The 72,089-nt window shown below is 40.9% G+C and overlaps 1 protein-coding gene and 4 long non-coding RNA genes across 10 annotated transcripts; 3 read left to right on the top strand and 2 right to left on the bottom strand.

The window, feature by feature from the left end:
• Window positions 1–16,424: 16,424 nt before the first annotated feature.
• LOC108031764 (uncharacterized) lies at window positions 16,425–21,015 on the bottom strand. Of its 3 annotated transcripts, none has more exons than XR_007765103.1 (4): window positions 19,519–21,015; window positions 19,290–19,455; window positions 18,147–19,208; window positions 16,425–18,089 (listed from the first exon to the last, which is right to left on the bottom strand). It is a non-coding gene; the product is annotated as an uncharacterized LOC108031764 (long non-coding RNA). The 3 variants fall into 3 exon arrangements; XR_001768588.3 differs by having other exon boundaries at window positions 16,427–18,089; window positions 18,147–19,455; window positions 19,519–19,625; window positions 20,824–21,015; XR_007765102.1 differs by having other exon boundaries at window positions 18,147–19,455.
• Window positions 21,016–28,199: 7,184 nt separating this feature from the next.
• LOC122818765 (uncharacterized) lies at window positions 28,200–29,008 on the top strand. The gene is made up of 2 exons (XR_006368265.2): window positions 28,200–28,390; window positions 28,783–29,008. It is a non-coding gene; the product is annotated as an uncharacterized LOC122818765 (long non-coding RNA).
• Window positions 29,009–30,210: 1,202 nt separating this feature from the next.
• LOC108031771 (protein CNPPD1) lies at window positions 30,211–32,421 on the top strand. Of its 2 annotated transcripts, none has more exons than XM_017105482.3 (4): window positions 30,211–30,423; window positions 30,485–30,778; window positions 30,878–31,018; window positions 31,068–32,421. In XM_017105482.3, exons 1-4 carry the CDS (start codon window positions 30,403–30,405, stop codon window positions 31,695–31,697), a joined length of 1,086 nt encoding a protein of 361 aa, XP_016960971.1. In that variant the 5' UTR covers window positions 30,211–30,402; the 3' UTR covers window positions 31,698–32,421. The 2 variants fall into 2 exon arrangements, with proteins under 2 accessions (XP_016960971.1, XP_016960980.1); XM_017105491.3 differs by having other exon boundaries at window positions 30,896–31,018.
• Window positions 32,422–48,498: 16,077 nt separating this feature from the next.
• On the top strand, window positions 48,499–49,984 carry LOC122818763 (uncharacterized). Of its 2 annotated transcripts, none has more exons than XR_006368263.2 (3): window positions 48,499–48,647; window positions 48,709–49,032; window positions 49,094–49,274. It is a non-coding gene; the product is annotated as an uncharacterized LOC122818763 (long non-coding RNA). The 2 variants fall into 2 exon arrangements; XR_007765092.1 differs by adding an exon at window positions 49,294–49,984 and having other exon boundaries at window positions 48,506–49,032; window positions 49,094–49,163.
• Window positions 49,985–58,998: 9,014 nt separating this feature from the next.
• LOC122818764 (uncharacterized) lies at window positions 58,999–59,981 on the bottom strand. Of its 2 annotated transcripts, XR_007765091.1 has the most exons (4): window positions 59,700–59,981; window positions 59,315–59,638; window positions 59,184–59,253; window positions 58,999–59,053 (listed from the first exon to the last, which is right to left on the bottom strand). It is a non-coding gene; the product is annotated as an uncharacterized LOC122818764 (long non-coding RNA). The 2 variants fall into 2 exon arrangements; XR_006368264.2 differs by lacking the exon at window positions 58,999–59,053 and having other exon boundaries at window positions 59,071–59,253.
• Window positions 59,982–72,089: the final 12,108 nt, after the last annotated feature.

A 72,089-nucleotide genomic window follows, 5' to 3' on the forward strand; every position in this document is an offset into this window, starting at 1 on the left:
CAAACTTTCACGTTCTCCATCCTTGATCCTCAAACTCTCACGTTTTCCAACCGCTCTTCGCCGCGCCGTTACTACGCGAATTCGCCGCGTACCTGGTAAGTGGGCGGCCATCTGCTGCTATTGCTGATGGGATTTGTGTGGAGTTATTCAACTCCTCACAATACTACAAGAAAACTTTAAGGATTCAACGAAATAGCTCCAAGGATACTGCAAGATAACTCCAAGTATACTACAGTGTCGTTAAAGGGAGTCCGGCTTCAAATGAACATTTAAAATTGACTGTCAATATGAGTTGACGTGTGACCAAAAGCGAAGCGCTCGAAGCGAAGGCTGCATACTTAGCAGCATCGCCAACCTGGGATAAAGGAAAAGGTTAGTCCAGGAAGCACAAAACAAACACCACAATACTTACCTGTTGTCTCGATAGCAAAGAAAATGTGAAATCCTCTCCGCACTCTCTTTCTCTCTCAAATGTTGTTAGCGTCGTGCAACACACATGCGAGGATAACGACACGACGAAATCCCTGGATGCAGGGTTAGCGAGCTTCGAAAATATGACGAGAACATCAAACATGGCAACAGATGACGATTAAGAAAGACAAACCAGTTAAGCAACGATACTACCCCAAGAATTCGAAAGTTCAATGGGACATCAACGCAAAGGTGTACGAGTTTCTTCCAATGGGGTACATAGAGCACTCAAAAATACCATACAGCTCTCCCATTGTGATGGTTAACAAAATTACGGACAAGTAGAGACTGTGCGCAGACTTCAGGCAAATCAACGCCAACCCTATAAAGGATGCCTACCAAATGTCCCGAATAAATTATATTCTGGCAAAGCGTTTAAAGTGACGAAAAAAGGGCTTATTCCAGTAAAAACTAATGGCATTTGGACTTCACTCGGCGTGTGTGGCTTTTCAACGAGTACTGGACCGTTTCATCGGTCCCGAAATATCCCCGCAAGCGAAGGAATAGGCTCGGATCCGGAAAACGTAGCAGCAGAAAGAGTACTCCGACAGTACCTGGGCGTAGCATCATCATGGTACCGCCGAAATGTACCTGACTTCGCAAAAATAATCAAGCCACTCAACGATTTGCTAAGCAATGGCAACAAATTAAATTTATGAATTAAGTAAAAATAAATATAAAAACAGACACAATGGACGCTGGCGTGTAGTACCGCTCACTGCTTCGATTCATCAGATACTGGCTAACGGCCACCGCTGGGCTGAGTATGCTCTGCCGCTTCAACGTTATCCCCCTGTATTAGCTGCATCTGTACCGAGCATCGGTCCTTGGCAAGCTGCAACAATGTCGCTGTGTGATGTCACTTTTCGTGTTCCCAAATACGTCGCTCCATTTCGAATGCCATTTCCAAGGCCAATGTCTTAAATAATGTAAAAATAATAGACCAGCAAAGTAAAGAACAATAAATATAATAGAAAAAAACACAAACAGACATAACAATGTCCGTCCAATTTAGAACATAACTTCAATCTTTACGTTTCACTCCGGAATGAAAAAACTTAAAAATTATATACCTTATTAGTTGGTACTCTTCATTAATAAAAAAAATGCAGATACATATCATGATATTGTTTTTTAAGTATTCTTATTTTTTCTTTCAACATCTAAGCCATTCCACATAATTTTCACTTTGTATTATAATTTGATCCGGTTTCATGTATTTATGAATAATAGGCTCGAATGCATGGAAAAATATAATTGTCGAATATACAAAAAAAAGATTGGCCTTTACTAAAGCCAGTCAGCCTCAATCGCACAATTACCATTCTAATAAATCATACTCTTCAAAACAAGTTGACATTCTACTAGCAAGGTCCGAAGTTGGCCGGAAAACTGCAATACACGCAACAAATACTTACAAAACCAAACATTTATACAAAACCAAGAAAGCGAAAACGAAGTATTAATTTTTCTACATTTTAAAGACTACAAACCACCTGGGTTGGCTTCATCAAAGTAAAAACAAATAAAGATTTAAAAATACAGAAATTTTTAAATGCATTAAATAAAAATTTTCCTTACCAAATTAATATAGTTAATGAATAATGCACAAAATTCATGGACATATTTGGAATAAAAGCGAGTCTATATCAACAGTAAAAAATGATGATGATGAATTATGCCCCACCAATTCCAACGCGGCGGCTTCGCGTAGTAACTGCGCGGCAAAGGCGGTTGGAGAAAGAACTCTGAATGAGAGTTAGGAGACTAAGGTTGGAGGTGGAACTTAGAAAGGGAGTTTGGCGACCAAGGTGTGGAGAATAAGAGAGTGGAGATTTTGCGGGAAGAGAGATAATTCCGTTTGCAAAAGAAAATAAAGGACCTCCGCCGTGAACTTTAGACCAAAAAAGGAAAGGCTACATGCATCATGGGAACCAGGAGGGTAGCAAGAGCCAGAATTCCAGTTTAAAGCTGTGCGTGAAGGGCAAGTGAGTCCAACAGGAACCAAGAACTTTTGACCTGGAATGTAGAGATTCTGCGGGCCGTGCGCAAAAGGGAAATAATGATTCTCGAAAGCCCAATATAAAGCAGCAGGGTGCTGGCAGCGGGATCAGTCAGTCACAAGAAGTCAATCCGTCAAGATCAGTCAAGAGATACCGGCGCGAGGAGAGTAGGTACAGGGGAAACTGAGCAGGTCCTTGTGCGATCAGCCAGAGTAGTTCAGGAAAACCCTACGGCTTTAACTCGTGAAGTCCCGAATCAGCTTATGAGCCAAACCCCAAGTAACAGGTGCTGATAAGAAGTTATTCCACTAAAGAAAAATTAACATCATGAAGAAAATTTCCAGATACTACCAGGTGTTGTAACGTGTAACGTTCGACTGAGGGACTAATTTTCGAAAGAATCTGTGATGGCGTGGCACGCTGTAGGTCCGGCGCTAGCTCGTGGCTTTAGGGTGGAGGTCTTGCTCTCACAGATTCAGTTACGATGCACACATTATTATTAACATCTCAAGAAATTGAGCGTGCTTGCGACATTGAAAGGAGCTAGTCATATAAATCGGAAGAACGATTAACCAAATTCAAAAGAAAAGAAAGAAAGAAAGGGAAAAAAACAGCATATAAAGTAGAGTTCAAAGAAAGAAGAATGTAACTATTTGCGTGGCTGCTGGTGTAATTGCGCCCGCTTATCGCCCACCCTACCTAGGTCGCCTTCCGCTAGAGCATGGCTCTGGTGACCCCTTCTTTCCCTACGACCGTGGAATCATCAGCTCAGTTCAGCAATACGTTTCTTTTAAGTTTCCATTTTTAATGACAAAATTCAAAAGATCTTAATATTATCAAAGAAAATATAGTAAGTAATATAAACAAAAAAATAATTCATTATGTTCAATTTCGTATTTATATAATTTTGGTGAGCGTATTTAAAACCCAAGAATATGTTTAGGTATCAACTTCATTATCGGGGTTTTATTTTTTTTTTTTTCGTATAAGCTTTTCCACAATTTTCACAATTCTTTTTATAATTTAATTAGATTGGTTTAAATGATCCGAGTTAATTTCTTTTCAAGGTATAGAATTGATGAACTACTAATATTAATTTAATATTGAAATATCTAGTAAAACATATTATAATTAATATTGTTTTCTTTTCCTTATTTAATTGTTTTCTTGTAATTGGTGTCAATTAATTCTCGCCCAAGACTAAACAAAAGTTTCACCCATAGATTTAGATACCATTCGAATGCGAATATAAATTAAGCAAAGACAACTCACTCAGATTTCCATCGGCGAAAGATCGATCTTCCGTTCAACGTACAGGCTGGAAAAAAATCAGGCGTTTCATACCGCCCTATGGGTTAAAATACTTTCACTTTTCTTGGCGAGTGCAAACGATTGGAAGAAAACTTTTCTGATCACAAACCCGGCATTTTACATCGCGAATATCCCTCTCAAATAAAAAAATGTATGGCCTAGATCTTTCTGTCTTGTGCTCTTGGTTAAATGACGGAGGTCCCTCCTCTTCTACACTAGTTGTCTGGGGCTAGTCGAACGACGCTGGCACCAATGGGTCAAGCCCCAGTGGCTCACGCAATAACGACGCCAACCGGGGAATCTAATCGGCTCCTCTGTCGGCTAAGCGACCTAGCGATGCGCGCGCCTCAGGCAGCGGTCTCTTGGGCACTTCTCCGGCGGGTGCTTCTCCGATGGCGGATGCTTTGCGGCGGGGTGCTCCTCTGGCGTGCGCGGTGTGGCAGGGTGCTCCTCTGGCGGATGCTTTGCGGCGGGGTGCTCCTCTGGCGTGCGCGGTGCGGCAGGGTGCTCCTCTGGCGTGCGCGGTGCGGCAGGGTGCTCCTCTGGCGGATGCTTTGCGGCGGGGTGCTCCTCTGGCGTGCGCGGTGCGGCAGGGTGCTCCTCTGGCGGATGCTTTGCGGCGGGGTGCTCCTCTGGCGTGCGCGGTGCGGCAGGGTGCTCCTCTTACGGCGGGGCTACTCCGGTGCGCGCTCCTCGACAGGGCGCTCCTCTGGCGTGCGCTGTGCGGCAGGGAGCTCCTCTGGCGGATTCTTTTCAGATGCGGCAGGGTGCTCCTCTGGCGGATGCTTTGCGGCGGGGTGCTCCTCTGGCGTGCGCGGTTCGGCAGGGTGCTCCTCTGGCGTATGCTTTGCGGCGGGGTGCTCCTCTGGCGTGGGCGGTGCGATTTGGCTGCCTTTCTGCAGCTCTGCGAAATTTGTGCGGCTACTGTAAATTTTTAAGTGCGGGAAAATCGAGCACAAGGTTTACCCACCTGGTGGTTTTGGGGTTCTTATGCCCCAAAAAAAAAAATGTTCCACAGATTTAAAAAAAAATAAATTCGTGATCGGACTTGGGGCCCTATCTCAGGTGCTTTCTTGCATCTCCAGCCTGAGCTACACGTGGGATGTTACCAATTTTACCGGAATAGAGAGTGAGTGCATCTGCACTCAATGACGACTTGATTTGAAAAGACCGAATCAAAATTAGCGTGGGGTAATTGGGGCCATCGGCGGAAATGTTTCACAGCTGAGTCGAGCTTTCCAAAGACTCCCTGCGCCGGCTGACCTTCGATGAATTACCATTCTCATTGGTATTACCCCGATAGCATTGCACCAAAATTTCGGATATGCAACGAAGCTCGGCTTACAGATACTGAAGAGAAGCATACTTCTAGGATGAACTAAAACGGCCGATTCAGTCGCCACTACAAAGCCCCCCCAAACAATCAGGCTAGGGTATACTATCCCTGGTACCCTAGACTGATACCGACGGAAGAGGCATTAATGTCGAATATCCTTGGCGTGATAGGTACCTACAAGTGTGCCTTGTAAGTCTTCCAGTTCATAATACGCGCTTCCCAGCTTCTTGCGAACTCTTGCCTTTACAAAGGAAGGTCCGAATTTGGCAGTGTATCCTGTCTGGAAGCAGCTTTGTTTGAAGTTCCGGCGATACACCTCTTGTCCTTCCTCGAATGAGACGTTTCGAGACCGAAGGTTATAGCGTTTCTCGTTTTCGGCGTGTTGTTCCAACATACGCTTGCATGCTTTATCTCGAACAATCTCAAATGAGTCCTGGCGATTGAATTTTAGTGAACGATCATCAAGTAAATTTAATTTCCTTAACAGTGAGTAGGTAGAACCGGATGTTATCATGTGCTGTCCGAAAACCATGTAATATGGAGAAGTTCCCAAACTAGCATGAACGGAGGACCTCAATGCACAACATATCCTGTTTAGGTGTTCGTCCCAGTCCTTCTGGTCTGGTCGCACATATGCTCGGATCGCAGCAATCACGGAGCGATTAACGCGTTCGGAAGCGTTAGCTTGCGGTGAATGCACCGCCGTTAATGTGTGTGTGATGCCATACTGCTGCATCAATTTCCGAAAAGCGTGAGAAGGAAATTGTGATCCGTTGTCTGATACCACGGTTTCCGGAGCTCCATACGCCACGATCAGTTCTCCTTCCAAGTATTTTGTGACCGCACTGGTGTCAATCTTCCTAACTGGTTTAAGGAACACATATTTGGAAAAATGGTCTAGAACGATAAAAATTCCCACGTTTCCGCTTCTTGATCTAGGGTATGGCCCAAGAAAGTCTACGAACAATCTTTGAAAAAACCGTCGACTTTCCGGTGCTTTTCCTAATGGCGGTCGCAGTGTATAATTCGGCGCTTTTGTCGTTTTGCACACTTCGCAAGCGTTAATGTATGCCTTTACATCTGGCACCAGGCCAGGCCAAAAATAATAACGCCTCACTCTCTCTATGGTCTTATGTATGCCACCGTGGCAAGACATAGAACCATCGTGTGCTCTCTTAAGGATTTCTGGCACTAGCTCCTTCGGTATCCAGAGTTTCCACGCTAATCATCGTGGACTTGTTCCCCTGTAGAATGCTCAGATTTCCGATACACATAGCCATTATCTGCTTTGAGGTCAGGAAAGTTAGCTTGATTTGCTTTTACTTTTTCTACTAGATCCACATATTCTGCTTTCTTAAACTCTTCAGAATCCAAGTCCACCAGAAGTCCTTCCCGTAAATCTACAGCGGCTATCACGTCTTCGTTGACGCGAGACAACGAATCGGGAACAACGTTAAGGGAGCCTTTGCGATGCTCAATTTTAAAGTTGTACCTTTGCAAAGCTAACGCCCATCGTGTCAACCGGGAATTCAGGTCATGGTTGGACATTAACCACTTCAATGAGGCGTGATCCGTTATGATTGTGAATTCCATTCCTTCAACATATGCCCTGAAACTTTTGAGAGCTACGATGGCCGCTAAACATTCTTGCTCGGTTACAGTATAGTTGCGTTGGGCCTTGTTTAGCTTCTTGGAGATGAAGGCAATCGGACGTTCATCTCCTTCTTCGGATATTTGCACAAGCACAGCGCCTACCCCTGTTTTACTCGCATCGCAGTGTATTGCGAACGGCTTCGAGAAATCGGGGCTACACAAAACTGGAGCTTCGCTTAGACGTTGCTTCAGCTCCTCGAAGGCTTTTATAGCTTCGTCAGTTAGACTAAACTTTCGTTTTGTGGTCATTAAGTCGGTCAAAGGGGTAGCGAGTGAAGCAAAATTTGGCACAAACTTTCGATACCATCCACACAGGCCCATGAAACTTCTCAAGCTTCGCAGACTTTTAGGGACAGGAAAATTTTTTATTGCTGCCACCTTTTCGGGATCCGTCCGGATTCCACCGTCGCCTATGATGTGCCCTAAATATCGAACGCGTAGCATACAGAAATGACTTTTACCAATATTTAGAGTCAAACCTGCCCGTTTAATTTGCAAGGCCAATTCTCTCAGTACTTCGAGGTGCCTTTCAAATGTGGAAAAAACTACTAATAAATCGTCAAGATAAATAAACACCTCATTGCGGAGATGGGCTGGTACTACCTTATCCATTAGTCGGGACATTGTGCTTGTGGCGTTACAAAGCCCGAACGGCATTACCTTAAATTGGTAGAGAGGTCTGCCTGGGACTGTGAATGCTGTTTTGTCGCGGGATGATTCCTCTAGAGGCACCTGCCAATAAGCGTCCTTTAGATCCAGGCTTGAAATATACTCAGCTCTTGGTAACCGACTTAAGATCCCACTGATTTGAGGAAGTGGGTAAGCATCTTTCTCGGTGAAACTGTTCACCTTTCTACAGTCCAAACAAATTCTTACTTTGCCAGGTTTGGTTACCATTACGATAGGGGATGACCATGAACTTTCGGATTCTTCTATTACTCCCAATGCTATCATTCGGTCGATTTCGGTGTACATGGCCTTTTCGACCGCTGGGGAGACGGGGAAATGGCGTTGTTTAATTGGTTTAGCCGTTCCCACATCAATCGAATGCGATATCAGGTTGGTCTTACCGAGCCCTTCTTGTTTAAATGACGGGAAACAATTTATTACATTCGCTAGCTTGGCTCGATCGCTATCAGACAATTTATGCTGATCAACCTCCGGTTTAGCGTTACTTGGCGACGATTCTAATTCAGATATGCTTATATTTTTGGGAAGCAAGTCATACAGCCTCCAGAAATCTATACCCAGATATAAATCCTGCTTCAGCGATGGTACCACATAGAGCTTTATGGTACTTTTCTTATCGATGTATTCTACTTCGACTTTCACATGGCCCAGTATCTGCTGCGATCTTCCATCTGCCGTGGTAGAATGACCTTTTATCTTTTTATAGTTACCGCTAGCTTTTATCTCCTCCGCTAACCTCCCACCAACACAACTAATCGAAGCTCCAGAGTCTAATAAGCCATAGACAGTACGATTGAACACTTGAACTGGTAAAAATGGGCGAGGATCCTTCTGCCCAGCCGGAATTGAATTAATGTACTGGACCCCAACGTTGCATATCTTTATGTTCTCCCAATACGCCTTTATCCGACGAGAGCTTCGGGATAGACGTATCTTTGAGTCTGATTGAAAGTTGCATTCCGAGATATCTAGCTTCTTTAAGTCAGGTATTTTACTATGAAGTAACGAATTAATAGCCGGTCTTTGTTCGTCTGGGTTTGGGAGTGCTGCTACCATAGCTGCCTCCTCTATTAATCGGTCATCGTGGCTTGGCTGCGAACGGCACTCGAGGGTTTCTGTTTGACAAGCGACCTCGAAGTGCCGGGTTTTGAGTTTTTTGAGCACTTGCTGCAACTAGGTTTATATGTATTGGCGGCTCCACAGCCGTAACAAAGTATTCTTCTCTCGGTCACGCAGTCCTGATACCGGTGCCCTTCTTTGCGGCAATTCCAGCATGACAGTGCAAGCGCAGAGATATCCCCTTCATTTTCAGATTCCGTTTCCTGAAGACTTTCTGAGGTTTCAGCAAACTCTGAAACGTCGCGCTTAAATGGCGTGTTTCTTACGTACCCCTGGTATCGCTTAGCATCAGCCAGAAAATCTTCGCGCCTTCGAAAACTGTCAGTCTGAAACTGTTTTAATATCCAGATTCAGAAGCTCATGCCTAATTTCCGTACGTAAGTTGTTCTTAAGGACTCTTACCAGTTTGTTCGGCGCCCACGGCTGCTCTAGCTGATCGACTAAATCAGATATCGCGATTAACGCGTTCGGAAGCGTTAGCTTGCGGTGAATGCACCGCCGTTAATGTGTGTGTGATGCCATACTGCTGCATCAATTTCCGAAAAGCGTGAGAAGGAAATTGTGATCCGTTGTCTGATACCACGGTTTCCGGAGCTCCATACGCCATGATCAGTTCTCCTTCCAAGTATTTTGTGACCGCACTGGTGTCAATCTTCCTAACTGTTTTAAGGAACACATATTTGGAAAAATGGTCTAGAACGATAAAAATTCCCACGTTTCCGCTTCTTGATCTAGGGTATGGCCCAAGAAAGTCTACGAACAATCTTTGAAAAAACCGTCGACTTTCCGGTGCTTTTCCTAATGGCGGTCGCAGTGTATAATTCGGCGCTTTTGTCGTTTTGCACACTTTGCAAGCGTTAATGTATGCCTTTACATCTGGCACCAGGCCAGGCCAAAAATAATAACGCCTCACTCTCTCTATGGTCTTATGTATGCCACCGTGGCAAGACATAGAACCATCGTGTGCTCTCTTAAGGATTTCTGGCACTAGCTCCTTCGGTATCCAGAGTTTCCACGCGTAATCATCGTGGACTTGTTCCCCTGTAGAATGCTCAGATTTCCGATACACATAGCCATTATCTGCTTTGAGGTCAGGAAAGTTAGCTTGATTTGCTTTTACTTTTTCTACTAGATCCACATATTCTGCTTTCTTAAACTCTTCAGAATCCAAGTCCACCAGAAGTCCTTCCCGTAAATCTACAGCGGCTATCACGTCTTCGTTGACGCGAGACAACGAATCGGGAACAACGTTAAGGGAGCCTTTGCGATGCTCAATTTTAAAGTTGTACCTTTGCAAAGCTAACGCCCATCGTGCCAACCGGGAATTCAGGTCATGGTTGGACATTAACCACTTCAATGAGGCGTGATCCGTTATGATTGTGAATTCCATTCCTTCAACATATGCCCTGAAACTTTTGAGAGCTACGATGGCCGCTAAACATTCTTGCTCGGTTACAGTATAGTTGCGTTGGGCCTTGTTTAGCTTCTTGGAGATGAAGGCAATCGGACGTTCATCTCCTTCTTCGGATATTTGTACAAGCACAGCGCCTACCCCTGTTTTACTCGCATCGCAGTGTATTGCGAACGGCTTCGAGAAATCGGGGCTACACAAAACTGGAGCTTCGCTTAGACGTTGCTTCAGCTCCTCGAAGGCTTTTATAGCTTCGTCAGTTAGACTAAACTTTCGTTTTGTGGTCATTAAGTCGGTCAAAGGGGTAGCGAGTGAAGCAAAATTTGGCACAAACTTTCGATACCATCCACACAGGCCCATGAAACTTTTCAAGCTTCGCAGACTTTTAGGGACAGGAAAATTTTTTATTGCTGCCACCTTTTCGGGATCCGTCCGGATTCCACCGTCGCCTATGATGTGCCCTAAATATCGAACGCGTAGCATACAGAAATGACTTTTACCAATATTTAGAGTCAAACCTGCCCGTTTAATTTGCAAGGCCAATTCTCTCATTACTTCGAGGTGCCGTTCAAATGTGGAAGAAACTACTAATAAATCGTCAAGATAAATAAACACCTCATTGCGGAGATGGGCTGGTACCACCTTATCCATTAGTCGGGACATTGTGCTTGTGGCGTTACAAAGCCCGAACGGCATTACCTTAAATTGGTAGAGAGGTCTGCCTGGGACTGTGAATGCTGTTTTGTCGCGGGATGATTCCTCTAGAGGCACCTGCCAATAAGCGTCCTTTAGATCCAGGCTTGAAATATACTCAGCTCTTGGTAACCGACTTAAGATCCCACTGATTTGAGGAAGTGGGTAAGCATCTTTCTCGGTGAAACTGTTCACCTTTCTACAGTCCAAACAAATTCTTACTTTGCCAGGTTTGGTTACCATTACGATAGGGGATGACCATGAACTTTCGGATTCTTCTATTACTCCCAATGCTATCATTCGGTCGATTTCGGTGTACATGGCCTTTTCGACCGCTGGGGAGACGGGGAAATGGCGTCGTTGTATTGGTTTAGCCGTTCCCACATCAATCGAATGCGATATCAGGTTGGTCTTACCGAGCCCTTCTTGTTTAAATGACGGGAAACAATTTATTACATTCGCTAGCTTGGCTCGATCGCTATCAGACAATTTATGCTGATCAACCTCCGGTTTAGCGTTACTTGGCGACGATTCTAATTCAGATATGCTTATATTTTTGGGAAGCAAGTCATACAGCCTCCAGAAATCTATACCCAGATATAAATCCTGCTTCAGCGATGGTACCACATAAAGCTTTATGGTACTTTTCTTATCGATGTATTCTACTTCGACTTTCACATGGCCCAGTATCTGCTGCGATCTTCCATCTGCCGTGGTAGCATGACCTTTTATCTTTTTATAGTTACCGCTAGCTTTTATCTCCTCCGCTAACCTCCCACCAACACAACTAATCGAAGCTCCAGAGTCTAATAAGCCATAGACAGTACGATTGAACACTTGAACTGGTAAAAATGGGCGAGGATCCTTCTGCCCAGCCGGAATTGAATTAATGTACTGGACCCCAACGTTGCATATCTTTATGTTCTCCCAATACGCCTTTATCCGACGAGAGCTTCGGGATAGACGTATCTTTGAGTCTGATTGAAAGTTGCATTCCGAGATATCTAGCTTCTTTAAGTCAGGTATTTTACTATGAAGTAACGAATTAATAGCCGGTCTTTGTTCGTCTGGGTTTGGGAGTGCTGCTACCATAGCTGCCTCCTCTATTAATCGGTCATCGTTGCTTGGCTGCGAACGGCACTCGAGGGTTTCTGTTTGACAAGCGACCTCGAAGTGCCGGGTTTTGAGTTTTTTGAGCACTTGCTGCAACTAGGTTTATATGTATTGGCGGCTCCACAGCCGTAACAAAATATTCTTCTCTCGGTCACGCAGTCCTGATACCGGTGCCCTTCTTTGCGGCAATTCCAGCATGACAGTGCAAGCGCAGAGATATCCCCTTCATTTTCAGATTCCGTTTCCTGAAGACTTTCTGAGGTTTCAGCAAACTCTGAAACGTCGCGCTTAAATGGCGTGTTTCTTACGTACCCCTGGTATCGCTTAGCATCAGCCAGAAAATCTTCGCGCCTTCGAAAACTGTCAGTCTGAAACTGTTTTAATATCCAGATTCAGAAGCTCATGCCTAATTTCCGTACGTAAGTTGTTCTTAAGGACTCTTACCAGTTTGTTCGGCGCCCACGGCTGCTCTAGCTGATCGACTAAATCAGAAATCTTGTCGTAAAAGCAATCGAATGTTTCATTCGGCTTTTGTTTTGTATTCCTGATTAACTCCTCGATATCCCCATCATCTCTATTTTGTCTAAACTGCAGACGTAGAGCTGAACAGAAATTATCCCAACGGACTTCACCATGTGCTTTATGATATCGCCAATAGAACTCGTTGGCTTTTCCTTCAAACAGAACAGATGCGTTCTTACAGAGCACGGAAAAATTATTTCCTAACGTTTCCCTAGTCAGTGCTTCAACTCGGTAAATAAAATTGTCCACTGGTACTCCTCCTCCGGAATATTTAATCTTCCATCCGTTCAGAATATGTACCACTTTATCAGGACGGCTCAATAAATCGGATGTGGAACTTTGATGCGAAGCAGTTGAAACCGAAGTCATTCTTACGTCCTGTAGATTATCATCAGTTCCCCTACTCGCGTTGGCCCCATTACTAACGTCTCTAATAGTCTGTTGAGAAGACTGGTCACCCTGGCTATTATTAGCCTCTGGGCTTTGAGTTGCCCTCACCCTGGTTATGATATCAGATACAGAACTTTGGATTAATTCCGCCATCCTTTCCGATAGAGTCGCTAGTAATCTGCGTTCCATTGCCAATAAGGTGATGGCATTAGCATTTATAACACTTGTGTTGATGTTGCCGCTGCTGTTGGTACTTGCATTAAGTCCTGACGTAGAGGCTGTGTTGTCCGCAACTTCTCTTTCAATATTCTCGACGAGTGGACGGTTCCTTGATTGACTACGCGTTTCCCGCTCCGCATTATCGGAGACCTTTGGAACTTTGGGCCTACAGGAACTTTTGCCCACCGGACACTGTATACTTTTCTTCCAGTGACCCTCTATGCATCTCTTATGAAATTCATGTTGACACGCTGTTCTATAAACATCGACACCGCTAATCTCGCCTTTGCATATAGGACAGAGTGAATTTGAGCTGTTCTAGCGTCCTTTTCCGGAGATCGATCTAACCCCATTTTCTAGCGAGACTATCTCCTTATTCGAACAAATGTATCCCAAAAATAATCCGACCACAGTTAACTAACCGCAGTAATAAAATTAAAACGAAAAAAAAAAAAAATTACAACGATCGTAACTTTGCGATAAGATAAAAAAAAAAAAAATTGTTTACTGAACTGATTGCTTGATGTCACACGAATCGAAGGGTATTTTCTTGTTACCATCCTTAGAAATGAGAAAAGATATAGAAAGGCGCAATGACCTGGACTTAAGGAGGGAGACGCTAATTTACTTTACTCCGGTTACGGACAGTGATTTTTCGGAAAACATCTCACATGTATTCCAGATCCCGAATAAATTATAGTGCCCCTGTGAAAGAATAATAATTGTCATAAACTACTTCTGGATGTGACGCTTCTCTCAAGCAACGCCAACATTTTCCGTTTAGATTAGTTTGTGATTTTATTTAAGTAAGTAAGAAATGGCATTTCAAACCGGGACAGAAATCGACCTAAGTGCGTGTGTTTTCTTCCCGTTTTCCTCAGCTTGTTAAGTGCCAAATTTAGGAAGGTTTCTTTGATAATTCTTGATTTTCGGTCAAAAAAAATAATGTTAATAATTATTCAGTTTTGATTTCCGAGAAAAATTTAAAATTTACAAAAACCCTTGAGATGAGGAGAAGGAAATAAAAAAAATGAAAAAGAGTCGAATTGGTTTATCCATGAGTCTTAATGAGTAAACTCACTAAGGCCCTAACGTTGGGCGCCACCTTTGATATTAATAATAATTAATTATAACTGTAACGTGTAACGTTCGACTGAGGGATTAATTTTCGAAAGAATCTGTGATGGCGTGGCACGCTGTAGGTCCGGCGCTAGCTCGTGGCTTTGGGGTGGAGGTCTTGCTCTCACAGATTCAGTTACGATGCACACATTATTATTAACATCTCAAGAAATTGAGCGTGCTTGCGACATTGAAAGGAGCTAGTCATATAAATCGGAAGAACGATAAACCAAATTCAAAAGAAAAGAAAGAAGAAAGGGAAAAAACAGCATATAAAGTAGAGTTCAAAGAAAGAAGAATGTAACTATTTGCGTGGCTGCTGGTGTAATTGCGCCCGCTTATCGCCCACCCTACCTAGGTCGCCTTCCGCTAGAGCATGGCTCTGGTGACCCCTTCTTTCCCTACGACCGCGGAATCATCAGCTCAGTTCAGCAATACGTTTCTTTTAAGTTTTTATTTTTAATAACAAAATTCAAAAGATCTTAATATTATCAAAGAAAATATAGTAAGTAATATAAACAAAAAAATAATTCATTATAATATTTTTCAGTAAAAAAATATGTTCAATTTCGTATTTATATAATTTTGGTGAGCGTATTTAAAACCCAAGAATATGTTTAGGTATCAACTTCATTATCGGGGTTTTATTTTTTTTTTTTTCGTATAAGCTTTTCCACAATTTTTACAATTCTTTTTATAATTTAATTAGATTGGTTTAAATGACCCGAGTTAATTTCTTTTCAAGGTATAGAATTGATGAACTACTAATATTAATTTAATATTGAAATATCTAGTAAAACATATTATAATTAATATTGTTTTCTTTTCCTTATTTAATTGTTTTCTTGTAATTGGTGTCTATTAATTCTCGCCCAAGACTAAACAAAAGTTTCACCCATAGATTTACATACCATTCGAATGCGAATATAAATTAAACAAAGACAACTCACTCAGATTTCCATCGGCGAAAGATCGATCTTCCGTTCAACGTACAGGCTGGAAAAAAATCAGGCGTTTCATACCGCCCTATGGGTTAAAATACTTTCACTTTTCTTGGCGAGTGCAAACGATTGGAAGAAAACTTTTCTGATCACAAACCCGGCATTTTACATCGCGAATATCCCTCTCAAATAAAAAAATGTATGGCCTAGATCTTTCTGTCTTGTGCTCTTGGTTAAATGACGGAGGTCCCTCCTCTTCTACACTAGTTGTCTGGGGCTAGTCGAACGACGCTGGCACCAATGGGTCAAGCCCCAGTGGCTCACGCAATAACGACGCCAACCGGGGAATCTAATCGGCTCCTCTGTCGGCTAAGCGACCTAGCGATGCGCGCGCCTCAGGCAGCGGTCTCTTGGGCACTTCTCCGGCGGGTGCTTCTCCGATGGCGGATGCTTTGCGGCGGGGTGCTTCTCTGGCGTGCGCGGTGTGGCAGGGTGCTCCTCTGGCGGATGCTTTGCGGCGGGGTGCTCCTCTGGCGTGCGCGGTGCGGCAGGGTGCTCCTCTGGCGTGCGCGGTGCGGCAGGGTGCTCCTCTGGCGGATGCTTTGCGGCGGGGTGCTCCTCTGGCGTGCGCGGTGCGGCAGGGTGCTCCTCTGGCGGATGCTTTGCGGCGGGGTGCTCCTCTGGCGTGCGCGGTGCGGCAGGGTGCTCCTCTTACGGCGGGGCTACTCCGGTGCGCGCTCCTCGACAGGGCGCTCCTCTGGCGTGCGCTGTGCGGCAGGGTGCTCCTCTGGCGGATTCTTTTCAGATGCGGCAGGGTGCTCCTCTGGCGGATGCTTTGCGGCGGGGTGCTCCTCTGGCGTGCGCGGTGTGGCAGGGTGCTCCTCTGGCGTATGCTTTGCGGCGGGGTGCTCCTCTGGCGTGGGCGGTGCGATTTGGCTGCCTTTCTGCAGCTCTGCGAAATTTGTGCGGCTACTGTAAATTTTTAAGTGCGGGAAAATCGAGCACAAGGTTTACCCACCTGGTGGTTTTGGGGTTCTTATGCCCCAAAAAAAAAAATGTTCCACAGATTTAAAAAAAAATAAATTCGTGATCGGACTTGGGGCCCTATCTCAGGTGCTTTCTTGCATCTCCAGCCTGAGCTACACGTGGGATGTTACCAATTTTACCGGAATAGAGAGTGAGTGCATCTGCACTCAATGACGACTTGATTTGAAAAGACCGAATCAAAATTAGCGTGGGGTAATTGGGGCCATCGGCGGAAATGTTTCACAGCTGAGTCGAGCTTTCCAAAGACTCCCTGCGCCGGCTGACCTTCGATGAATTACCATTCTCATTGGTATTACCCCGATAGCATTGCACTAAAATTTCGGATATGCAACGAAGCTCGGCTTACAGATACTGAAGAGAAGCATACTTCTAGGATGAACTAAAACGGCCGATTCAGTCGCCACTACAGTGTAGTGGATTCATTGGTTATTCATTTTAACACTCCAAGGATACAGTAAAATAACAAGATAACTTCAAGGATACTATAAATTAACACCAGGGATACTGTAACGAAATGATTTTTTTACGTTCCGCTCCCTACGAGATTCGTGCGTCTAGCTCAGTAGATGGCCCTTTGTGTCTCCGACGGTCTTGGTTGTCTCGATGTCCTCACGCCTCTTTGACTCGGTGTTCCAGTCCAGAAGCTTCCTGAAGATCCTTGTTCGCTTGTTGTCCTTGACGCATTGACTCGGCGATTGCTTGGCAACGACTCAGACTAGCTTAGGGAAGCGTCACCGTTCTCAGACTGGGGTGAACAGACTGACGCGCTCTCCAGGATCACTCCTCTTGACACACGACCGTCTGTGTAAACGAAAGTTCCACCCTGTTGCGAAGTGGTGTCTTGCTTGCTGATGGCCGTGTCCTGCGAACTGCTCCAAGCTGCGTGGGTGTATGAAGCGTGGCTTCTGGTTCTCGGGCATGCGCTGATCCGGGACTTCTCTCCCTTCTAGCTCGTTACACTCGAGGCTCGGACTCGCCGCTGCGGGACTTTACGAGTCGAAACCATAGGCTGTCCTGGAAAATTCCACTCAAGACCGTACTGATTGACCGCTCTCCCTTCTGGCGGATCCCGCCAGGACCTGCTTAATTCCACTTGACGCACGGGGCTCAAAGTAGTTCTTGGGGTGAGGTACACTGGGTTTAGACAGGCTTACCCCCGAGCTCACGATTTCTTGTCGCCGGCCTTCTCTGCTCAAGTTCTGGCAGACCCTCCAGGCGTAACGCAAGGACTTCGTTATCTACTCTTGATTGCTTGACTCTGATTGACTGCTCGTGATCGACTGATCCCGATCGATCCATCCGATCAACTCCCCCTTCTGAGAGCACCCTGCGGGTTTATATAGGGCCTCCGGGAACCATTATTTCCCTTTTGCGCACGGCCTGCCGAAACTCTCCACACCGGGTCCAAAATCCATGGCTCCTGTTTGACCCACATGTCCTTCATGCTCAGCTTCCCACCGACATCCTGCCTAATGCTGCTGTCCCGCTGTTTCCGGTGATGCATGTGGTATGCTTGTGTGCCGCTCCGCTGCCGAGATGTGGTACCTTCTCTCTTCTCTCTTGGTTCAAAGTTCACGACAGAGTCCAAAGCCTGGCGGCGTCCCGTTACGCCCTTTTGCACACGGCACTCTCGCTTTGCCCGCCAGGTCTTCTCTCCCTCTTTCTCCACCTATTGCTCTCCAAACTTTCACGCTCCCCAAACTTTCACGTTCTCCATCCTTGATCCTCAAACTCTCACGTTCTCCAACCGCTCTTCGCCGCGCCGTTACTACGCGAATTCGCCGCGTACCTGGTAAGTGGGCGGACATCTGCTGCTATTGCTGATGGATTTATGTGGAGTTATTCAACTCCTCACAATACTACAAGAAAACTTTAAGGATTCAACGAAATAGCTCCAAGAATACTGCAAGATAACTCCAAGGATACTACAGTGTCGTTAAAGGGTTTCCGGCTTCAAATGAACATTTAAAATTGACTGTCAATATGAGTTGACGTGTGATCAGAAGCGAAGCGCTCGGGATGAAGGCTGCATACTTAGCAGCATAACCAACCTGGGGTAAAGGAAAAGGTTAGTCCAGGAAGCACAAAACAAACACCACAATACTTACCTGTTGTCTCTCTTTCTCTCTCAAATGTTGCTAGCATAAAGCCAAGTTCGGTGGCAGTCGTGCAACACACATGCGAGGATAACGACACGACGAAATCCCTGGATGCAGAGTTAGCGATCTTCGATAATATGACGAGAACATCAAACATGGCAACAGATGACGATTAAGAAAGACAAACCAGTTAAGCAACGATACTACCCCAAGAATTCGAAAGTTCAATGGGACATCAACGCAAAGGTGTACGAGTTTCTTCCAATGGGGTACATAGAGCACTCAAAAATACCATACAGCTCTCCCATTGTGATGGTTAACAAAATTACGGACAAGTAGAGACTGTGCGCAGACTTCAGGCAAATCAACGCCAACCCTATAAAGGATGCCTACCAAATGTCCCGAATAAATTATATTCTGGCAAAGCGTTTTAAGTGCTTATTCCAGTGAAAACTAATGGCATTTGGACTTCACTCGGCGTGTGTGGCTTTTCAACGAGTACTGGACCGTTTCATCGGTCCCGAAATATCACCGCAAGCGAAGGAATAGGCTCGGATCCGGAAAACGTAGCAGCAGTCGCCGACCTAGAGCCACCATCTTCAGAAAGAGTACTCCGACAGTACCTGGGAACAAATATTTACGAAAAACTCTTCACATTAAAAACAGACCGTAGCCCACTTACACATATATTTTCCATATCCTATTCAAAATTAGATTCAAATTAACAAGAATTAAACTTGACTTAGAGGTGTAAAATTTTACTGTTGAAAATCTAAAGAGAAACGGCAATCACATCGCAGATCCACTATCACGATTAACAATCCAAGACAAAATATACAAAGGGATAAAAAGATTCTGAAAGTCACTAGAAGAAATCAATGTCGACAAAAATCCTGCACAGGAAAACAACAAAAAGAATTACTAAAGCAACCCTTCTGTTCCGAAGCTGAGGTTTACTTATGAATCACCGTGTTAAACCGCGTTACGTTGCAGCTTGCATGTGTGAAGTATAAGAAGTATTAATTAAGTGGGTTGTCCGGTTTTTCACAAGTGAAAATGCATTTGATATCCCTGTAAAATTTCAAATATTTTCGATGAGGGTTAATTTGAAAATATAGAATAAGAATAAAATATAAAATTTAAAATACTTACATATTTATTTATATTTTACTTTATTTTATTTAAATTAAATTATTTAGGTTTTCTGTCTGTAGACAACAATTGTTAATCAGCCTATCTTTCAGATTCATTAATTAGTTTTTTACATAGGCCCACCTGAACCATTTGTCTGGACCCTCTAAGTCCTAGGCCAACGGTTCTGAAAAAATATAAGGACATGTCTTTAAATAATTGTTTTTCACTGAAATGTTTGTATATTTACCTATTCCACCTGCGTAAAACCTTTGCCGGATTAATATTGACAAAAAACATTTCACCATGTCACCTTCGGTTAACGAAACCAGAATTTTCTAGGTTATGCTGTAAAACCTATAAATAATCTCAAAAAGGGGAGTATTTTAAACGTGAGTCAGCGCATAACGTCTTGTAAGGTTGTAAAAAATATTACTTTTATAAATAAATCAAAATGTGTCGCACGGCACAATTTAAACAATAAGAAGCGACCTAGATCTTGTTGGGTTTATGCGTATTTCGGCTCACGTCTTGAAAAAGGACCAGTTCCAACAGATGCAATATATGCACAAAAAACAGAGTACATTATAAACGTATCGTTTTGGTTTACCCTTGCCCGTTGTCGCCGTTTGTATTTAAGAATACATTGTGGGATAAAAATTGCGATACTATTAAAATATTGCTTACAGAGGCATAATAGCTTTTCGGCCTTGATGCCGAAGTTGACAGCTCAAGAAATATATTAAACTAATTATTTCTTGACTGGACTGCCGTCCTAAAACTTCAACCAAAATTTTGCCACCCTAAATTTTGTGCCGTTTTTTTTATATGAAGTTATATTAAGCCTAATAAGTAAAAGTCTTTCGTTTATATGTAAAATGTGTGTGTTCGTCCCACAAAATTTAAATAAACGTTATAGCCCAGTAGTTCGGTAAAAAATACAGAATTTGCGGGTTCGTAGGGGGTTTAGTGAGGGTACAATAGTGTCTTCGACGGTCCTGCTTGCCTCGATGTCCTCTCGCCTTGTTGACTGACTGGTGAAGCAGTCCTATAGCTCCCTGAAGATACTTGCTCCCTGCTTGTCCGTGACGCGTTGCTTGGCAACGACTTAGACTCCCGGGGTGGGCAGCCATGTGGGCTTAGGAAAGCGCCACCGTTCTCAGACTGTATTGAACAGAATGCCGCGCTCTCCACGATTACATCTTTTGACACACGAACCGGATAGACCCACTACGGTTTCTGACCACATCACGCGGACAGTCAAGGCTGAACCCCAGGAAGCTACCTCGCGCTTCACTTTGTTTCTACGCCTAGTTTAAACAGACATTCTACCCTAGACACACTGGGTACTCGATCTGTCTTGCGTGGCTGTCGCGACGTGGTGTCTTTCTTATTGATGTCCTGCGAACTGCTCCTGTCTGCGTGGCTGGACGTAGTATGGCTTCTGGTACTCGGGTTCTCGGGCATACACCTAGTCTAAACAGAAATTCCACCCTAGCCTCCCTGGGGACTCGATCTTTCTTGTGTGGCTGTCGCGATGTGGTGTTTTGCTTACTGATGGCGATGTCCTACGAACTGCTCCTGACTGAACGTAGTATGGCTTCCGGTACTCGGGGTCTCGGGCATACGCCGATCCGGTACTTAACGAGTCGAAACCGTAGGTTCTCCTGGAAAGCTCCACTCGAGACCGTACTAATCAACCGCTCTCCCTCTGGTACACTTGCTTGTGACAGTTCTACAAAATATGCTACATAATGATAGATAATAAAAAAAGAAAACGATAATTTAAATACGATAAAAATGGACTTTGATTTAAAAATAGGAGACAAGGTTTTGTTAAAGAGTGCAACTGGTCATAAATTAAAAGAAGAGATAATACAACTATCCTCAGCCGTCCAAAAATAGGCCAAAAACAAAAGAAAAACTTTAAAAAAATATTTTCTTATAATTTAAAGAAGCAATCTTTTTAATCTTTTATAATTAGTTTACTTTCCTTAACTTTAAAGAATGACTATATTAATATATTACGTTATTAGTTCAATTTTTAAAAAGAGCGAAATGTTATATGCCTACATATCGGGTACACTCTGTACACTTAATTTCTTAACATTGTAGCATTTGTTTAAATCCAAATGTTACCAGCTTTTCGATTGCGAAATCATATGACCACAGAAGAAAGCAGTGGTCAGCTTACGTGCTGAGTAGGCGCATAGTGACATGTCGTAAAATTTTTGTGCCTAAAACTCATTGCCGCTGTGTCTTACAAATCTGTCAGCTTTACGCTCTCAGAGAGACAACATTCGCCTTATTTCATCAAAGCAAAGCTTATTAAACTGAATTCACTTATAATGTTTATTTATGATAAATTATTATTACAATATAATTTTTTAAACTATTAATTGAAAACATTTAGGAAAATATTCATATTTTATATTTTACAAAAGGATTACAAATTATATAGTCGAATATGTTCGCAGTGCAACGCGCCAGCAGCGAAGCATATTTGTTTTATTAATTAAAGCGATATTTTTTGAAAATAATAAAGTTAAGTAAGTGTACCTTACGTGCAAGGTGTTGTTCGTTGATCTACATAAGTTTAGAGTACGTCCATATTTAAGATGTTTTTTAGGGTTCACAACATAACCTAGAAGATTCTGGTTCCATTACCCGAAAGTGACATGATGAAATGTTTTGAGTCAAACCTTCTCATGGTTTTAAACAAATCGAAAACTTAAATACACTCTCTAATATAAGCAACAATATTTTTTCCGCGATTTAAATACCTTGGCATGTATAAGAATCGATGGCTTGGCCATTTATGTTTTAGAAAATTAAGAGTATTTAATAAAATACAAGCAAAGGGACACGACGTGCTCAAGCGAAAAATTTTGAGACCAATAACAACAAAAGTTCCGCCAGCTGATTGACGTATCGCTGTGACTGTCTTTATTATCAGCTGTGTTGAATCTGCATGCCGAGATCTCAGCGTTCATACGGATAAATGGACTTGGGTAGATCGACTCGGCTAGTGATCCTGATCAAGAATATATATACTTTATGGGGTCGAAAGCGCTTCCTTCTACCTGTGTAAATCTAGTATATCCACGAGTAACTGGTATAAATATAGGTCTGCTTACATAAGGAGTCTTTTTATTTTCTTGAGTGGTACATGTAGGTGCAGTAGTTGCAATTTGGGTGCTCCATTTTCTAACCAAATCTTTTTATACATATTATCTTTTTTTATTTTTCATTGGCATTACAGTCCTGATTAGTAGAAGCAAGAAACTAGAGGAAAAAACTACAACTACGATGTGAGAATTGTAATCGACCTGCTAGCAGCGAAATTATCAGGTGGTCGCACAGATAGCACAGCAAATGCAGATGCCCTCCGGAAAAGATGTAAACTACATATCATAGCTAAGTGACAAGAGAGGTAATTAGCAACAAAGGATGTTTTTCGTCTAAAACCAGAACTGCAAATATGGCTAGGAAGGAGCATGGATATGTAATGTTTTACTTAACGCAATTGCTAACAGGACATGGATGCTTTAAACACTAATTATTCAGTCTGAAAGTCTGATAATAAATAAGAACATTTGATTTTTATTTGTTCGAGAGTCGAACAGTAGGAGTAGAACAGAACCCAAGAAGGCCCTATTATAGTTAAATATATATATGACATTGGAAAAATTTTTTGCTTATGGCAAAGCGAATGCTAATGAAAAAATATTTCAATTCTATTAATTATATTATTATACCAATTCGCGTAAAGTCCATCTATTCGAATATTCAATATTTGATACAGGTGCAACCTTTGTTCCCATTAGGCAAAGCCTTTATCTACCATCCGTTAAGAAATAATATAAACCCCTTTGGCTAAGCAAATCAAAGCTTTTGCTTCGGCACCTACATTTTCAAACCCCACAGAGCACAACCACCATATACCATACGATAACAGCTGATCTGGATAAACTCATAGCTTCTACGCTTTCCATTATTGATTGAATAGTAGTGAATGGTATAATTTTTACTGACTCCGAAAAAATATAGCCTAACTATCGCATAAAAATGTCCGTTAAGTTTGGATGGGGAAGTAACTGGGAAATTTTCAAAACTGTGTTTGTCGGGATTAGCTTAGATTAGCATTCACACAAATAACTCGCTTAAGCGGAAAATCAAAACGCATAAACTTATTCGGTCTCTGTTGTACGTCTTTTATATGCGCTCCCACATTTATTCGCCAAGTGTTTTAATCCCCGACATTATATATTTCCAAAGTTTACTTTTTCAACTCGGTTGAGCCCGCCGTTTAAATGCAAATAATTTATTTGTGTTAAAACCATTACCTTTATTATGATATTGGATAATAGTTAACGACGCGGGTGCATAGTAGTTTTTTCTTATTTACATTGTTATTTTGGCGCTCTGCCGCACCGTTCTCTCTCTCTGCTACATACTCTCAACTAAAGGGTCTTCGCTGAATTATTCTTACCGCGCTCTTTTCTTTTCTTTGCTCTTCAATTTGCAAAGCCTCTCCGCTATTTGTTTGCATTCATCTAACTTCAACTTGTAACCAATGTCTGCCTGCTGCCAATTTGTTGGCCAAATCACTTCTCGACAGCCAAATGTTAGTTGCTAGTTATGTGAGAACATTGCGCTATCTAAATGTGCAGACTTTGGGCATAGTGCGGCCCAAATTGCTGATCGTACTAGATTTAATACTAACATGGACTGGACGTGCCCTACATGCCTACATATCAAAGTTGATATTAAAGCATTCCAAACGGAGCTGGAGTGCCAGGCTTTACGTGCTGGATTTACGGACTTACTAAGTAGATTTAATGTCTGCGACTCCAACTTTTAAGGGTAGATTCTTCTAAGTCATTCATCATATATTTATATATTTACTCTGCCTTATGTCTCTTTATACGTTCTAGAATGACGCCACGATAGATCAGAATCGGTGACTACAGTTTCAAGTGAGTCATTAAAGCCTTCTAACCGGTCACTGGCTGTTTTCTGTGATTCTGCCTCTAGCTAATACCCTTGCACTTCCACCTGTCCCACTTACTAGCATACTCACCATCATAGTATCTAAGTTGAATGCAGCAATAACAGTAAATGACGCTATGCATCATATTGTCAAAAACCGCTCCCTTCCCAATCATAATGGTATTGACATCACCAAATTTAATTTAAAGATAAGAAGTTACTATTCATTTAAAATACTTGTTTCCATGACTTTCTTTTCGGCGCCCAGCTCTGATTCAAAAAACTAAATTTCATAATTCACTATCAGAATGTTCGGGGTCTTCTTATAAACTCTCCACGCTTTGATTTTTAAAATCAATGTTATCATACTTGCTGAGACTTGGCTTAACCCATCCGTACATGATAGTGAGATTTTGTTTAATAACTTTATTTATTTATTTATCGGAAGGATCGTCAGACTCGTAGAGGTGGAAACGTTTTTAGTGGAGTCAAATCCAATTTAACTTCTGAGTTTGTTGAGATTTCTGAGTCATCAGATATTGAATTTATTTCCGTAAAATTATCTTTCCCAAAAAGTATTACTTGCTGAATCTAACCAGCTTAGTGATTGGCGACTTTAATCTTCCCATTATTTCTTGGTTGGAGGGTAAGGACTCATTGGCAATGATTCCTAGGAACAAAATTATTTTATTGATGGTCTTGTTTAACTATCTTCACAGTTACCAGGATTCCCAATCAATATGGTCGTCTTCTTGACCTAATTTTTGTTTTTCATAGTAGCGATGCTGAAGTTATGTCGCCACTATCTGTGCCTGAAGATTGCTATCGTCCTATCCTTCAGCTCTGAATTAATGGATTTTTTAATAATCCTAAAACTGCATTAAATGTACAGCCTAACTTGTATTTTATGAAGACTGATTACGGCAGACGAGTGGAATCTCTATCAATAGTAAGCTGGTCCTATCTAGTTGACCTTCATGTTGATGATGCAGTTAAGAACTTTTATGAGGTCCTGTACTGACTATTTAATGAAAATGTTCCTCTCTCTTCCATCAAAATTTTTACATTTCTTAATGGTTTACCCAACTAACTTGTCTAAAGAATAAAAAACCAGAACATTTAAACGGCTCAAGATATCCGACTTACAGACAAACTTCACCAAATATAGTTGATCCATATGATATACCTGTCTCGTTGTAAGCGTGATTTCAAAGGTAATCCTACGCTTTTTATTTCTTTCGTCAATTCTAAAAATAAATCTAACTGCTAATAATAATGACATTTCCAATTTATTGGCAGACTTTTTTCAATCGACAAATACGAAAGCAATAGTATCATTAATAAAGATTATCCATTTCCACAAACTCATTTGAACTCTTTCTTCAAACCAGTGATTAATATATCTGATGTTCTTCAGACTTTTAATACTCTCAAGCTTTCATTTCCACCGGGTCCTGACAGAATATCAAGACTATGTATACTCAGGCTTTTTCATCTTATCTTGCTATTCCCTTACATTAATATTTAATCTATTCCGGTCTGTCTGTGTGTCTGAAGGAATCCTTTATAATAATTGTTGAAAAAAAATTAATAAGTCCGATACTCAAGTTATCGTTGTATTGCTGAACTCAGTCCGATTTCTAAAAATATTACATGTTAGTTGCTGCATCATTGCCGCATTATTATTTTACCTTGTCAGCATGGCTTTACCAGAAGTCGCTCTACTTCTACATACCTACTTGAATTTACTTCTTTAATTTCTAGAGGTTTTCTGACACATCAACAAACGGATGTTTATACCGATTTGATTCAGTAAACCATACGTTTCTTATTCCTAAATGGTTCCTTTAGGGCTTTTCTCCCAACCTTTTATAGTGGATATTTCCTACCTTTCTAATAGAACTCAAATGGCCAGTTTTAATAATAAAATTTCCAAAATAATTAGTGTTACTTTTGAAGGGCCACATTGTAGCCACCTGGGACCTTTGCTTTTTGGATTAGTGATTAATAATCTACCTTATGTAATAAAACAATACACAACAAAGCTTTTGTATGTTTCTCTTGTTTGTCCGTCTATGTTCGTGTATTTGGTCACCTCAAATTACCTGTTACCAAATTATTCTTAAGTCAGTTCAAAAACAATTTATTTTATTTGCTTTGAGAGGTTTAAACTAGGACACAGGAAGTCGATTGCCCTCATTTCATGCAAGGTTGCGCCTGCTAGACCTTACAACCATGAACCTTCGTAGAAAGTGTCGTAATATTATGTTTTTGCATAAATTAATAAATGCTGATGTCGACTCTTTCTTCCTTTTTAGTTCCCAAAACTGAAATGTACCCTGCAGAACAGTTTATCGTTTTCGTCCGTTGTCGCTGCCAATTTGTAGATCCAATTATGCCCGTCATGATCCTTTTCCTGTTCTGTGTGAGGATTATTATGCACTGTGTCACGTCTTACTGCAACTAATATGTTCCAATAATTTGTAATTTTCTGTGAACATGTTCTATGTAAGCATGTATTTTAAACTGTCTATTGTTAAATCGTCCTTTTCCATGTCTGCGATTTCGTTTACTTGCCCAAATCGGTTTAGGGCTCCACGTCTAAACTAGCTTGGTGTCGTTGTGGCCACTTGTTTGTACTGACTATAGTTTATCATTGTCCAAGAATATAAAATCAATTCCGTATTTTAGTATTTTTGCTTAGTATTTTTACAAGCTTACACCGTATTAGCTAAGAGTACCCTTTAGCAACCACATTCCCCCCACGCTCTATTTTATTTCATAAGAAATATGAATGTTAAAGAAATACTGGAAAATCTCTACAACTCGCGTGAGCGAAAATGGGACGGTACTTGCAATGCGATAAGTAGTTCGATGTTTTTATTCAGTATTTCTTACGGGCCTTAGAAATTTAGTGCTTGGCTTTTCGGATTATTTTAAGGAGTGAAATGGTTATTGATGCAGGACCAAGAAGCCTTTCAACGGATCGGAACTCAGAAAGCAACTCTGAATTGTTTCTTAAATATGGATATCTTTATAAAGGATATAGTCAGAGAACGATGAGAGGAAGGTGTTTTAAATACCTAAAGAGGTGGGCAATTATCGTTGCGCCACTTTTTGCCCATAATAGTTCCTATTTAATTTCCAATACGCTAAGTATGAATATCTTATCCTTAATAAATTTGCTTACAGAAAAGAATTAAATTTTTGGCAATAAAAAAAAAATCCACTTGTATTCATTTGTCCGTTTATTTGGATTTTTAGGTTAAACTGTATTCGAACGATCTCTCCGTTCGGATATGCTGTTGCAATTGTAATCGGCTATGTGCAGAAGCCTTGTGCTTTTCAGCGCTGGACTCGGATGACATACGAAAAAATATAATTTGGTTTTCTGTTAACTTTGATCTATTTTTATTCAACTTTGAGCAAAAATACGATTTTATAAATTTGCGGTTTATATATGCTTTATCTTAAGGTCAAAATATTTATACTTAAAAGCTACCAATTCTTAGTCTAGGATTTAGAGACGCGACTTCTAAAAATCCTTTTTAATAGGTACATTCCGCAAAGGTTATAATCAAGAAACAATTAATACTTAAAAAAATGGTGTTTACAATTTTTACCAATTACTATTTTTAAAGTGACCTATATTTTCGTTACAATGTTTTATTGTTTATTTTAATGAAATGTATTTCTGGACATTTAATGAATATAATTTTAGAGGCATTACATTTGGATCATATAACAAAATATAATTTCAGTAGCAATACTTTTGCGAGATCCTATGAACTCTAATTTCAGAATCATTTTTCTTTTATTGACAATCTGATGAAATAGTTTTCAGTAGCATTACTTTTTTAATGCGAATGTCATTTTTTTAAGTAGGCATAAATGTGAACGAAATTAATCGGCCGTGGGCAGTGGGCAAATAATATGATTTCGATCAATTGTATCCCTCAGTCCACATTGACAGGCTGTTGATAGAAGATTTGTTTGGTTAGAAAGTCTTAACTTAATACAATGACGAGCAAAACTTTAACGCGAGTTTCAGAATCAAACATTAAAGGGGTGTATCGTCTGTTCTAATTTATGCACGCTAAATTTATTAGTCTTGTTATTTTGGCATATGTGTAAGTTAATTGTGGTCAGTAAGACCAGAATCGTTAACAATAGTAACGTCAACAACATGCGCCGGGCAAACTGCTGACCTAGCGATGGAAGAACGGAGATAGTATATCCCTACCTAGGATTTTCTATTTAGTTGCAAAAGACGCACAATTAGTATTTGCTTTTCTATCATATCATTTATTAGTTTCGTTTGTTTCGCTTTTGAAGCTTTCGTTGGAGCTTTGTAGTTCGTTTGTAGAAACATTTTGTTAAGTTAAATTGACCATTTACGAAATATTAAGAACGTACTTAGAACATAATCTTAGCGCTCACTCCATTTACTAGAACAAAGGATTACTTTCTCGTAACTTTCGGTTACAACGTGTATATTGTAAAAAAAATCATAACCTTTCAGCTAAGGGAGTAGCCAGCGGCAACCGCCGCTTATCTAACACTCATAATGAAGGAAGCCAGTGGCAAACGCCGCTCTCCTATCACCTAGAGGGAAGGAAGCCAGTGGCGAACACACATTACTTAATTTATACATAGTCTACGTTTAAGGCATTTGATAATAGAAGTAAAAAATGCTAGAGAAAAGTAAATAAAATCATATGTAGAGTTTTTCAGTGCACCTAAACAAATATTTGTATTTATCATTTTTAAATAGCATGTCCGCCGCCCTCTTTACTTTTGGTGTTCCTCTAAGCGAATTGGCTTTCTTTGGGTGTAGCGTTGCACCAATTCGAGGGGAATAGCATACCACACGTCCTTTGTCCTTTAATCCACTTGGAGAAACTACATATTTCGCCCATTGCGATTTCACATCACTCCATTAACTTTCAGTTTGATTCATGTCCGGAGCTTGCGGGAGACACTTCATGGACTAAATTTTTTTTCTTGAAATCCAATATTTTTACCGAAAGGGACGTGTGCTTTAGATCAATGTCTTCTTTAAAAATGCAAAATGCATGCAGAAAGACCCATATTGCGAATGACTTCTAGAAGATTTCCTGGTAAAATCCTCAAATATTGTAATTGTTTCCTATTATTCCCTCAATCAAGGTCAAAGATCCTTTTAATGAATGAACACCCAGAATTTAATATTTAAAAATTTTTGGCGTTTCAAAATTATTTGGTCGAATCAAATGCCGAATGTGAAAAGTATAGAAAGATTATTTATTTAGTAGATTATATATTACATTTTCGTCACAGAAGTTGATATTAGAACTTTTGATTGTTGAAAGTGTCTCTCCACGTGTTTCACGTTAATCAAAATTATCAATGGGAACCTACTGCAATGACTTTAAAAGGTTTTTTTTATGGTTTTTGTTTTTTTCCATTCATTTCTATGTTTTGGTTTTCACACCGCTTTTCCAAAAACACAGCCAAAAATTTATTTTCTTGTTCTTTCCTACAATGGCGCTTATCGAAACTCACTAGTTAAATATATCTTTTCTAGTATTTCCTTAGCTCACTACTCAAAAAATCGTAGTCTTCGTAGTTTTACTGAAGATTTCAAAGTTCATCCGCAATGCGTACATGAATTTTTTTATTTTTGGTGTTAAGTACTCGTAGGTTATGGCTTCCTTTTAGTGTATATTCTCCCTGCCATTTGCAGAACATTGACGAGCCGGGGTGTAAACTCAGTTTTACCGCTGATACTGCAGCTACTGAATTATCTTCAGCATTTTCCCTTTTCTGCAGATTCGCCTTGTTGTGGTATCGCTTCCTACGGGTCAAGTCTCACAATAATCTAAACTGACTTCATGATATCGTCTTTGACGTGAATTTTATGTTTTTCCTTCTTTTATCGAGAACACAGCCAAAGATGAAATTTCTTATTCTTTGGGTCGCTGCTAACGGCGCTTATCGAAATCCCCTCGCTAAATGTGGTATAGCAATAGATATTCAATGCTATTTTTATTGTTAAAACGGTATTTTTATCGTTATTGGGCTGGCTGGGTTTGGTAACGCTGTTCACGTGTCAAATAGTTGCTATTGTAAGTTGAGGCCCATCAAATTTGTGCGTATAAAGATGGTAATTTCTCCGCAAAAGGTAGGAAACAGAAATATTTATCAGAAGATAGAACCTAATGTTAAATATGTTCAATTCACAGGTTATGAAGCACGTCGAGTTTGTAAATCGCATTCGAAAAAGCCTATATTATGGCGTGGGAACAGTGGACTCAGATATGGAGGTGTCTTTGCCATTTGCGGAGTACGCGTCAGAAATGTTTTCTAAACCGCATCGGGGCCACTCTTTGCATCGTCTAAGTTGCGTGGCTGCTGCAAATATGCAGGCCACCCCGTGTTCTCTTATTATGGCTCTAATCTACCTAGACCGATTAAATATCACCGACCCGGGATATAGCTGCCGAATCACACCACAAGAGCTGTTTGTGGTGTCACTGGTAAGTCAGGATCAACACCTGTTGATTAACCGGTGTCTAAATCTAACAGTTCTTCGCCAATATCTGTTCAAATACATATGTGCTTATTTAATTTCTAAGCATGACAAATATTTCCAGATGATTTCGACTAAGTTTTATGCAGGCCATGATGAACGCTTTTATTTGGAAGACTGGGCTACTGAAGGCCATATGACCGAAGAAAGACTCAAGGAAATTGAGCTGGAGTTTCTATCTGCTATGGTAAATTGTACTTAGTTTATATTACATAAACTAAACATTTTTACTTCAGGACTGGAATATATACATATCCAGCGAACTCTTTTTCGATAAACTAAAAAATATTGAACGATCGCTGGCCAAACGTCAAGGTTTGCGGAGAGGCTGGCTTACCTACAGTGAGCTGTCGCAGATGATGCCCAGCCTAGCATGGACGAAATTCCTACTAAATAGTATATCAGTACTAGCAATGAGTTATGCAGCAAGTGTAATAACTGTGGCAGGGGCCTTTTTTATAGCCAGCCAAGTTCCAGGAACTTTGTGGCACCGCGGAGTAAATACTGCACCAGAATCAGCATCACATAGCTTGAAACCTGCGTCTTCGGCCACTTCTGTTATAAATGGCGAATACTCCGTTTTATTATTAAACTTGGAACAGCAACTGTTGAAACTTAAGCAAAACTGGCCAGAGGAAGTTACTAAAATACACTATTCCAGTCATCACTCCGTAACATATCTTCCGCTAAAGAACAACTTCCGAAAACTCGAATTGATTTTGTCGCAAGAAAGTGCAGAAGAGAAATCGGTTTATATCACATCACACTACACCGCGTGTGAAACCCGAAATAGTTGGATACAAATAGGAAACCGTTGGAAGCACGCAATAAATGTTTCGGTTTTTTGGCAAGTAATTACAATGTAGCGATCGCTTTTACAGCGACGGCTTAAGGTGTGGTGACAACTTATTTGAAAAACATCAATTAGTTAATAGTAATCTCATCGAACAGAAAATTTCTTATTACACAGAAAAATTACTGCAGATTGATAACTCCTGTGAAACAGGAATTTACAATGTAAATAGACATAAATTTTAAAATTCAGAAATTACAGTGGCTCCCCCGATTATTTTTTATCATACGAAAAATTAATTACATAATAGGAATGCAAAACTGGCATATGTGTATGTACGCGACTTTTCCTGCGCTTACAAAATGAAAAACTTGTATTAGATTTTAACATTGTTATTCATAACATGATTTAAAAACCTATTAATATTACAAAAAAATAATTTTCAAAAAATCACGTAGACCTATATTTTATTATTTTATAGACGGGCGGTATTTTCGAGTTACTTTTAGCTTTTATACTTTCCGAAATTAGAGAGGACAGACAGACAGACATAAATATATCAACTTTGCTAGTGCTACATAGTTTTTCCCGAATTCAATAATATGACCTTTTACTCCACGAGAACGAGTATTTTGTAATTACCCAGTTCGGTGTCAACAAACACCAAAGCTATAATTTGTTTAATATTATTTTCCCAGCAAGTATCCGATCGCTCTTATGGCAGCCATGATAAAATGAAATTCGAAATTCAGAACTAAAAAATGTTATTTCCAAGCAAAGGTGGTTATTTACTTGTTTACTTACTTGTTTACTTACTTACTTTACTTGTTAAAAAAAAACACCAAATTTGAGCTCAAATCGGTGGTTTGTAGGTTTCCCACCTACCCGGGTGCTACATGTATATCTCCAATTACCTTTTGCTCACTTTAGCTGATTAAAGGGTATCTTATAGTCGATGCATTAAACCGATGTGTTTTAGCAGTTTTTTAATGTATAAAATGAGACTTTTTCCATAGGGTGAACATGAATTGAATTTAAAAAAAAAACAAATAAAATGTATTGATTACTTAGGCGAAAAAAATAAATAAAAACCACTAATAAATTTCATAATATTCGTTATTCAATACTGAAATTAAAATTTGTAATTCCAAATATGGCTTCTTTGGTTCGTATAGACTGTACATTTAAAAAGTGATCGTCTCGATCAGTGGTAGGATTTTTGTTATTTTTTACGATATCAACATAAGGCTTGTAATCACTAAATTATTAAAATTTTATAATTTTCAGCTTTTTAGTAGCTCACAATATACAAAATGTAGCCTGTCGTTAAAAACACGAAGATACCAAAAAAGTTATGCAAAAAAAAAACGTATCCATTTACCCTAATCCCCCTTTATCTACAATGAACTATCATCATTCATTTTCGGATAGTTTCAAAATAATATTTCGTGAGTGTAATCCCCTTAACATTATTTTACAAAAGAAAAAATTGTAAAACTGCAGTTTAAATATTTATTAATAAGTAATACCCGAACATCCTAACCTTTTAAACAATTAATTAAATTGTTTTATTATTTTAAACAATCCGATTTACCCGTAATTAAAAATTACAAATGCTTCCAAAAAGGTATACTATTTTTAAACCTACTATTTAGTAAAAGTAAATTATAAAATAATGTAAAGGTATGCTATTTGAACTTAATAATTATTTAAAGTAAATTATAACGAAAACAAGGAAGAACGCTATAGTCGACTGCCTCGACTGTCAGCATAGCGATATGTTAGGGCGCCACCTACAGGCTATTTCAGTAGATCTTATGTGGGAGGCAGACAGATTTAAGCGTTTTAACCGTTTGTGCGTGTTAGAGTGGGCATGACCCATTTTTTTTTTATGTCAGTCGATAGGTATTGATGAGACAAACACATTTCAGTTACTATTTTGTTTCTATTTTAAAACTGATAGATACAGATTTTAGCGAATTGAGGGCGTTAGAGTGGGCTTGGCACCCCGCTGAAACAAACTTGAGCTGCGCAGGAAGCCCAGGAATCTGCATGCCAAGTTTGACTGTTCCAGCTTTATCGTTATGGCAAAGTTAGATTAAATCGATTGACAATAAAATTAAACAAAAACTGGCTTAATTGGCTACAAACGAGTCAAAACGACTTGCAACCCACAGCCCGCTAATGGTCTTGCAAATATTTCATACAGAATGCTTTTAGCTTTACCAAAAAAAATGGTATCCCTGCCAAACGATATTTTAGACAATGGTGTTATTCCAGATATGATGTGGAAAATAACGGTTATACCGATTCCAAAAAAAATCTATTCTCTTCAATTATTAACTTTTATTCAACAACAGCGCTATCAGACTTCTAAGTGTGGCTTTTAAGTGCTTAATCAATAGCCATCAGTAGCCAAATATATCAGAGAAGTTTGCATATAATTATATGCATACCTCGTGAATGCTCGCAAAAGCATTCAAGCAGCGTTTGCCGCGCAAATATATTGTATTCTCGGAATCTTCCGACTGTTATCGACAATCGTCGGGACATCAGTTTTGAGCCGAAAACAAATAAAATTGAATAGACAATTGAAAATTCCAAGAAGAAAACAAAGAAAGATGTCGAAATGAAATCGAATGTATCTTACGGTACATTCGCCCCGACGACTCCAGTTGAGTGTGCGTTAAATTTAAAAATATCCTAAATGGTATTACCCATATATGTCCTTATTCTTTGTTTACATGAACAAATTAAGCTATAAATCTTTCTTAAAAAAAAAAAACAGAATGGAAGTTAACTTCGGCAAGCCTCAGTTTGTATACCCTTTCAGTTATAAGAAATAATCAACGTTAGTAAAACCATGCTAAATCTTTAAGGATTTGCTAGCTTCAGTGATATTAAAAAATAAAATTCTTTCATTGTTTTTCTGAGTCGTCAGATTTGTAATCAATTTAATTCGAAATTCTTAAAAAATGATATTCCCAATATAAGAAATTATGTCAATTTTTTTGTTGATTAATCCATTTGGAGCTATAAGATATAATTGTCCGATTCAGACTTATATACTGAAAAAGTCAAGTACTACCTGAAAAAGAAAGGAGACTTTTGGGAAAGATTCAGCCCGATAGCTTTCATGTTATGTTAAGCTTTAAGTCGAAAATTGAATTAGGTTCAATTTTGTCATTCAGAGAATAAAAAACACAAGTTCTATAGAAAAGAACTTCGGCGAATAGGAGAATAGTTTTCTCCCAACATAATCATCCTAATTCTACAGAGGATGACCAGTGGCCAGTCGGCCCAGAGAAACAGTGACCGCAGCGAGGGACTACTACACAAGTTCTATACAAAAGAACTCAGGCGAATAGGAGAAAAGTTTTCTCCCAACATAATCATCCTAATTTTACAGAGGATGACCAGTGGCCAGTCGTCCCAGAGAAACAGTGACCGCAACGAGGGACTATCCCCTTCAACTGGGCGGCTGTGCGGGATCACGCTCACAACCACTGGGGAAATATCATTTTCATTTAATTGGAGCTATACCAATTTAATTTTTTTCAGGAAGGAATTACACAGGCAATAAAAATGATGTAAGTGAATCCCTTCTTTAAATATTTTTTTGACAATCTGCGAAAGCATATATATTTTTAAAGAAGATAAAATGGCCTTGAACCTTGTGAAACTCAGAATTTGATTGACGGAAAAAAATATTACTGTTAAATTCATTCATTTTTCTAATTTTAAGTATTTGATAAATACATTTATTTATTCGATATTTATATATATATATTTTATATTTATAATGTTATTTTTTATTTTTATATTTTTACCACTACACTATTTTCTAAACAACGGTACATTTATTTACTAACCTAAAATTGACTAAGCAAACTATATATGCCCGTTCGGCATTGTGACAAAATACGAGCCAACATTTTGGCAGCTCTGTCTTCCCATTTTTTAATTTTTTCTGTACGTTTACCTGCATATGAGCTCACCATTTTGTCAATTAGAAGTGGCAAGCAGTACGCTAGTGATTCAGAGTCAGAAAGCGAAGAGCTCATTCGAGCCTCTACTCCATTAAACACGCGAAGAAACCCACCAGCGGGCGGTGTAGACCTCATGGATCCCGAGCAGCTTAGGTTTGTAGTGCAGGCTATCGATAATGCCTTAGCCGGACAGGCCGCCGCGAATCTACAGAAAGAACAGGAGTAAAAGCAGACAATCGATTCATTGACCAGCTAAGTGGCAGAATTACGCGCTGCGCCCACCGCGTCCCAAGCTTCGGCTCCAATTCCAGAAATCAAAGTATATACAGCCATACAGATTAGGGATGAAGTTCAATGCAACGAACCAAATTTGCGGCGGCACAGGAGTCCTATGTTTCTTGGAGGCAAGCGGCGGCCGCTGCCTACCATATATTCAGACGGTACGATGGCAGCTCACGCCATTATCAGGCGGTGATTATTATAAGAAGTAAAGTCAGAGGCCCCGCCAAGCCGTGCTGTCTTCGTTTGGAACTGTATTGACTTTCGATGCGATTATAAGTCGCCTCGATTTCACATATAGTGACAAACGACTGATGCATATCATCGAATAAGAATTAGGCAATCTTAGACCGGGTGGCCTAACACTATTACGATGAGGTAGAGAAGCTTACGCTACTAACTAACAAAGTAAACATGCCATATGAACGAAATTTTATATCAAGCCTGAATCGGAATCTTACAGACGTACTTTTATCGGCAAAGCCGAAAGACATGCCATCAGCCCTAGCAACCACTTTTGCGAGAAGTCAAGAAATAAGGATCGCAAAACGAGTCCGAAGCCGCAAAGGCGTCAGCAGGATAGAATTTCTTTGCAAACAGACCCCCAGTTAGGTGCTAATAGAAACCCGCATTACACTAAACAAGTTAAAGCGCAGATCTATTTTGACCGGAGCCGGTGGAAGTCGATCCCTCTGCAAGGGTTTGCAACAATGCCCCAGTTCTAACTTACAGAAATAGGAGGCATGCCACGTCCGAGCGCACAGGCGCCCCAAGAAAGCAACAAAGGATAAATCACGGCACCCAGGGCACAGAGCAGGCAGGGAAATCTTACGTCAATACTGCTTCCAGCGCAGTAGCTGAAATAAACGATGATGCTATTTGCGAATATGGTTCAGTCGTATTTAATTTTTTAGGGAAAAATCCCTGTTACCCGTCATCGGACGAATAGCAGGTGTGCGAATGAAGTTCTTGATTGACAGAAAAAAGGTGTTCGCCCAGTTAATTTCCTGTTCACAATTCATTCCATTCATGGCGAGACCACAAGCAAAGAAAAATGTTTCATATCGCTATTCAACATTAAGGCGACTTTTTTGTATTACCAAACTTATCTACACTCGACAGAATAATCGGCCTAGACCTGTTACCACAGGCTGGGGCATCTCTCTGTTAAGCTTCCGGCCAACTCAAATGGGGTACGGAAGCCGAAAAAATCTCGTTCCATATATGCACTGAAGTAAATGTTTCCAATATAGATTGCTCAGATACGCCACCTTTGTTAAGTGGTACCTTTCTAAAAATGCTTAGGGATAGGAAAAAAGGCTTTTGCAAATCCAGATGAAGCCCTACCGTATAACACTTCGGTGATCGCCACCATTAGTACAGAAAACGAAGAGCCTATTTATGCGAAATTATATCCGTACCCTATGGGGCCGTCTTCGTAAACAAGGAAATACAAAATCTGGTGAGTAACGGTATAATTCAGAAATCAGTGTCCCCTTACAATAACCCAATATGGAGGGCACTGACGAAGAGGGTAACAATAACATGCGACTAGTAGTAGACTTTCGCAAACTTAATGATGGAACAAATACCGACAAGAATCCCATGCCAAATATTCCAATGATATTGGGGAACTTGGGCAAGGCCAAGTATTTCACAACATTGGACCTTAATTCGGGTTATCACCAGATCATGCTCGCAGAACGCGACCGCGAGAAAACTACCTTTTCGGTAAACGGGGAAAATATGAATTTCGAAGGCTTCCTTTTGGTCTGAAAAATGCGACCAGCATATTTCAGAGAACAATTGTCGACATCGAGCAAATCGGCTACGTATATGTGGATGATGTGATAATCTTTTCAGAAAATGAACAATCCCACGTTACACATTTAGATTGGGTTTTAAACAACCTTTACAAAGCGAACATGAGGGTGTCAGTAGAAAAAACGCGCTTCTTCAAAAAAAGTGTGAGTTTTTTAGGGTTCATAGTCACCAGTGATGGCGCGATGACTCATCCAGAAAAGGTCAGGGCCATTTAAGACCGGAACCAAAGTCTGTATTTTAAGTCAGGTCAGGCTAGACATATTTTTGATATCCTAAAAGGGGAAAATGGAACTGTTAGTAGACATAGGTCACGGAACATTCCAGTTTAGTTCTCTGAAGCCCGGTGAAGAAAATCTGGTTGCAAGACGCTGAATCGTGCGTAGCTACTAAACTCTCCTTGACCCACACAATTGAGGCAACGGATAAGCCCTTAAATTGCTTCCAAAACCAGATAACTCTGGTGGAGGCGAATTTTCCACTAAAATCCAGCTTTGTTCTCTTTGGAAACAAGAGACGGCATGCGATCAGCTTCTCCTGTAAAGAGCCATTACTTGATGAGCTCGCAGAAGTAATAGTCCCTAAGGGCGTAAACGCCATCCATTGCGATTTGCACATTCGCAATAATACAGGACGAATTGGTTCGCCAATTTCCAGGCACAACATTTTGGCATTGCAAAAATCACGTAAAAGACATTTTTGCAATTGCAGAGAGACGACAAATCCTTTCCGCTGAACACAACAGGGCTCACAGGTCAGCCCAAGAAAACGTTAAGCAGGTACTCTCCTAGTACTACTTTGCAAAAATGGCCAAGTTAGCTGCCGAGATCGTAAGGAACTGCAACCCGTGCGCAAAAGCCAAAAACGACTTGGCGAGACGCCGACCCCCTCTCACGTACGATTATTGCTTCACATTTAGATTTTTTTTTACGGATAAGAAATACTTCCTTACCAGCATTGACAAGTTTTCAAAATTTGCCGTCGTGCAGCAACAACTTCAAGGACAATTGAAGACCTCAAACCGGCCACATTACAATTTATGAAGTTTTTCCCTAGGGCTAGGGTAGTCTATTGCGATATTGAACCATCATTGAACTCGCACACAGTCTTAACCATGTTAGAGAACCATTTTGGTGTGAGCACTGCAAATGCACCACCCCTCCATAGCGTCTATCGGAACTCGCGTGTTGCCTTAAAATCGACAAAGGATTAACCGACACTGTGGAATTAATTTTGTTAGCCACCACCAAGTATAAGTCGATTTATTCGGTCGTCAACAAACGACTAGTCGACGTGGTGGAAGTGCACCCAAACGATCTGCAAGCGGAAATAAAAGACAGGATCATAAGGGCCTAGGGCACACTCAGGGTCAGGGAAAATGTCTCCCGACATAAGGGACCAGGACACACTCAGGGTCAGGGATAATGTCTCCCGACAAAACAGGGTGTTCGAAGTCGGCGAGAAAGACTTGGTTAAATCAAACCAAAGACTTGGCAACAAACTCACAACAGAGTGCAGTAGAAGCGAACCTGGGGACCACGGCCCTCATCAAGAGGAGGGTGGTCCACGAAGAAAACATAAAATAAAAAAGGGTTTTTAACCATTTTTTCTATTTATCCACTTGGCACAAATTTTTACTAGCAGTAAGCTTAGCTGATAAAATATTTTTTTAAGGTTAAGTTAATTCCCGTTGGTGGTGGGACACCTTGTCATAAACCAAAATATAGCTCCGAATTCATTCCACAGGTTCGAAATCATCCCAATCCTCTTCTGCTTAACTATGGCGTCGGCGCACATCACCGACTATTCACAAGCCAAATACATCCCTATTATTGACGGTCGAATACCAGTGTGGGAGGACTTCGCATCCGGTAGACATTCAGAGAACCTTTCAGAGTACAGGAGCGTAGTAGAAGAAACAGAGAATATGAGCGATATGTTCCCCCAGTCACACATGAAGAAACTTTTAAATGTGGACACAGCTCACCTCCGCGACCTACTCGACTCGTTAGGCGTACACCCAAGGGTAGTCAGGAGTCTAGACTTTTTAGGATCAATATTAAAAGTCGTAGCAGGACCTCCGGAGGCCGGGGATTTAGAAAGAATTACAATTTACAGAAACACAATTATTCAATTCAAAAAATAGAAAAATAGAAATAAATACCAGAATACAAAATCAAAGTAATAAATTTACGTCAACTGTAAAAGTCGAATCCTGAAAGTTGAAAAGGGTTCACAAGTGGACACTGGCCATTTATACGAAACATTACTCTCTAGAAACCGTATGATGACGATGGAACTCAAAAATTTAATGATGGCAATTTCGCTTGCCAAAGTAAACATAGTCAGCCCAAAAATTTTAGATCACGCAGACCTAGAAAGTATTTGGATGGAGGAGCCCACCGACACCCCTATAAAAGATATTTTATCCGTAGCGTCCGTGAAAATTCCCCAGACAGTTAACATATTGCAGTTCATTGTTAAATTCCCAAAAATTAAATTAGCATGTAAGAAAATTACAATGTTCCCGAAAACGCATAATAAGTGGATAATATAATAGCAGAATGCAATGGGGAAATGCATGCGATCCAGAATTGCTCCACAACACCAGGAGCCACTTTCTGCCGACTGTCAGCGGAGACCACATGCGCCCGAGAGCACCACGCGGGTGTTGCACTGCGACACCCAACCAAGCGATTTACATCCAATCATTTGTGTGGACGAAGGAAATATCATCATCAATGATCAATCAGCGCAGGTACGAGTACATAACGGAACAAGCGTCTGGACACACGGACGCATCTCGTCACTTTTAATGAGCGCGTTACGGTAAATGAAACCCTGGTTTTGAATCAGAACTCCGCCCAGAAGAGGACTACGGGAGTAGCAAGCTCACCATCGCTGAATATCACCATTAGTCTGAGCCTCCCTTACCTTCATCGCTTGAGTGAACGTAACCTGGAATACATTTAGAAGTTCGGAATTAAAATCAACACCAATCAGACACACATTTTAGCGCTTATTGCAGGAGCAATGTGTTCTGCATTCACCGGTGGCAGAAGATCTGCTTTCCAGTTAAGAAGGGCGATTGCTGAAATAGGGTCGGCCGAGGGCGGCCTCAATCTTGAGGGGGGAGTAGTTAACTAAGTAATTAACGGACGATGACCGAATGTCCGCAGCCCAGGAGCGGTCAAAATTGCTGATACTGCATTTGGCCGGATGCTCATGCATAGCCGGCAAGAGAGTTTTGTGAAAGCAGAGAGTGCGGTCGCGTTTTAATTCGCTCCGTCTATTTTGCAAAGTTTTCAGCAAAAGCCCGAAGGAACAGCCGGCTATCCGGCCTGAAGCACCGGGACACATACCTTGACGTCAGCTGGTGGCCAGGAGGTCGTGGACGGTATCCAGGAACAACCCGGGAATTTATCCCCAACAGGTTTGACGGCCAGGCAGGGGCGAGGGAGGGGAGGCATCTTTTTCTTTTTCCTCTTCCTTATCTCCACTCGTTGTTTGTTTGTTTAGTTGTTGCCAATTTTTCCACTCGCGCTTTTTGTTCGCAAACACTAAATCAGTGGTGTAAAGCGCTTGCGCGACCAGCTGATCGTAGTGTGCGAAAGGTGCTGCGGGTGCCATAGCAGCAAGCTTCGGACAGGGTGCAGGCCAAGCACATAAGTGCGTGCCGTAGCACGTAGGAACACACTAGGCGTTTTTTTTTTTTTTTTTTTTTTTTCTCTCGCGGGAAATTATAAATATAAAACTTCTAAACCTTATCACTAAGTCTTTTTTCTCTTATATTAAACGGGGGCACAACCCCCGGGAGCTAGCCTAGGAGTTGGACTGGTGGTGGGCGGTGGTACGCCAGCAAGCAAAGGACTGGCGGCGCCGGCTAATGCGGACGGATTCCACACGCCACTGTCCAGCTTACCCGACTGGGCCAACATGGGAGCTGACCCATTCAAAAAAAGCAATGTGATGGCGAGATCGCCAGAAAAAAGGGCGGAGAGCATCGGCAAGCAGCCTGGCACCCCCCCAATAGTAGAGAAAGGCAGCCCAAAAGCTGCTGATGAAGAGCAAGGGGATGTGCTGAAACAGCTTACTGACCTTGGATCGAAGGCCAGGGAGCTGAAGAAGCTAATGGACGGAAAGCGCTCCATCACAAACCCTATGCGGGACATAGTCGATGAAATCGACTATCTCCAGAGAGAAGTTCTGTCGGCTGTGCAAGGCATACTCGAAGAACAGGAAAGAGCGAATGTGACCGCTAAAAAAACCTGTGCAGAAGTGCTCGCGAGCGGCAATAGCAAGCGACCCAGGGGACATGAAACTGGGAAAACGCTAGCCATGCCAGCAAAAAAGGCGATGCATAAGGCGCCGGCAAGCGAAGCTAGCAAAGAGGGAAATAGGGGCAAACATGCTGCGACCGAGAGCACCAGTAAGCCCCAAAAACCCCCACAGGAGTGGAAAAAAGTAGAACCGAAGGCGAGGAAGCCCAAGGTACGTCCGCCACGAAATGACGCGATAGTTATCGCAACATCTAGTGGGGGGTCCTACGCGGACATCCTTAAAAAGGTAAAGGCAGATCCGCAGCTGGAAGACCTAGGTCAAGCTGTACAGGCCGTCAGGCGAACGGCAAAGGGGGAACTGCTAATCCTTCTAAACAAGGTCTCTGACCCAAAAACCCCAGAGCTTCAGAGCAAAATGAAAGTGGTCCTGGGCAGCAATGTTGACGTCAGAGCGCTGACTGAGACAACGCTGATCGAGGTGAAGGACATCGACGAGACCACGGACAAAACGGATGTCATATGTGCGGTTAAGTCACAGTTTGATGTGGAACAGCCAGAATCTGCGGTGGTAGGACTACGGGCGGCGTACGGGGGCACCCAAACCGCCACACTAAGAGTTATGCCCGACATAGGGAGGCGTCTCATGGAAAAGGGAAAACACAGGTTGGGATGGACCTGGTGCAGAATCCGGTCAAAGATAACACCCAAAAGGTGAACTGCAGATTCCAGGAGGACTGCTCTTAATGCTGCTACAACTGCGGCGCGAAGGAGCACCAAGCCAGAGGCTGCAAAGCAAAGGCCTGCTGTATTCTCTGCAAGCGCAAAAAGGAGAAGGACTGTGACCACCCAACAATGAGTGGAAAATGTCCGTACTTCAGGAGGGCTTTGCAAGGGCTAAGGGGCTGATGAAGATTCTTCAGATCAACCTAAACCACTGCGAGGTTGCCCAATCGTTGCTGGAGCAAAATGTCATCGAGCAAAACGTAGACATGGCACTCATAAGCGAGCAATATAGAAATAAAAACTCCGGTGAATGGCTAGCAAATAGTAGCAAAAAATCGGCAATATAGAGCTGCGGAAACCCAAGGCGCCAGATTAGCAGGAAAAAAAGCGGAAATTGCTTCGCTAGGGCCCAAGTGAATGGTATAGCTTTCTATAGCTGCTACCTGCCGCCAAGCCTTAGCCTATGTGCTCGAAGAGATTGCAGAAGATGCCCGGGAAAATCGCCCTTCCGTAATTGCCGGGGACTTTAACGCCTGGGCTACGGAGTGGGGCTCCCCCCGAACAAATGCGAGGGGAAGGGCGCTACTGGAGAGCTTCGCCGCACTTGAGCTAGTACTGCTGAACTCTGGAACAAAACCGACCTTTTCTAGAGCCGGGACAAGTTCCATCATTGACCTTACATTTGTGAGCGCTGGACTGGCTTCGGGCTCCAGCTGGGAGGTTAGTGACGCCTATATGGGTAGTGATCATGCGGCAATAATTTGCACGATTAAGTCCACAAATGGCCCACCACGAGTTCCAAAGACCGTGGTAGGGTACAAAGTAGAAACGCTAGACGTGGAGATGGTGCAGATGTTGTTCGAGGACCTCTCTACAAACGGATCAGCAGACAAAAGGGCTAACCGCATCGCAGATTACACCAAGGTAGCCTGTGATGCATCTATGCAGAGGAAGGGGAAACTCCCATCAAGGAAAAGACCGGCATACTGGTGGAACCAATCCATTGCGGAAGCCAGGAAAGAATGCCATAGAGCAAGACGCGCATACCAACGAGCAAGAGGAAGACTCGAATTTAGGGCACTTCAGATATATTACAGGGAAAAAAGACGAGCCCTGGAAAAACTAATAAAAGAAAGCAAACGCAGTTGTTTTAATAATATATGCGAAGAAATAGACTCCAACCCTTGGGGCTTCGCATATAAACTCGTCACAAAACGGCTTCGGGCATTTAGTAGACCGTCGCCGACATGCCCAGTCTTCCTAAAAAGGGTAGTAGAAACACTATTCCCTGAGCAAGAGGGTATGGCGCGTATAGCACAGATCGTAGACACGAGAAGCATCAAGCTCACAAGTCCTGAGGAAGTCCTTGAGGTTCTTAAGACAATAAAGGACGATAAGGCACCGGGACCTGATGGAATCCCAAATAAAGTATTAAAAATAGCCATAAAAGCAAACACTAAACAGTATGTTGACATGTACAATGCATGCCTAACAGAAGGTGTGTTCTCTAGTCGCTGGAAAACTCAGCGGTTGGTACTCATACCAAAGGGGGACAAGGCAGCGGAGGAGCCTTTCCGTATAGGCCACTCTGTATGCTGGATACGGTGGGCAAAATTCTTGAAAGAATTATCCACTACCGGCTAGAAAGTGCCCTTGTCGGGACCAACGGCCTCTCTGAGATGCAGTATGGTTTTCGAAAGGGACTATCCACAATCGATGCCATTGGCAAACTGTGTGAGATCGCAGACAAAGCCATTGAGGGAAAGAGGTGGTTGTACGGCACTAAGCAGTATTGCATAGCGGCAACATTGGATGTTAAAAACGCATTCAACTCCGCTAGCTGGCACCACACACTAAATGCACTAAGCAAACTTAATGTCCCAGTGTACATACAGCGAGTAATAGCGAGCTACTTCGAAGGTCGTCTGCTCCTGTACGAAACAGAAACAGGGCAATCTACTCACAGGGTCACCGAGGGAGTCCCACAAGGATCAGTCCTAGGCCCTTTGTTGTGGAATGTCATGTACGACGAGATCCTTAGGATCACGATGCCCGAACGGGCACGACTCATTGGTTTCGCGGATGACGTAGCCATAGTAGTTACGGCCAAGAAACTCCCAGACGCGGAAAGAATCTGCAATGAAGCTGGGAAACGAGCAAGCACATGGCTCGACTCTAAGGGTCTCGCCTTGGCAGCTCATAAAACCGAAGCAGTCCTGATAAGTAGCAGGCAGAAAGTGGAAACGGCCACTATTAAAATTGGAGAAGCCACCATAAGATCTCGCCCAAGCTTAAAATACTTGGGGGTCATGATCGACCACCGGCTTTCTTTCAAAGAACATCTAGCGTACGCTAGTGGCAAGGCAGGCAGAACCGCGGCAGCAATTTCGCGAATTATGGCGAACACTCGTGGGCCGAGGCAACCAGGACGTAGATTACTGGTTAGCGTTGTCACATCGACGCTGATGTACGCTGCTCCCATATGGGCCCGAGCAACAAAAAATGGGAGTTATCTGCAGGAGGGTGATTCCGTACAGAGACTGTGTGCCCTGAGGGTCTGCTGTGCGTTCCGCACGGTATCCCATGACGCGGCACTAGTTATTTCAGGAGTAATTCCGATGGACCTGCTAGCAGTGGAGTCAGTGGGTATCCGCGCAGGTAGCACAGGGGTCGAATCTGTCGAATCCCTACGAAAAAGGTGCAGCCAACTCACCATTGCAAAGTGGCAGGAGAGGTGGGCTAATAGTAGCAAAGGACGATGGACGCATAAGCTTATCCCAGAACTGCAGAGATGGCTGGGAAGGAAGCATGGACATGTGGACTTTTACTTAACGCAACTGCTGACAGGACATGGATGCTTTAAATACTACTTGAATAGGTTTAAGCACGAACGTTATCCGCACTGCCCACTCTGCGAGTCGGATAATGAAGACGCAGAGCACGTATTTTTTGTCTGTCCGAGATTTAATAATGAACGTCGAGATCTGAGCATAGGGTTGGGAGGACGCCAGCCGTTTGTAACCTGGTGGAAATTATGCTTGAATCAGAAGTAAATTGGTCCGCTGTATGTAACATGGCCACAATAATTCTTAAAAAACTGCGCATCGCAGAAAGGCTGCGAAATTCCAATAGGATAGTATCCTAGAGAGCCCTTAGGGCATTCCCCCCCCGGCGAAGTAATACCTAACGGCAGTACCGCCGGGGAAGCGGGGAGGGGGTGGAGTTTTTACTGGGTAAGAGTCCCAGACTTCGGTAAGCTAGCACAGCTCCGAGTTGGCTTTCGATGCTTTAAACCACCACTAACAAAAAAAAAAGAAAAAAAAAAAAAATGCATAGCCGGCAAGCACTGCATATTTGCGTGGCCGCTATGAGTATTATGTTATGTTAAGCTTTAAGTCGAAAATTGAATTCACTTCAGCCAGCAGGAAAAGGAAAATATTTTTCTCCCAACATAATCATCCTAATTCTACATTGGATGACCGGTGGACAGTCGGCCCAGAGAAACAGTGTCCGCAGCGAGTGACTACTCCCCCGCGCCCACAAACTTGACAGCAGCCATCGCTCGGGGTCCTACCGCGCCTAAAAGCCTAGGGCAGCATTTGGATATCTCCATCGACTGGACGGCTGCGCGGGATCACGCACACACCCACTGGGGGAACATCATTTTCATTTAATTTATATGTTCTTTATGGGGTCGGAAACTTCTGACCTAAATTTCTGCAAGGGTATAATAAGAAATTTAACCACCAAAAATATGGAAATCGTATTCACGAATGGTTCTGTGTCGAAAGATTTAACAGGGAGTGTTTTGTACACTTGAATTCTAACTCAATAAAAAGTTTTTACACAGAAAAAAAATGTCGTCGCTGACTGCTGAACTCTCAGCCCTGCATTTCTCGATGCATTTTGAGTTCTGCATGGTGTTTCAGCACACTCCAAGTCATTTCAATATTAGGGAAATCGATCTCGCAGATACATCTGTCTAGGATTAGCATCAGAAGGACATTCACCGACGCTATCAATCATATGTTTTCGCAAAACAATACTGGGACCGTCAATAATGTCAGTTTTTATTACCTTATACAACTTCCAAGCCTTGTTTCACAACCAAAGAAGACCTGTTCAATCGCCTAAAAAGTCTTAGGCGGGCACGCTAACGGTAAATACACGCTTTAAAAACTGAAAGTTTGCAATAACGCCCTTTGTGTAAAAGTAAAGTAGAGCTTTTTAACATAAAAATAAGAAAGGAAGTTAACTTCGGTAAGCCGAAGTTTATATACCCTTGCAGTTGTAAAGAATAATCAATACTTTTATTAAATTTAATTCGAAATTCTTAAAAATATAAAAATGTATATTCCCCATATTATAAGATAATATGTCAAAAAGCCCCAAAGCTATAATTTGTTTCATATTATTTCCCATCAATTATCCAATCGTTCCTATGACAGCTATAGGATATAGTCGTTCGATTTTAATAAAATTTTATTCGAAATTCAGAACTAATTACAAAATGTTATTATTAAGCTAATAAAGTGTGTATGTTAAAAACAACAAAGATATAATTTTCATTTCATGTTTTCCGACTAATTTTCCGATCGTTTCTATGGCAACTATATGATATAGTCCGGATGACTTTTGATAAAATTTTATTCGAAATTCAAAATCCAATAAAAAATGTTATTTCCAAGCGTAGGAGGTTATATGTTAAAAAACACCGAAGATATAATTTTTCAATATTATTTTACCACTAATTTTCCGATTGTTCCTATGGGAGCTATATGATATAGTCTTCCGATTCTGATAAAATTTATTTCGAAATTCAGAATTAATTTAAAAATGTTATACCCAAGCTTAGAAAGGTATATGTTAAAAAACAAGTAAGATATAATTTTTTTTAAATTTTTTCCCCGATAGTTCCTATGGGAGCTATAAGATATAGTTGTCCGATCTAACTTATATACTACCTGCAATAGAAAGAAGACTTTTGGGAAAGTTTCAGCCCGATAGTTTTAAAACTGCGTAGAAACGGAAGGACATGGCTAGAATTTATATACTTTATGGGGTCGGAAACGTCTCCTTCACTGCGTTGCAAAATTCTGACTGAAATTATTATACCCTCTGCAAGGGTATAAACAAGAAAGGAAGTCAACTTTGGCAAACCGAATGAAATTTAGGCAAAAATCAACGTTAGTAGCACCATGTTCAATTTTTAAGGATTGTTGTTAGCTTCAGTGATACTAAAAATAAAATTATTCCATTATTTCTCTGGCAGTTTCATTGACAGCTATATGTAAGAGTCGATTAATTTTTATTACATTTAATTCGAAATTCTTAAAAATTTTAAAAATTATATTCTCAATTTAATAAAAAAATATCTAAAAAAACATCAAAGCTAGCATTTGTTTTATATTATTTTCCCAATATTTTTACGGTCGTTCCTATAACAGCTATATTATATAGACGTCCGATATTGATAAAATTAATTTCGAAATTCAGAACTAATTATAAAACGTAATATCCATGCGTAGGGGGTTATATGTTAAACAAGAAAAGAAGTTAACTTCGGCAAGTTTGTATACTCTTGCAGTTATAAGAAAGCAACTTTAGTAACACCATGTAACATTTTTAGGGATTGTTGTTGACTTCAGTGATATTTAAAAAAAACAAGGACCCGTTACTCAGGTTGCTCAGGTCAAAAAAAAGTATTCTAAAGCGTAACCTACCGCTTATTTTGGTATATGTTATGTGGGCGGCAAACAGTTTTAAGCGTTTTATCCGTTTGGGGGCGTTACAGTAGGCGTGGAAAATATTTTTTAAGTCAGAATAATAAAACAAATACATTTCTCATAGAATCATGTGAGACGTTTTCAGCCAATGATTCCTCACTCATCATGTGGTCGAGGGTGCACAAATGTGACTTTGTTAGTTCAGGTATCTTATCGATTTCCCTAAACTTCATTAGCTGTTACGAACTGCTTTTTTTTGGTGGCAGTGCCGCTAGCTCAGTCTGCCTCAGGGCAGAGTTCCCCTAATGCCACAGCTTGCAACATAAAAAAAATGGACAACTCCGCTGTCTCGCATAACTGAAACTATCGGAAATCACTAAGAACAAAACGTAAACAAAGGTGAATATTTAAAAACATCGACGATATTCGGGCCAAGCGCTTCCTCCCTACCATGGGTACCCTCTATATGCTGCTGGGCACCACCCAAACTCTGCCGGACGGCGCCCCTCCTCGCGACTACGGCGGTTCCATCTTCCCCACTGGGACATTTACTCACACATGGTAGATTTTACAAACATTTCATGAATATGGTAAGTACAATCATTTATCTTAATTTTCCTCCTAGCCGATCTATCCTTCCTTGCCTTCAAGACCAAGACTTGGCCACCGTCTTCAGGACTTAATCGAAGTATTTAGTCGAACTCCCAAGTAAATCTGCAAAGTATGTAGTCAAACTCCCAAGTAAATCTGCCGGGGCCCTTTGTGTCGGGACCCTTGTTGCCCTATAAATGCTTAATAATAAATACCGAACTCTATTTTAACTAACAAACTACAACTCACTTTTATTTTAGCTGCATCTGCGTGGTTCGGCAATATGGCTGCGACTATACCCATATCTGCTGATCATCTTCGCTTCTACCCCCGCCAATCCCAAAATTGGGTCATTGAACACATGAATGCCATTTAAGATAATCTCGGAGCAAACCGGGATTAATCCTCAGATGGCCCGCCAGATTCATCCCACTGCTCCAACTATCGCCTTATCGGCCAAACCTATCGATAGAGTCACTCCGATCATCGACTCCAATTGCAACATAGCGTCTGATTTAAATTGTTTTCTTTTGTAGCTACTAAAGTGGTATTTGATGTTTCCCTTATCGCCTCCAGGATATAACCTGAGATCAAATGTAGTATTATGCATCCAACTATGTCTTCGAAGGAATTCAGTCGTGAGTAGCAAGTTAGTTGTGATCGATTCTTTACCGTAAAGGTTGACTAAGGGTGGCACTAAGTAAGTATTGGGTTACCTAATTGTCGGAAGGCGATAAATTGTTAGAAAAGGCTTGAAAGGTCGAGGTAGAGCGCTGTAGAACTATATGATGGGGTTTTGTGCAAGCTCGATAACGAGATGATTGGTATGTTAAGACTCCCCATGTCCCCAGCTTAGACAATTGATGCAAAGACCTATGCTTTTTGCAAAATTTTTAAACCGACCTAGTACTGGACTATTTACAAAGGAAGTACATTCATCAAGAAAATGTTTATCTGACTTGCAAAATTGACACTTGGATTTGAGTTCATTGGTATGTCGGTACTGCTTATGCCGTTTTACTATAAGTAGGCTTGTTAGCCTGTTTGGAAGCTCTTCTGTAAGTCGTGGATTCCTCAACCGCTAAGCAATCTTTCCATAACAGAATACACCAAAATCTTAACTAAGTTGTTCTTCCTAACGCGAAAGCGTTTTGGAAGCTACTCGCTTTTACTCGCTGTATGTTCACTGGGACATTTAGTTTGCTTAATGCATTTAGTGTGTGGTGCCAGCTAGCGGAGTTGAATGCTTTTTTAACATCCAGTGTTGCCGCTATGCAATACTGCTTAGTGCCTTTTTTACTGCATCTTAGAGAGGCCGTTGGCTCCGACAAGGGCACCTTCTAGCCGGGAGTGGATTGTTCTTTCAAGAGTTTTACCAACCGCTAGCTTTTCCCCCTTTGGTATGGGTACCAACCGCTGAGTTTTCCAGCGACTAGGGAACACACCTTCTGTTAGGCATGTCAAAATACTCTTTTGTGTTTGCTTTTTTTACTATTTTTAGTACTTTATTCGGGATTCCATGAGGTCCCGGTGCCTTGTCGTCTTTTATTGTCTTCAGAACCTCGAGGACTTCTTCATTTCTTGTGAGCTTTATGCTCCTCGTGTTCACGATCTGTGAGGTACGCGCCATACTCTCTTGCTCAGTGAATAGTGTTTCAACTATCCTTTTTAGGCTGACTACTCATATCGGCGACGGTCTACTAAATGCCTGAAACCGTTTTGTGACCCCCAAGGGTTGGAGTCTATTTCTTCGCATATATTCTTAAAGCACCTACGTTGCTTTCTTTTATGGATTTTTCCAGGGCTCGTATTTTTTCCCTGTAGCGTTGGTATCCGTTTGTAGAGAGGTCCTCGAACAACATCTGCTCTGGTCAATGATGGAACTTGTTCCGGCTCTAGAAAAAGTCGGTTTTGTTCCAGAGTTCAGCAGTACTAGCTCAAGTGCGGCGAAGCTCTCCAGTAGCGCCCTTCCCCTCGCATTTTTTCGGGGGGAGCCCCACTCCGTAGCCCAGGCGTTGAAGTCCCCGGCAATTACGGCAGGGCGATTTTTGCCTGGGGGAGGGTAAGGCTTGGCGGCCGGTAACAGCTATAGAACGCTATACTGGCGATGCACTTTCCGTTTTTTTCCAGCCAATCTGGCGCCTTGGGTTTCCGCAGTTCCATATTGCCGATATTTTGCTAATATTTGCTAGCCATTATGCGGAGTTTTTATTTGTATTGCTCGCTTATGAGTGCCATGTCTTCGTTTTGCTCGATGACATTTTGCCCGATGACATTTTACTCCAGCAACGATTGAGCAACCTTGCAGGTGTTTATGTTTATCTGAAGAATCTTCATTAACCTTTAAGCCTTTGCATAGCCCTCCTGAAGTAAGGACATTTTCCACTCATTGTTGGGTGGTGACAGTCTTTCTCCTTTTTGCGATTGCAGACAGTTTTCGTTGTGGTTTGAAGCTCTGCGGTTTTAGGGTCGGAGACCTTATTTTAAAAACATTAGAAGTTCCTCCAGGGCTGTTCGTCCGACAGTCTGTACAGCTTGTCCTAGATCCTTCAGCTGCGGTTCTGCCTTTACCTTTTTAAGAATATCCGCATAAAACCATCCAGAGGAGGTTGCGATAACTATCGCGTCAATACGTGGCGGTCGTACCTTGGGCATCCTTCCCTTCTGCTTCACCTATTTCCACTCCTCTGGCTTATTCAAAGGTTTTTAGGGCTTGCTGGTGCTCTCTGTCCCAGGATTTTTCCGCATATTTCCCCCTTGGCTAGCTTCGTTTTTCGGCGCCCTTCGCATCGCCTTTTTTGCTAGCACAGCCAACGTTTTCCCATTTTCTTGATCCCTTGCTAATGCCACTCGTAAGCACTTCTGCACAGGTATTTTTTTTGGCAATCTTCCCAGCTCTTTCCTGTTCTTGCACAGCCGACAGGACTTCTCATAGTCAATTTCATCGACTAATCCCGCATGGGGTTTGTGATGGAGCGCTTTGCATCCATTAACTTCTCAGCTCCGGCTTACCACCGCTATTTATTGGCCCAACTCCTAGGCTTGCACCAGAGTGTTGTGTCCACGGTCCCCGGTACTGCAGGAAGTTTGGGCATTTACCCGCAATATCCTGGGTTCGGACTTTACTATTTTTGATCAATTATATAATAGAAAAATAATAAATATTAGCGATTAAGTTTTTATTTTATAATTTTTAAACAAAAACCGCTCATGAAATCCCTGCCCCCTGTCCGAAGCTTGCTGCCATGGCACCCACAGTCCCTTTCGCACACTACGATCAGCTGGTCGCTCAAGCGCTTTGCACCACCGATTTTAAAACTCGACCGCACTCTATGCTTTCCAAACTCTCTCTCCATCGATGCAATAGTGAGTAGCTTACTATGTGCGATATCACTCGTGGCACTACTAGCAAAACAAACGCTGCCCAGAAGGGAACTATATGAAACTATCCAACAGGAACTAAAAATAAGGATCAAAAACGTGTAATTTTGGACCGACAACAGCGGTCTATATTCACACCATCCTGACAAACCGAATTTCTCGGATTCACGAATTAACGCATCCTGAGCAATGGCCACATGTGGCATTAGAGAACAGCCCTGCAGACCTTGCTTCCAGAGGATGTTCAGGAACACAGCTTAAACAAAAGAGGTTGTGGTTTTATGGCCCGGCGTTTTTGACAACACGGCAAGAGTCTTGGATACCACAGACAAGCACATACTGAACAAAAGGGAAACGAAGTTCTGAATCAAATCAAGGTCACTGACTGGACCACGGAAATCAATCACCACGGATCATTTGACACATTGGTATGAATAACACCTTGGATTTTACGGTTTTGCGTTTACGGACTCCCGGAGAAAGTCTGGACCATTAACGCCAAAACAACCAGCGAGGGCATTACAACGAATAATGCAAGACATACTCGTACAAGGAAGAGCGTTCTAGCCTACTATTGCTCAACTGCAGAAGAACGGTTGTGTGGCGGTTTCAGATCCACACCGTTCGTTAGACCCATTTCTGGACGAAACCAAGGTTTTGCGAGTGGGAAGACGGCTACAAAACTCCAGTCTAAATTTTGATGAAAAACATCTGATATTGCTTCGAGCTGTTCACGAAATAACACACGTCATATTTGAGAACAAACATCGGCAGCTTAGGCATTGCGGTCTCCAAGCATTATTAGAAAACACTCGACAGGAATTCTAGGCGATAAAGGGAAAATATCTGGCATCGCCTACAGTACGACGTTGCATTATCTGTTGTCGGGCACGACCAAGGTTGTTAAGTCAGGTTAGGGTAGATTATTACGGACCATTTTTTGGGCAATACAAGATTCGAGGAAAGAAACCCCACAAGGTCTTTTTAGCCAAGGTAGTACACTTGAAAGTGGTGTCCGATCTAACAACTCTAGCGTTCTTGGAAGTGCTTAAAAGGTTCAACGGATGAGGAAGAGTCGCAGAAAGCATATAATGCCACAACGCATTAACTCCTAGATACTTCTTGATCGGAGGACCTTTGATTGCGTCTCCCAATATTCATAACAAGGAAGTACGATCGGGGCAGGCAACCAGATGGAAACAGATAGACAAGGTCAGACAGGATTTTTTGAAAAGATGGAGTCACGAGTACTTACAAGAGCTACAAAATCGGTCAAAATGGACAAGTTAGCAAAAGGTAGTGTAGTGTAGTGTAGGAGACCTACTAGAAATAGTGGTAACGCTATACACCGTGAAGAACGGGGAAATTAGAGTCGTTAACATCGGGACGTCAGCAAGAGAATGCACGAGAGGCATTCATCGACTAGCAATACTACAACTAGACGATTAAGGGTTATAAGAAATAAAGAAAAAGGTTAGAAGGTTCCCAAGGTTATGTGCCGGCTCATAGTGTTGTTGGTCCTGGCCAACACCACCCATGCTGTGTCGATCACGGCAGACCCTCCAGTTAGGGTGGAACCACTACCAAATAACACAGGAACATATGTCGAATTAAGTAATAGAATAGCGCTGACGTTAACAGAATGTACAAATATATCGTATTTCTATTTGCGATTATTGGCACAGGAAATGGCGGCATTTAAGAAGAGTACATGGTGCCTGCGGAGCGGATCCTGTCCAACAGTAATAAATATTGTCGAGCAGGAGGCAACGGAGAGGCGATTTAAAGCTGGTAGGGAATCTCGCCAACGGACTATTTGCGGTACTGCACTCCTAGTATGCACAAACCATGGAGGATGTCATCCACAAGATTCAAGCAAAGGAGTTGTGCAAACGCTGCTGAAAAATTTGACATCGATCCTAGATAGTACAATATATGTGATGAAAACCAGCACTGATGAAATAGGACGCAGGATTAGACACATGGAAGCATAGCCAAGTAACGTCAGAGCTAACACTTCTAGCAGGGAACATCAAGAGGACGCAGACAGCCGCTATCAATATTTTAACTGGACTAGCCCAGCTCTAATCTTCGTGAGTCAGCTACGAAAGGAACGAAGGGAGGACGGCTACCTGTTACGCAGGACGTCCTTGACATATATCAGGTTATGGATACCACTAGTTAACGAAATGGAATTACGTGTATAATTTGACTCCAATTCCGGTCGTCACCCAAAATCTAATAATTGAAAGGAAGACAGAGACGTGGTATCTAGCGATTAGTGATCACTGAGACCGACATTTTGCACTAACCGTGAAGAAATTGAAGCAGTGTACCAATATGTCAAAGGGACCAGTACAGCGCAATGTAAGGCAAACAAGGCCAAGAAGACACTGCGGAGCAGATCATCAACTCAAAAAAAAAAGAAAACAGACATGCTTAAGATGTAATTGAGTAAAAAAGTACAATACAAAACAAAACAATACAAAAAAACGAAGGTCACGCAGTCGTTACTCTTGACCCGAGTCACTGTTGGTATCGTAATCGCGGATCAGCAATGGGAATTGGAAGACCATTCAGGTTAACAGCAAGCACAGCCAATCAGACAACCAACAGCAAAACGATTCTGAGGAAGAAGAACAAACAAGCCAGGGTGGACCGTCACAGGCCAATTGAGAGGATAACGCAGGCCATCTATAATAGGTCCACACAAAGAACGAATCAAGATTGAAAGATTATGGCGGCATATATAAAACACAGGAATATTATCCAGTGCAGACCAACAATTGGGGACACGGGCAGAACTCATTGAACCGTCGATATCCAGTACAAGTTCGTAATGATCAACGGGCACCATTGCAAAAGACTGAAAATGAAACCTCAGCACAAAATATATGTGAGTAAGGACAAAAACTTAATAACTTTATTAAGTGCGTAACTTCATTCAACACCGGAATCTCAATTATCGTCCCAAGATGACACATTTGCAAGTAAACCAAAAAGGGACCATCATCCAATATAATGAAGAACTCAGGATAAAGTTGGATGGCACGGCCAGCTGGGTCACGCCAAACGAAATCAATCGAACTACGTGTCCACATGTGCATTCCTTGTGCAGACGGGCAGCCTTCACCTCGCACGCGAACTGATACACCAGATCCTTATAACGGACGAGCAACATATCGACAACTGGCGGAAAACATAAGCTAATCTCCGTTTTATTGACGAAACATTACAATGGAGGGGGAGAATGTTCGCAGCCAAAGTTGCTCATGGAGCAGTTAATTTGGTCGAAGAGAACAACAGTACTGCACACTGCTGACACAGTAGCATGGACGATCACTCATCAAAAAGAAACAAGCGAAGGGCGTTCAATCTACGTAGCTCAGCTGCCCTCGACGTAAACAATGGACATAGAATATGTCTTATATACCAATGTTGGTTCAAAATAATATTTACGCTCCAATCAACAGAATAATAGTTAGTTACTAACTCAAGCTCAAAGGAATCATATTTTCTACTAACGATTAACCCTCGTTATCAGTCACAGCAGTTCCGATTCTGCCTGTAATCCGGCACTGTAGTTCCCATAATTACTCGAGCCGCGACGCGATCCTGTCATACGTCCTTCATGTCAGCAACAAGGCACTCATTACCACCCTTTTCCCGTGGAGTAACTCAACCGTCGTTAAACCCTCGGAAAAGTCCTAACATACTTCGCATCCTTGTGTTAGCGACAAGGTTCTCACTCCACCCCCTGTTCCTCGGAAGGGTTTAGCAGTCGTCTACCCATTACCGGTTACACCCAAAAGAAAAACAACACAGAGAAATTAAGAAATGTATGTTTTTGTAATATTTAAAAGAAAAAAATATAGACAATAATTTGTACTACTTATCCTAATAAATGATGCCGCGATTGTGATTTTGATTTTGCATAACTTATAAATTGTAATAATATGTATGTGACATATGCCTAGCACCACGTACCTCTATGTACATGTCCATACGCCCACACATACACACTCACATTTTGGACTTGTCCTCGAGACACCCAAATCTTATTGTAAACAAGCCAATGGAAAATTCTCACACTATAAGAAAACCACTACACTCTCTCAATTAAGAGCTTCAAACCTCAAAACTATGATCGTAAATTAAATAGGAGCACGAGAGTTTCAAAATGGAAATAATTCTAAATAGTTTAAGAATAAATATAATAAGGTTTTTTTTTTTAAATTAAGGGTATATATGTACTTGATCAGAATCACTACTAGACTCGATCTAGCCAAGTCCGTCTGTCCGCCTATCTGTCTGTCCGTATGAACGCTGAGATCTCGTAAAATATAAAAGCTAGAACAGCCAAGCTTGGCTTGCAGATTCAAAGATTTCCTGTGCTTTCTAACGCCCATAAATGGTTTTAACGGTCTGTCTGCCGCCCACATAACTTCTACTGAAATAGGCGGTGGAGCCCTAAAATATCGCTTTGCTGATTATTTACCCCCGTTTCCCTGTTGCTCCATTAAGCTGAGTACGGGGTATCTGATAGTTCCATATTATACCCTTGCAGAGGGTATAATAATTTCAATCAGAAGTTTGCAACGCAGTGAAGGAGACGTTTCCGACCCCATAAAGTATATATATTCTTGATCAGCATCACTAGATGAGTCAATCTATCCATGTCCGTCTGTCCGTCCGTTTTTCCGAAAACTAGTCTCTCAGTTTTTAAGCTATCGGGCTGAAACGTTCCCAAAAGTCTTCTTTCTATTGCAGGTATTATATAAGTCGGAACCAGCCGAATCAGACAACTAAATCTTATAGCTCCCATATGAACTATCGGGGAATAAATTTAACAAAAATTATATCTTCGGTTTTTTTTTATCATATGGCCTTCTAAGCTTGGAAATAATATTTTCTAGTTAGTTCTGAATTTCAAATTAAAATTTATCAAAATCGGACGACTATATCATAGAGTTGCCATAGAAAAGATCTCAAAATTAGTCGGCAAATATGGAGGGAAAGAAACCCATAGGGCAAGACGCGGATACCAACGCTCAAATTCAGGACACTCCAGATATACTACAGGGAAAAATACGAGCCCTGGAAAAATCCATAAAAGAAAGCAACGTAGGTGCTTTAAGAATATATGCGAAGAAATAGACTCCAATCCTTGGGGGTCACAAAACGGTTTCAGGCATTTAGTAGACCGTCGCCGATATGAGTAGTCAGCCTAAAAAGGATAGTTGAAACACTATTCACTGAGCAAGAGAGTATGGCGCGTACCTCACAGATCGTGAACACGAGGAGCATAAAGCTCACAAGAAATGAAGAAGTCCTCGAGGTTCTGAAGACAATAAAAGACGACAAGGCACCGGGACCTCATGGAATCCCGAATAAAATACTAAAAATAGTAAAAAAAGCAAACACAAAAGAGTATTTTGACATGCCTAACAGAAGGTGTGTTCCCTAGTCGCTGGAAAACTCAGCGGTTGGTACCCATACCAAAGGGGGAAAAGCTAGCGGTTGGTAAAACTCTTGAAAGAACAATCCACTCCCGGCTAGAAGGTGCCCTTGTCGGAGCCAACGGCCTCTCTAAGATGCAGTAAAAAAGGCACTAAGCAGTATTGCATAGCGGCAACACTGGATGTTAAAAAAGCATTCAACTCCGCTAGCTGGCACCACACACTAAATGCATTAAGCAAACTAAATGTCCCAGTGAACATACAGCGAGTAAAAGCGAGTAGCTTCCAAAACGCTTTCGCGTTAGGAAGAACAACTTAGTTAAGATTTTGGTGTATTCTGTTATGGAAAGATTGCTTAGCGGTTGAGGAATCCACGACTTACAGAAGAGCTTCCAAACAGGCTAACAAGCCTACTTATAGTAAAACGGCATAAGCAGTACCGACATACCAATGAACTCAAATCCAAGTGTCAATTTTGCAAGTCAGATAAACATTTTCTTGATGAATGTACTTCCTTTGTAAATAGTCCAGTACTAGGTCGGTTTAAAAATTTTGCAAAAAGCATAGGTCTTTGCATCAATTGTCTAAGCTGGGGACATGGGGAGTCTTAACATACCAATCATCTCGTTATCGAGCTTGCACAAAACCCCATCATATAGTTCTACAGCGCTCTACCTCGACCTTTCAAGCCTTTTCTAACAATTTATCGCCTTCCGACAATTAGGTAACCCAATACTTACTTAGTGCCACCCTTAGTCAACCTTTACGGTAAAGAATCGATCATAACTAACTTGCTACTCACGACTGAATTCCTTCGAAGACATAGTTGGATGCATAATACTACATTTGATCTCAGGTTATATCCTGGAGGCGATAAGGGAAACATCAAATACCACTTTAGTAGCTACAAAAGAAAACAATTTAAATCAGACGCTATGTTGCAATTGGAGTCGATGATGGGAGTGACTCTATCGATAGGTTTGGTCGATAAGGCGATAGTTGGAGCAGTGGGATGAATCTGGCGGGCCATCTGAGGATTAATCCCGGTTTGCTCCGAGACTATCTTAAATGGCATTCATGTGTTCAATGACCCAATTTTGGGATTGGCGGGGGTAGAAGCGAAGATGATCAGCAGATATGGGTATAGTCGCAGCCATATTGCCGAACCACGCAGATGCAGCTAAAATAAAAGTGAGTTGTAGTTTGTTAGTTAAAATAGAGTTCGGTATTTATTATTAAGCATTTATAGGGCAACAAGGGTCCCGACACAAAGGGCCCCGGCAGATTTACTTGGGAGTTTGACTACATACTTTGCAGATTTACTTGGGAGTTCGACTAAATACTTCGATTAAGTCCTGAAGACGGTGGCCAAGTCTTGGTCTTGAAGGCAAGGAAGGATAGATCGGCTAGGAGGAAAATGAAAATAAATGATTGTACTTACCATATTCATGAAATGTTTGTAAAATCTACCATGTGTGAGTAAATGTCCCAGTGGGGAAGATGGAACCGCCGTAGTCGCGAGGAGGGGCGCCGTCCGGCAGAGTTTGGGTGGTGCCCAGCAGCATATAGAGGGTACCCATGGTAGGGAGGAAGCGCTTGGCCCGAATATCGTCGATGTTTTTAAATATTCACCTTTGTTTACGTTTTGTTCTTAGTGATTTCCGATAGTTTCAGTTATGCGAGACAGCGGAGTTGTCCATTTTTTTTATGTTGCAAGCTGTGGCATTAGGGGAACTCTGCCCTGAGGCAGACTGAGCTAGCGGCACTGCCACCAAAAAAAAGCAGTTCGTAACAGCTAATGAAGTTTAGGGAAATCGATAAGATACCTGAACTAACAAAGTCACATTTGTGCACCCTCGACCACATGATGAGTGAGGAATCATTGGCTGAAAACGTCTCACATGATTCTATGAGAAATGTATTTGTTTTATTATTCTGACTTAAAAAATATTTTCCACGCCTACTGTAACGCCCCCAAACGGATAAAACGCTTAAAACTGTTTGCCGCCCACATAACATATACCAAAATAGGCGGTAGGTTACGCTTTAGAATATTTTTTTGCTGCTTTATGATATCTCCATTTTTATTTTTCTCCCTCAACCTGAGTAACGGGTCCTTGTTTTTTTTAAATATCACTGAAGTCAACAATAATCCTTAACAATTTTACATGGTGTTACTAAAGTTGCTTTCTTATAACTGCAAGGGTATACAAACTTGCCAAAGTTAACTTCTTTTCTTGTTTAACATATAACCCCCTACGCATGGATATTACGTTTTATAATTAGTTCTGAATTTCGAAATTAATTTTATCAATATCGGACGTCTATATAATATACCTGTTATAGGAATGACCGGAAAAATTTTGGGAAAATAATATAAAACAAATGCTAGCTTTGGTTTTTTTTTACATATTCTTTTATTAAATTGAGAATATAATTTTAAAAATTTTTAAGAATTTCGAATTAAATTTAATGAAAATCAATCGTCTCTTACATATAGCTGTCAATGAAACTGTCAGAGAAGTAATGGAATAATTTTATTTTTAGTATCACTGAAGCTAACAACAATCCTTAAAAATTGAACATGGTGCTACTAACGTTGATTTTTGCCTAAATTTCATTCGATTTGCCAAAGTTGACTTCCTTTCTTGTTTATACCCTTGCAGAGGGTATAATAATTTCAGTCAGAAGTTTGCAACGCAGTGAAGGAGACGTTTCCGACCCCATAAAGTATATATATTCTTGATCAGCGCCACAAGACGAGTCGATCTGGCCATTTCCGTCTGTCCGTCCGTCTGTCCCTCCGTCTGTCCGTCCGTCTGTCCCTCCGTCTGTCCGTCCGTTTTTCCGCAAACTAGTCTCTCAGTTTTTAAGCTATCGGGCTGAAACGTTCCCAAAAGTCTTCTTTCTATTGCAGGTGGTATATGAGTCGGAACCAGCCGGATCAGACAACTTTATCTTACAGCTCCCATATGAACTATCGGGGAATAAATTTAACAAAAATTATATCTTCGGTTTTTTTTATCATATAGCCTTCTAAGCTTGGAAATAATATTTTTTAGTTAGTTCTGAATTTCGAATTAAAATTTATCAAAATCGGACGACTATATCATAGAGCTGCCATAGAAAAGATCTCAAAATTAGTCGGCAAATATGAAAAAATTATATCTTTGCTGTTTTTTAACACCCCTTTGCAGAGGGTATAATGATTTCAGTCAGAAGTTTGCAACGCAGTGAAGGAGACGTTTCCGACCCCATAAAGTATATATATTCTTGATCAAGACGAGTCGATCTGGCCATTTCCGTCTGTCCGTCCGTCTGTCCCTCCGTCTGTCCGTCCGTTTTTACGCAAACTAGTCTCTCACTTTTAAAACTATCGGGCTGAAACTTTCCCAAAAGTCTTCTTTCTATTGCAGGTAACATATAAGTCAGAACCAACCGCATCGGAGAACTATATCTTATAGCTCCCATAGGAACTATCGGGGAAAAAATTAAAAAAAAAAAATTATATATGTATATAAGCTTGTATATAACTTTTTTAAATTAGTTGTGAATTTCGAATTAAATTTTATCAAAATCGGTCGACTATATCATAGAGCTCCCATAGGAACAATCGGAAAATTAGTGGTAAAATAATATTGAAAAATTATATCTTCGGTGTTTTTTAACTTATACGACATTTCGAATTAAATTTTATTAAAATCGGAAGACTATATCATAAAGCTGTCATAGGAACGATCGGATGATTGGTGGAAAATAATGTGAAACAAATTATAGCTTTGGGGCTTTTTGACATTTAAGATATATATAATATTCGGAGTATAAATTTTTATATTTATTAATTATTGATTATTTTTTATAACTGCAAGGGTATACAAAGTTCGGCTTGCCGAAGTTAACTTCCTTTCTTGTTTTAACATAAAACCTATATATGCTTGGTATAGCCATGTCCCTCTGTCCGTATGTACGCTTTGATCTCAAAACTATAAAAGCTGGAAGAGTGAGTCTTGGCATACAGATTTCTGCTTCCTGCGTAGAGAAAGTTTGCCAGTTTGTCAGCAGATTGCCACGTCCACTCTGACGCCCACAATCCTAGAAACAACTTTTTAACTGAAATGCATTGAACTCAGCTATACCAATAGTTTGAGCCCAAAAACATCTTCGAACGCACACTCTAACGCCCACAAACCACCAAAAGCCGTGGCGGCCACAGTTTTCATGCTAGAATATCAATACCTTTTGGTTGATTAACTAAGTTTGTCACGCTCACTCTAACGCCCACAAATGGACAAAACGCTTAAATCTGTCTGCTTCCCACATTGAAACAGCCGTTAGGTGGCGCTTTAAAATATCGCTTTGCTGCTAATATATCTCAATTTTTATTTGCTCCCTTAAGCTTTTTTTTAATAAGTTGGAGCACTTTTTTTTAATATTGAATTGCTACGAACGCACGATGCAGAAATTAGTGCGTTTTGTACTCTCTTGTTAGATGCTTATGGCGTTTGTGTTGCTGCGTCATTTAACCTCGCCCCTTAGGAGTGCGTAGGAATAAGCGAGAAGCATAAGTTGCTGCATCGTGCAGTAGTGCCTGTGATACAATCGGAGGCATATGTTAAAATAATATTTAATTTCGTGTGGACAATAGCTAAATATTTTTTAATAATTTTAATTTATTTTTTGTGTTTGTCTTAAAATTGTGTGTACTTTACAGTCTATACTTGGTTGACTAAAAAATCACGGTCACAATGGCTCATTTATTTTGATCTGTCTGCCGCCTACCCCTCCAAAATACTGAAATCGCGGGTAGATTGCGGTTGTTGCCCATTATGCTGGTTATATTGGGGCTACTCAGTTGCAATTTTAACCGGTTGTCTTTTTAGTTTATATTAAATTAAAATTTTCGCCACTAATATAATCTTTTCTTTTGTGCGTATTTTTAATCTTGTCCTCTAAGCCCTGTAGAAATATTTGGGTAAAAAGGTTTTTTGGTAAAATTGTATTAAAACTTCGGCACGTTAAAGTTTGCATACCCTTGTAGCTTTAAAAAATTATCAAAGTTAATAAAACCATGTTAAATTTTCAAGGATTGTTGCTAGTTTCAGTGATATAAAAACTTATTTATATTATCAATATCATTATTTTTTTGACCGTTTTTTTTTAACAGCTTAATGTTAGTGTCGCCAGGTTTTTATTAATTTAATTCGAAATTCTCAAAATGCAAAATATGATAATCCCAAGAAAATGTTTGCCACGCCTACTTTAACGCCTCCAAACGGCTAAAACGCTTAAGCCGGTCTGCCACCCGCATAACATATACCGAAATAGCCGGTAGGTGGCGCTTTACAATATTCCCTTGCTGCTAATATATCTCCATAACGGGTATCTGATAGTAGAAGTTCTCGACTTTACCATTCTTGCTTGTTTTCTGAATGATTTTATTGTTTACATCCAAAGGTTATTAATCCGACGCAACGGCATTTAAAACATGTTTTTTAATTCCGTTATTTGTGCGCGACAATAATCTCTTGCCCACTACTGTACACTGAGAACAATTCCAGTTAAATACAAAAGATATTCCAGTTCTACTATTCAACGCATATATTCTTAAAATATATTTTTTATTTCCATTGTGTGTAAAATATAACCCAACCAAGTAAAAAATTTCCGATTCTTTTTCCTCAACAAGTGCACTTTTTTTTTACTGTGTTCCAGTTGCAGGGTTATATATACATAAATATAGTACTTCTAGTACAGTACACCTCTATAACCACTCTAATATAGTCCTCTTCAGGTACTTTTCTCCTACAATTATTGATAAATTGTTCCCGGCGGTAAAAATAAATCCTAATATTGGCAGATTTACTCCAGCAAAAACGTCTGCAATTAAATTGACAGGTAACAAACAATCACACCAACAAACAAACATAAGCGAAGTTTTACAACTATTTTATTCCGCTATTCGCACTCTGCATAGTACATACAAATTATAAGATTATGATATTCCCCCAATGGATGTGAGCGTGATCACATGCAGCCGTCCAGTTGAAGGGGATATCCTAATGCTGCCCTTAGGCTCGTGTGCGCATGTTGACCCCGAGCGGTGGCGGTAACTAAGAAGCGGCCAGGTAGCTGGTCGCTGGCAAGTTTGTGGACGCGGGGGAGTTTTTCCTCGTTACTGGTCATTCACTGTAGAATTAGGACGATTATGTTGGGAGAAAACTATTCTCCTTTTCCTGCTGGCCTAGAGACTTAATCAGGGTGATAATAATAAGATTTCTAACGACGGTTGCCGGAGTTAAGTTTATGAGCAGCGTGCTCTTTGTTCGAAGTATAAAACAGAACTGCCTTAAGGCTAAAAATTGGATACGATAGCGGCCACGCAAATATGCTGTGTTAGCCGGCTATGCACGGGCATCCGGCCAGACGCTGTGACAGCAGTTTGGCCGGAGCGAGCTGTCGAACGATCGGTCATTGCCGTCGCTCGGTTAACTTAGTTTACTACTCCCCCCTCAGGAATGAGGCCGCCCTCGGCCGACCCTAGCCTGGCGATCATCTCTTTTAGCTGGGCCGTAGTTCTTCTCGCCTGGGTGAATCGTCGGAAGGTTAATCCGATGCAGATCAGCGCGCAGCATATAGCCTGCAATAAGCATTATCTGATGTAAGCGATAGTCGCTGACCTCTTCTCCGAATCTTTTGATGTGTTCCAAATTACGTTCACTCAACCGATGAAGGTATGGAAGACTAAGGATGCTTCGTTCCATAGTGACGTTCAGAGAAGGCGAGCTGGCTACTCCCGGAGCCCTTTTCTGGGCTGTGTCATGGTTGACAAATCGGGTTTCGTTGACTGTAGCACTCTCCATGAAGGTGATGAGGTAGGTACCCTGTACGTGGACGTAGGCGCCGTTGTCCACCCTCACACGAGCCGGGCGATCATTTACTATGACAATTTCATCGTCAAGGTAAGTGACAGGATGCAAGTCACTTTGTTGAATTTCGCAGTGCGCAGTGCCTCCAGCGAGGAGCTCCTGGGCGCCCGATCTTATTAGCGCCAGTTGGCAAAATGTAGCCCCTGGTGTTATGGAGCAGTTTTTTACCGTGCGGATCTCCCCGTTGCATTCCGCATTATCTTTCAGCCTGAGAATAGTGCCCTGATGGGACACAGGGAAAACGGTAATTTTGTTGTAGGCTGACTTAATTTTAGGAAATTTAATAACAAAATGTAAGATGTTAACGGATTGTAAAATTTTGACGGACGCTACGGACAAAACATCTTTGATGGCGGTCTCAGTGGGCTCTTCCATCCACACATTTTCTAGGTCTGCATGATCTAGTATGCTAGGGCTAACGATATTAATTTTCGCAAGAGCGACTGCAAGCATTAAATTCTGCAGCTCCATTGCCATCATCCTATTACGAGCTAGTAACATCTAGTATAGGTGTCCCGTATCAACTTGGGACTCTTAAGCCGACCTCAGAAGTTGATTGACAGTAGTGGATATTCTATTGATTTGGTCTTGGACTTTGGTATTAATATTTAATTGCCTATTGTTTGCATTAATGAGTTGAAATTCGTTGAACTTAATTTTTTCAAAATCCTCGGCGTCTGGCGTTCCTGCCACTACCTTTAAGGCTGCACCTAGGAAGTCTAAACTGCTGGCTACTCTATGGTGGATGCTTGATTGCTGGAGCAGATCGCGCAAGTGAGCGGTATCAACGCTCAAGAGTTTTTGCATATGCAATTGTGGGAACATGTTGGTCATTCCATCTGTCTCTTTGACTACGCGCCTGTACTCCGAGAGGTTCGCTGAGTGTCTTACAAATGCGAACTCTTCCCAAACTAAAATTCGACCATCAACGATGGGCTTTTGGTTAGTATAAAATGTATAGATTTATTGTATTTTGTCGTGGCCAGTAAAATCAATTCTACGGTGTCGCTGATGCCTTTGTCAATTTTGAGGCATCTGGCAAGCTCTGCTGTGGAAACGTTCCACTTATCCGTTTGAGACGCTGTGGAGGGGCGGCGTATTCCAGATGCTAACGCCGAAGTGGTTTTCCAGCATGGTCAAAAACAACAGAATTTTCTTTTAATAATGATACCTGTGTCTGTTAAAAAGACTTTTTTCTATCCCGTTGCTACATATATAAATGTGAAGAAGGTGCTTTGGCTGACATTGATGGTGTGAATTGTAATACTTTTTACTGCTGTTTCTAAAGATTGTTTGGAGTTTCCCGAAGCGTTTTGGGCTACCCTTATGTTGTTGTTGTTATTATTGTTATAACCTTATTTTTGGTGTTTATTTCCTCTATTGTTTCCTCTATAATTATTATTATTATGGTTCTGTCCGTTGTTCCGATTATAATTGTTATTATATTATTATTTATTATTTTAAAAATAATCGCGACCATTGCCTCTACCGAGATAATTATTTCTAAAATTATTACACCGATAGTTGTTTCCCCGCTGTGTACAATATTGAGTTGACGTTTATAGTACTACATTGTGTGAACTTAGTCACGGCTTCATTCATAGTTGAGAAGTTGCTTGCCTATAAAATTGTTTTTTAAGCGGCCATGATCAAAATTTTTAACCATTGTGGTGGTGGCTTCCTCTGTTTGGCTATAAGGTCTTCGTCAATGTACGAGGATTCAAAGAGCTTTCCTAAGCTGTCTTCGCTGACTACAGTGTCTTGCAATTTTTGTACGATAGAATTTGTTTTTAGCTCATTATGCACCTAGATCCAATTATATTTGCTTTAATGACTTCTACAGCCAAATCTTCGAATGTGGCTTTAGTCAAGTTAGGCAAATTCAAAGCTGTTACAAATCTTTAAATGTGTATTTTTTCGAGATATCTTTTAAATTTGCTCTTTGGGCTGGCAAACTTAGATCTGAGTCTTTATCTTTTTTTCTTCTTCTTCTGCTTCTATTACTGTAATAATTGCAAGAAAAGTCGTATCATATACATTTTTTTCTTTAATTTCGGAATCGAAATCTTCACTTTCCCTTAGGTCTACTTCTTGATCTATTGTCTAAGTGGTATTTAAAATTGTCGATATCGATATATTTAAATTATACCTACCTCTGACAATTAATAGATTTTTATCTTGATCAATAATTTGGATAATTTTGACCAATTCATTCTATTTATTGTTCTAGGGTTCTTGCGTTGTTGAAAGAATCCACGAGTATCATTTACAATCTGCAGGTCACTTTGGTTTTCATGCTATTTTCATGTCTTTCTTTTTTTATACGCATCTAGCTCTCTGTACGTATTCTCTAACTTTTTCTTAACTTTTACATTTTCTTCTCAGGTTACTGGGGTTGACCACCTCTCTTTTTTTCTTTTGAATTTTCCCTGCATTAGGCAATCGTATTAAGTCTCTTTTTTTCCAATAAATAGATATACATTATAAAAATGTTTTGAGAAGAGATATATAAAGTTTTAGATTTACCCCTACCTAGGTAAACAAAATTAAGCCTCGCATCTAAAAACTGCCTGGTTTTGCTATGCAGCTGCATATATATACAAAATCGAAGATGTGCGCTCTTGGTCCGGCTTGTTGCGCCGGACGGGACAGATAGAAGCGAATCGATCTCTCGCTTTAAGTTTGTTTTTTTAATGCTCTTTAATTCTAATATTGTCTATTACGCTAAGCTATGTTGGCAGGGATGCCAGCAGAACTGCGGTCGACGCTTGTGTATAAATGTTTAAGACTGACAGAGAGTTGCTGCGGAAGAGAACTATGAAGAGCATGAAAATTACGCCTTCAAGAGTGGTTACCGTGCACTTGGGAAACTGCTTGGATCGTAGATTTGTATGTAAGTATTGTGGCCAAGTGCTAAAATGTGTGTGTACTTATATTAATGCATAGTACATAGTGCAGTACAACTGAATTTACTGTTTTCCCAGCATTTTGTTGCATATAATGCACTTAGTTCAAGACTTATAAGCTTGAGCAACTTGTTGGCGCAATGAGTGTAACGTTTTTTGCATCGAAAAATGTCCCATGTTATGTGCATCAGATATTATTTTGTGTTCCATTTATTTATTTAGGCACGATCAGAAAATATGCTTAAACAAAATGTTACCTTAATTTTATATTTTTCGAGGCCTCAAATTTAAGCTATGTGCCTTTCCTTAAAAGGTTCGTCAATGGTCGAGCGATGTTGGCATAGCCTTTGAAAAACTTTCGGAAAAATCCTGTGGAACCCAAATAAGATTGGAAGTCCCTGTTATCGTAGTCGTTTAACGTTAAAAAAATGTACTAAGAAACTGTTTCGATTGATGTTCAAGGTTTCTTTGATAATAATAATAATTTTATTCTAAAGGAAATTTGAGTTGTTTTCGAAAAATATGTAGACTTAAATAATAGTTTTTTAGTATAACCACCATTTGATTTGACTTTACTAATCTCGAAAAACTGTTATTTGGATAACCAATAAACATCACAACACTTTTTAGAACGTTGGACAAAGCAGCAATTGACATGTAGCTTTCTTGGTTTTTTTGCAGCATCATCGGTGGATCAATCCGCTTCAGATAGGTTTTAGTTACAATTATTATTTGCCGGGTATACATTCATACCCTATTTCGACTAATTGTGCCCGTAACCCCAAAAAAAGTTGTCATGTAAGATTACATTTTTATTTTGCTTATATGGATTTGTTTCATCAAAACCTTTCGATTGACCCAAAAAATGCTTGCCACGCCTACTCTAACACCCCCAAACGGCTAAAACTCTTACACCTGTCTGCTGCCCACATAACATATACCGAAATAGCCGGTAGGTGGCGCTTTACAATATTCCTTTGCTGCTAATATATCTCCATAACGGGTATCTGATAGTCGAAGCTCTCGACTATAGCGTTCTTGCTTGTTTTCTGTATGATTTTATTGTTTACATCCAAAGGTTATTAATCCCACGCAACGGCATTTAGTACATGTTTTTCAATTCCGTTATTTGTGCGCGACAATAATCTAGTTTCTCTTGCCCACTAGTGTACACTGAGAACAATTCCAGTAAAATACAAAAAATATTCCAGTTCTACTATTCAACGCATATATTCCTAAAATATATTTTTTATTTCCATTGTGTGTAAAATATAACCCAGCCAAGTGAAAAAAATTTCCGATTCTTTTTCCTCAACAAGTGCACTTCTAGTACAGTACACCTCTACAACCACTTATAATATAGTCTACTTCAGGTACTTTTCTCCTACAATTACTGATAAATAGTTCCCAGCGTAAAAATAAATCCTAATATTGGCAGATTTACTCCAGTAAAAATGTCTACAATTAAATTGGGCAGGTGACAAACAATCACATCGATTTAGCGTCGCTTGTGAACAGCTGTGTTTACTTTTGTGCTCCGAGTTTTTGTCTTTTTCAGTGATTTTGTGCGAGTGTTCTGTGTGTATTTATTTACAAAGATTAGCCTAACAATTGCTCTAGTAATTTTAAATAGATCTCTATTAGATTTGTTTAATCTCCAATCTTTGTTTGCGTAACTTACGCTCCTTGCTAAAACTCTTTTATTCCCTCTTAATCTCCCTCGCTGTATTTTATAACTGTAACCTGCTGCCTATGCACCCGCTGAATTTCTGGTAGACTTTTTCGGTGCTATTTTCTGCAACTCTCTCTCTCTCTCTTGCTTGATTTACTTTGTATTTGTTCGTGCTGAAAGTTGTTAGTGTCGCATAAGCCACGCTCAGTCGATAAAATATTATTTTCTCTCGTGCTCTCTTACGTTTTGATAAATTTTTGCGATCTCGCACTCTTATTTTTTTTGTGTTTTGTGCCTTTGTGATTTTTGAGTATTATCCCAGTGCCAAATTTACTTTGAGGTATGTTTGATATTTTATTTCATTTTTCATTTGTTTGTCTTATAATGTCCCTTGTCTGTTCCAAGTAAATCTGCACACTTGGGTCTTTAACGAAAGACCTCTTTATTTTTTGCTGGCTCTGCGATTCGATGATGCACGTCAAATGTGCAGGATTCACTGGCAGAGTTAAAGATTTTATTGATCTTAACTCTGGTCTTATGTGGTCATGCGGTTCCTGCAAAGAAATGGTGGTTCAGATGAGCGGCTTTATGAAGCAGACTCCAGACAGCCTGTTGAATATCTCGGGTGCTTTTAGGCAACTCAATGAGGGGTTTAATACCGTCTGTGCCCAGTTTAACAATAAAAAATTATTAACCGAGTCGCCTAAACGCAAAAAAGCCAGCTTAACCGCCGTTAATACCACCATGGAATCCAACCCAAATACGAACTAGCAGCAGTTCCTGTCGACACAGGGGTATGCGAACCAACTGTGCGTATGGATACAGCTAGCTCGAGTGAAGTCCATGTTTCCGGACTAAAAGCTACTGTATTGGCTAAGTCAAAGAAATCGGTGCCGACCGTTCCTCTAGGTACTGTTCCTGGATCTCAGCCTAGTGAGGTTAAGACTGCTGCTGGGGGACGTAAGAAACTTTCAGTTGTTTCATAAAGGAAGCAATTATTTGTTTCTAGATTCACCCCAGATACCACATCTGAGGATGTTCTGGAATTTATACGTGAAAAATTCCCATCCGAAGATATTGCAGTTGAATAATTTTGATTTTCATACGCTCGCTTTTTAATGTTTTACTTTCTGAAAGCTTTTGGCTTAATGACGATTTAGTAATTAAAGAATTTCCTCCAAATAAACCGAGAACAAATAACACGCCCTCCACTGTGTCAAAAAACTAAAAAGTTTAATTTTGGCGTATCAAAATGTTAGGGGATTAAATATGAAGCTACCCAAGCTTTATGCTGACTTCTCTGCATTTACTGAAGATATATCATCTAACTATGGAACTGACAATTCGCCTCCCCTGCTCTGATACCCTCTCTCCTTTAGTTTCTCCAACTAAAATGAGATGTTTTCGTAAATGTGAATAAACATAACGATATGATTTCTCATTATAATTGGACAGACTTGTACAATTGTGCAGACATTGAAAGTGCCACTGAACTATTCTATACAATCTTAAATACGTTTTTTAATGAATGCGTACCTGATTGGTTTCTTTCAAACCTAAACAGACCTCCTTGGTTTACCAATGCGCTTCAAAGACTTAAATCTAACACTTATAAAAAGGATAAAAAATCGGGTAGACCAGCAGATTTTTTGAAATATGTGGTGGCTCGAACAGATTTTAATGTTCTCAACAGTCATTGCTATTCTATGTATCTAAGTCGATGTACATTTGAAATTTCAAACGATCCGAAACAGTTTTACAACTTTGTTAATGCCAAGCGTAAGTCATCGGCATTGCCTTCATCGGTACGTCTAAACTCAATGGAGGCCTCAACGGATTCTGAAATTGCTGATTTATTTGCTGAGTTTTTCCAAACTACTTATAATTTGACGGCTTGGTCAAATTCTAACTATCCTAATCCCTTAAATAGGGCAAATTGTATTTTTCCCCTGTAATCACCGAAAGCTCTCTCATAAGAGATTTAGCAACAACAACGCCAACTTATTCTCCCGGTCCAGATGGATTGCCTGGATGTGTGCTTAAGTTTTGTGCGTCAACCATTTGTAAACCGATTCTTACACTTTTTAAATTGTCTATTTCATCATCAGTTTTTCCTTCTATTTGGAAGGACTCTTTTATTATTCCACTTCATAAAAAAGGTGCGTAGGCAGATGCCCAAAATTATAGAGATATTTCTAAATTGTCGGCAATTCCTAAAGCATTTGAACTTATTATGACTTCTCATTTGCAACATTTATGTTCCTCGCTTATATCACCGTGTCAGCATGGTTTTGTTAAGCTAAGATCGACCACCACCAACCTTCTTGAATTGTCATCTATTGTAATAAATGGGTTTAAGAAAAAAATTCTGACTGACATTGTATATACAGATTTTAGTAAGGCCTTTGACTCCGTTAACCACTCACTTCTTTTATTTAAATTCGATCAGCTTGGGTTTCCTGGTAATCTATTATCTTGGATTTCATGTTACTTGAATAGTAGTACTCAGAGGGTTATATTCAAGAATGCTGTTTCAAAATTGATCTACGTGACATCCGGAGTGCTTCAGGGTAGTCATTTGGGCCCTTTACTTTCTACTTTGTTTATTAACGATCATGCCTCAATCATAACACTTTCTCGTGTACTAATGTATGCTGATGATGTTAAGCTTTTTTTATCATATAATGATATAGCGTCGGTACTTAACTTATA

The sequence above is a fragment of the Drosophila biarmipes genome, unplaced genomic scaffold (genome assembly GCF_025231255.1).
Source record: "Drosophila biarmipes strain raj3 unplaced genomic scaffold, RU_DBia_V1.1 ptg000008l, whole genome shotgun sequence".
Classification (NCBI taxonomy): domain Eukaryota; kingdom Metazoa; phylum Arthropoda; class Insecta; order Diptera; family Drosophilidae; genus Drosophila; species Drosophila biarmipes.

What these genes read in the sequence shown, in the direction of transcription:
- LOC108031771 (XM_017105482.3), top strand. Translation starts at nt 30,403, where the DNA reads ATGGTAATTTCTCCGCAAAAG. An exon ending in AGCTGTTTGTGGTGTCACTG is followed by an intron (nt 30,779 to 30,877) that starts GTAAGTCAGGAT and finishes TTAATTTCTAAG; the next exon opens with CATGACAAATATTTCCAGAT. An exon ending in TGGAGTTTCTATCTGCTATG is followed by an intron (nt 31,019 to 31,067) that starts GTAAATTGTACT and finishes TTTTTACTTCAG; the next exon opens with GACTGGAATATATACATATC.